This window comes from Hyperolius riggenbachi, chromosome 2, assembly GCF_040937935.1.
Source record: "Hyperolius riggenbachi isolate aHypRig1 chromosome 2, aHypRig1.pri, whole genome shotgun sequence".
In the NCBI taxonomy this organism is placed as follows: Eukaryota; Metazoa; Chordata; class Amphibia; order Anura; family Hyperoliidae; genus Hyperolius; species Hyperolius riggenbachi.
In genome coordinates this window covers 50,515,253-50,587,341 of record NC_090647.1, presented here as the reverse complement: position 1 = coordinate 50,587,341, position 72,089 = coordinate 50,515,253, and the positions used below count along the sequence as shown (strand labels likewise).

Below are 72,089 nucleotides of genomic sequence, written 5' to 3'. Positions count from 1 at the left end.
GGCTGGATTGGTGTCCCCCCATGGTGGCCTGTGCCCCCAGCCTTCACTTACCTTCCAGGCTCCAGCAATGAGCCAAACGGGACCCTCTTCTCCGGCCGGCATCTTCGTTCGGTCTGACGATCAGTTCCGGGTCGCGGCTTGATGACGTCATCAAGCCGGGACCCGGCACTGAAGTCAGATGGAGCGGAGATGCCGGCCAGAGCGGAGGGGGGTGCCGATCGTCGCGGGAATGGCAGGGAGGTAAGTGGATCCTCTCCTTTTCCCCCCTGTTGCCGCAGCTGTCAAACTGATCACTACGATCCCATGGCGATCGTAGTGATCACGTGATCAGCAGCCATACGCGATGGCTGCTGATCACTCGGGGGAGATGTCGGCTGTCATATGACAGCTTAATCTCCCCCCCCCCCCCCCCCCCGGGTGCGCACGATCGCGTCGGGAGCGGAAATTGCGGGCCGGCGTAGATTCTACGCCGCATCAGGCTAGAACAGCCACAAGTGCGGCGTAGAATCTAATGCAAGCGGTCCCGAAAAGGTTAAGCAAACTATATATACTGGTGGTAATATCAAGAAATAGCCAGTGTGCTTAAAGTGAATCTAACTTGATAAAAAAAACAGTTTAACTTACCTGGGGCTACTACTGGGCCCCTGCAGCCTCCCTGTGCCCGTGCCATGACAAACCGACCCTCCCGTCCCTCGGAGCAACCCAGCGACTGAGCCAGTCAAAGGCCCTGACTGTGCGCATCCTCGATTGCGCTTCTGTTGGCGGGAGCATCCTGTGCATGTGCAGTATGAGAAAATCTCGCACTATGCATGTGCAGGATGCTCCCAGTGATGAAAGCGTGATCAAAGATGCGCACAGCCAGGTCTGTGCAGGCGCATTGGCCATCGACTGGCTCAGTAGTTGAAAACAAAACTGGGTTGCTGCAAGGGACTGGAGCTGGTATGGGCTTGCCCTGGATCTCAGAGGTAAATATCGCGGCATGATGCAGGCGCTACTGTGCCTGCATGCATCTTGTCGGCAAATTTTCAAGGGGTACCAGCGCAGGCACGGAGCTACACAGGAGGACGGAGGAAGAAGCCTTACTAGGATCTAGAGCAGGAATGGGCAAACTCGGCCCTCCAGCTGTTAAGGAACTACAAGTCCCACAATGCAGTTGCCTTTATGAGTCATGACTGTGGCTGTCAGACTCCTGCAATGCATTGTGGGACTTGTAGTTCCGTAAAAGCTGGGGGGCCGAGTTTGCCCATGCCTGATCTAGAGGCTTCCCCCTCCCAAGGTAAGTACCCCATAGGAGAACGTTTTTTCCTTTCAGGTTCTCTTTAAAGTTATCCAATGGCTTCCACTTTTCTTAGGATTTCAAGTAGGGAATGCATAACACTACCAATAAAGGGTTGTTTTCATAGCATCTGCTAGTTAAAGGCCACGTAAATACAAAATAAAACAATGCAAATTCTAATAGTAGTTAAGTTGATAAGTTAATATTCACAGTGTATAGAAGCAACGTGCTTGCTTGTGGAGTTCTTGAGGCTTATGGGTGGGTGAAGCAGAAGTGACCACATGATTCCTGCAGTCGGAAGAAGCCAGACTACATTTCCTAGGATGATGGTAGAAAGCATGTGACTAAAAGTGGTGGGAAAGAAATGAGCAGGAGCTTGTGTTAGTCAATATAAACACACAGCCTGCTCTGGATATGTAGTTCACAGGAAGTGGGAGAGCAAGACCCCAGATTCTGGACAGGAAGCATGCAGTACAGGGGTCTTGCAATTTGTATGGGTAGATGTGTAGCTGCAGGCAAGATCCTTTGTGGTATTGCTGCACTTGACAATGTGAATGTTGGCCACAGACCTATCTGGCATTCTCAAGCTTTCAAGGCCCGAAGGTGGTCAACATGCGGTTTTCTTATATCCTTTCCACCAGTCTACTGATTAAACAGATTTAGAATGATTCATAAACGCAGTAGGACATTTTTATGATTTTAAGTCAACCTTATCTTATGGGTGCACGCTTTCCAGGAGGAATGTTCCTTTGAAAAATTATAAACCAATATTTTTATTTTGCATTTAGTTTTTTGTTTTGTTTTTTATTTTGTACTTTTTATTTTTATTTTGTTAATGAAAAACACTAAAAAACCAAATTTGCACCTGGGCACCTGTCATCCACAGCAGCTATTTTGTAGGCAGCAGCCATATTGTCTCATCACATCAGTTATGACATCATGAAATCATGTGACCTGTACCCTATCCATGAATTATATACCCGGATGAGTTTCGATCCCGATCGCTGGTTTATGCCGATGGCAGGTGCTTGTAAGTACCATCAATTTACATTTTTCTTTTTAAGTTCTTTATTAACCCATCAACCTTTCTTTGTTCTAGCATTTCATTTACTCCCGGGCCTACTCACACCTATTGTCATCAGCCAATCGGAATGTAAGAACTTATTTTAAACTCCTCATTTCTGTTGTGTAATGTTAGCTGGGTGCAAAAACAGCAAAAGATTAACAAAAAAAATCAGCTTTGCGGCTCTGTGTTGTGTATGTCTGTACGATGATTTTTGTTGCAGTCGTGACAACAGACCTATGTGTCAAAAGGCAATCTTTTGAAACAGCAATGGCCATTATGTACAAAAATTACAAGCATGGGGTGGAGCTACAGTGCCCACCTGGCACCAGCCCTGCCCCCTCTTAAGGTCGCCTTCTTGCTCTAGAGCATACATGTCAAACTCCGGCCCACAAGCCAAATCTGGCACTCAGAGCCATTAAATTTGGCCTTCAAGTGGTTTCCCACTTTGCATTATATATGGCCACTCTAGACCACCAATGAAGCTATATTGGAGGTGAAGTTCTAGAACACCACGGAAGCCATTTGTGGGAGGTAGGCGGAAAGCCCTAAACACTTGGGAACTGTATAGGGGATGGTGGGAGCTATTTACACCAGGGAACTTTATAGGGGAAGGAGAACCACTAGGCACCAGGGAACTGTATAGGAGTTGGAGGGGGCATTTGACACCTGGGAACTGTATAGAGTAGGGTGGAGGCCTCTAAACACCAGGGAACTGTATAAGGGAGGGTGAAGGCCTCTAGACACAAGGGAACTGTATAGGGGAGGGTGGAGGCCTCTAGACACCGGGGAACTATATAGGGGAAGGAGGACCACTAGACACCAGGGAACTGTATAGGGGTTAGAGGGGGGCCATTAGACACCTGGGAACTTTATAAGGGAGAAAGGTGGCCAGTAGACATTGAGGTTGGCCCATGACTAGGTCCCAGTGTACAATTTCGGCCCACTTTGTATTTGCGTTTGACACCCCTGCTCTAGAGCAAGGAGCAGAAAAAAATTCCGATGTAGTGGGGCCCTAGACAAGATAGCAGTTTTTGCCCACAGGCTTTTTTTTTTTAGTAAGATTTGGTGGGGCTAGCGTCCACCAGGCCTCTAGACTCACTTCTGGCCATAGGCAACTGCCTAGGTTTTCCTTGTAGATGAGCCAGCTCTGGCGAGGAGGTACAGGCCATCCGCATCACCACCACCACCGCAATGTCACCCCCCCCCCCCCCCAGCACACTGGAAAAAAGTATATGCAGGGGGGGGGGGTGCGTGGGTGATCGCAACATTGGATTGGAAAGGGTTTAAACTTCAAACTCAGGAATAATCACGTGCCTATAATATCTTTAAAAGGAATATGATGTCAACCTACTAATATTGATGCTGATAGGACTGTCATTCCAGTAATGGTATGCGCTAAAACAAACATATGCTGGAATATACCAACTACTGTTAAAAGACTCAGAAGGCAGAAAAAGAAATGTAGTTTAAATTGCATACTGCTTCTTCCAGTCTTCCGGTCCTCTCTGGGGGCCTGCTGGCAGCTTGTAAGGATCACCGACTCCGATGGGTTGGCGCCTTCTGTGCGTGCGCACAAACCCACTCATGTCTTCTGGAGCATAACCTTTACAGTCTGTCAGCAGGACCCCAGAGAGGACCGGAGCTGCTCTGAGGGACTTCTATGGGCTGGAAGAGGACCCAAAGAAGTAAAATTACATTTCTTTTTTTTGCTTTGTGAGTCCTTTAAAGATAGTGTTTCAAATAGAATGCTCTTACGACCGACATAAGAAAAATCTGAACACAACCTATGTTTGCCATTTCCATAATTCAGCTCTTATATGCTTGCTACATTACCCAACACACTGGCCTCAATTCACTAAGATCATGCTGGAGATAATAAGGCAAGAGAAAACTTACCTCCACACAGTGAGAGAGTTATCTTATCTCTCCATTCCTTAAGTTACCTCCTCTGTAGTTAATTTACCTCCTCTGTAGTTATTTTCACACACAGTTAATAAACAGCCTGTCTTTAACTCTGGAGTTATTTTAAGGATTGAAGAGTTGACTTAAAGACAGAAGAGTTAACGTTAGGTTTGCCTGAGGAAAAATGTTTCCAGAATACTACATGCCTTATCACCATGGTAACAACTCTAGAAACATTATTAAAGACTGGAGATAAGCTTAGGAATTGAGGCCAATGGCGATTTTGGTTGTAAATATAATAACATGTACCCTATTTATCATTACGCACACACACCTTCTAGGAATTATTTTTTTTTCTTTTGTGCTTATTGTAATTTTGCTTCTGCCTTCTCTGTTTGTGGGTATGCTGCTGCCCCCCATGCTACCTCTGTGTGTTTAGCTTTATGGCCTCGCCTACCTGTAGATTGCAGCTTTGTCTGTTGAGCTATTTTGCAATTTGGTGTGTAACTCTCACCACTATGAGGCAAGGAAGATCACGGAATAAAGTATTTACGTAATATCAATATTGCCTGCTCGATTCTGTATGTGGTTGTTGTTGTTTGGTCTTTAAAGGACATCTGAAGTGAGAGGGGTGTGGAAGCTGCCATATTTATTTCATGGCGTCGACAGGTCGAAGTGGTGTTACCATGGAAACGGCCACTCGTTCAAGCGGCCGTTCCATGGCAGTTCACGGAGGGTGTCTCCGTGAACAGCCTGCGAGCCTCTGATCGCAGCTTGCAGTCTAAATGTAAACACGCGGGGAAGAAATCCCCTGTGTTTACATCATACGGCGCTGGAGATCGGCGATCCCTGGCCTCTGATTGGCCGGGGATCACTGGCATCTGATAGGCTGAAGCCTATATCAGAGGCGGCGCAGGACGGATCGCCGTCCTATGCCGCCCAGAAAGAGGAGGGGAGGGAGGGAAAGAGAGGGAGGCTGGGAATCGCTGCGGAGGGGGACTTTGAGGAGCCCCCCCCCCACACTACACGCAGGTAGCCGGCGGCGATCAGACCCCCCCCAGCAGGACATGCCCCTAGTGGGGAAAAAAGGGGGGGAAGTCTGGTCGCCCTGCCTGCAAAGTGATCTGTGCTGTGGGCTGGAGAGCCCACGCAGCACAGATCACAGAAAGATAGCCCGATCCTTAAGTGGTTAAACAATACCTGTTGCAAAAGTTGCACTAAATTTTACATTTGAAAACTGACAGACTGACTGAGTTAGTCATCTCAGAGTAGGTTAGTCCACCACTAGGGATGGTCATTGGTCAGTGAGATGCAAATAATTTCAAGTTGATGCAGCATTATGCAAATGTATGCGCCGCTACCTCCTCTTTTTGAACAGTTTTTAGTGTATTTTACCCTATGCTGGTGCCTGTTGCAACTATTTTGTATTATAATTTGTCCACCCTTGGTGGAGGGTTGTTTCCCCTTTCCTTGCTACAGAGAGTGATTTCTTAACCTGAATGGGGTCGGGTTTATCCTTTTAACCTGTCCTCCCAGAGGTTTCCCAGAGGTTTCCTTAGTGGAACCCTGGTTTGTATTACTCCATTTGTTGCTATCGAATCCCTGTATCTTCTGCTATCAAAAACCTACTACACTATATTGAGCTTTCGGTTTCTTCCTTCTTGTTTTGCAAGGATCGATAGTTAGAAGGCATTGTTCAGATTATATCCTTGCCTAAATAGGTCAGGTTTAAACTGTACCTGAGATGGTACACTCACGTTATTGATACTTACCTGGGACTTCCTCCAGCCCCATGAGCACCGTAGCTTCCCTCACCATCCTCTTCAGCCCCTCCTCTGGTGCGACGACTCCCAGTAATCCGGTCAGTAGCCACCAGTCGTGGGCTTCTGTGCATACGCTGTTCGTAACCTGGAGCGCAGAAGGCTGTGACTGCCCAGATTACCGGGAGTCATAGTGGCATAACGGAGGGGCCAAGGAGGACGGGAAGGGAGGCCATGGTGCTCATGGGGCTGGAGGAAGGCCCAGGTAAGTATAAATAAGGGCTTGTGAACCATCTCTGGTTCACTATATGGTTTGCAATTCAAGAGCTTGTGGGACAGTGAGTGACAAAATTGTTGTTGAAGGGAGTGCTAAAGGGGAGGAGAAGCACCTCTAAAGTCATGAATAGTGGTGTAGGAAGAGGAAATAGGAGCAGACAAGAAAGTACATTTACTTCCAGAGTGTAGATTGCAATTTAGGTTGTATTGTATCTGGAGATAACTTCAGTAATGTATGAAGAGGATGCAGACAGGTTTATAGGCCTATATGCAATTAATTTTTTCTCCTGATATTTTCAACCTTTCAATAAAATGCCTTTTGAATCACCAGCAAGCAAGAAAATACTTGAATAATCAGTTTTGATATTACTGTTCCGCCTACTTTTGGTGCTGAAAAGTTGTTCTAAATAGAAAACGAAAAATGATCTCCTAGAAAAAAAAGTGAATTGCATATGGGCCCTAGAATTAGAAGCTTGAGCTGGTTGGGGCTTATGCAATTCATGTTTTCTCCTTGGAGATATTTTTACACCTTATTAATTAAATGCCTTTTAAATCACCAGCCAGCAAGACGATACTCAAATATTTTGTACAGTACTTTTTCATCTACTTTTTGTTACCTTTTCAATTGCTGAGTGCTAAAAAGTTCTTTTAAGCAGAAGATTAAAATGATCTCTTAGGACAAAATGTAGGAGAAAAAGTGAATTGAATAAGGGCTTTTTGGCCCATTTGCAATTAACTTTTTCTTCTGACCTTTCTCCTAGGAGATAATGTTTCATCTTTAAAATAACTTTTCAGCATTTTGCAATTGAAAAAGTATCAAAAGTAAGTGCTATCAAAATTATTCGGAGTATTTTCTTGCTTGCTGGTGCTTCAAAGGGCATTTTAACCTTCTTGGCGTTAACCCCGAGCTGAGCTCGGGGTAAGCCGCCGCAGAGGATTTCTCAGGCCCTGCTGGGCCGATTTTCATAATTTTTTTTTAGAACATGCAGCAAGCACTTTGCTTTCTGCGTGTTCGGGTCGATCGCCGCCGCTCACCGCCGATGCGCGGCTACCCGCTGCGATACAGGGGCTCCCCCCCTGCATTCCCCTTGCGCAGCCTGGCCAATCGCCACCAGGCTGCGCTATGGGGTGGATCGGGACTCCCTGTGATGTCACTCCGTTCGTCGCCATGGCGACGGGGGAAGCCCTGAAGGAAATCCCGTGATGGGCTTGATCGCCGGCGGCGATCAGAGGGGTGGGAGGGAGGCCGCAGGGAGGGGGGAATCATGTAGCTAGAGCTAGGCTAGCTACATGATAAAAAAAAAATTAGGCTTAAAAAACCTCCCGCGGCCACGCAGCCGCAGAACAATTAACCGCCAGGAGGGTTAATGACAAGGGCCCATATACAATTAAGTTTTTCTCCTGAATTTTCTCCTAGGGGATCATTTCTCAATTTGTTTTTAAAATAACTTCTCAACTCTTCACAATTGAAAAAGTACCAAAAATTAGATAAAAAGGTAGTATCAAAATTATGTTGAGCGTTTTCTCACTTGCTGGCGATTTAATAGGTACGTTATTGACAAGTTGTTGAAATATCACCTAGGAGAAAACGTGGGAGAAAAAGTGAATTGCCTATGGGCCCTAGTGTGATACGCAGCCAGTGGAAAGATTGACAGGGGGAGGGAGCAGCATTAGAAAAGTGTATTAGTTGTACGAAGTTCTCCCAAAATACACAGAGGACTTCCAGAACCTGCAAAATAGCCGTCTCCCGTACTGCCATGCAGTGTCTGTCTACAGAATTTGCTTGTGATGCTTCAGTTTGTTGTACTGCAGAGTAAGGAATAAATACGCCTGTAAATGTCTGCATGTAACATTATGTGAATTTGTGTTTTTGTCATTCTCTCTGAAGTATGGGTTTCCTATGGTAAGTAAGAGACATAACGCGGTGTGATTTGTTTTTAGGATATATTGCATAATATTATGTATATTTATGCAACATCTCTCCTTCTATGTATATTGCCCTATAGAATACAGAAATGGTAGTTTATTAGACGCCAACAACAACTGAGTTGCACAACCTTCTAGTAAAGAACTAAAATTGAAACCTACGATGACACTTATGGCTTGATTCACAAATGTTATGAATTATCTCTCCTTATCTGTCCAGTGTTCTTCCCAGGTTCTTTTAGCCGGATGCTCCACCCAGCTAGTTTTGGTGAGCACCCGGCAGTCATCAGCACACCTCCTCCTCTGCTGTACAAAAGAGTTGTGCAGAAAAGCACCGGCCCTGCATTCTCTGATCTCGCCCCACCCGGCTACTTTTTCATGTCACCAGGTTGAAAACATTTCTGGGGAGAACACTGCTGTCTATCTCAAGATTCATCTCTCTCCTTGGTGTTTTTTCCAAACTTGTCAATAAAATGCTTTTCAAAAAAAACTCTCAAAATAATTTTGGCAGTACTTTTTCACCTACTTTTTGGTAGGTTTCCACTTCCAAAGTGTTGAAAAACTTTATTAACTACTAGAAGACCACTCCTCGCCAATGGGCGTGGCCGCGGCAGCAGCCCCAGGACTGCCTAACACAAATTGGCGTCAAGTCCTGGGGCTGCAGTTCGCAGGGTGTTCATGCATCTCCGGTTCAGGGGCGGAGCTCTGCTCCACCTTCAGTCTCCGAGCGGCGATTGCCGCTGTTAGACGGCGAAACCGACATCTTTTCTATTAGTACAGCTCTGCGATCAGCAGCAGCGTTGTACTGGGGACAGTCATGTGACACGGCTGTCCACCTGGGGCACTTGAGAGCGATCGGCTCTCATAGGCAGAAGCCGATGACAGCTGATCGCCTGATTGGGGGGTGGGAGAGGTTTTTGAAAGAAAAAAAAAGTAAGGAAGCAAAATTTATTAATAAAATATTAATGTAAATATTTATTGAAAAAAATAAACACTGTGGGGGGATCAGACTCCATTAACAGGAAGCTCTGTTGGTGGGGAGAAAAGGAGGTGGGGGGATCACTTGTGTGCTGAGTTGTGCGACCCTGCAGCTATGCCTTAAAGCTGCAGTGGTCAATTAGGGAAAAAATGGCCTGGTATTTAGGGGGGTTTAGCACTGCAGTCCTCAAGTGGTTAAATAGGAGATGGAAAATTATCTCCTAGGAGAAAACTCGGGAGAAAAAGTTAATTGCATATGGGCCCCATTGTTTTAACTCATGACTTCTCTCTTCTTGGCCCCTATCCAATTAACTATTTTTTTCCCTTAACCAGTTCACCCCCAAGGGTTTTTATCCTAACGGACCAGAGCAATTTTCAGTTGTCAGTGCTCCTCCCTTTTATTCCCTAATAACTGTATTACTACTTATCACAAGAAAATGATCTATACCTCGTTTTTTTTCGCCACCAGTTAGGCTTTCTGCGGATAGTACATTTTGCTAAGAATTTTTTTTATTCTAAATGCGTTTTAATGAGAAAAACAGAAAAAAAAGAAAAAAAAAATCATTATTTCTCAGTTTTCAACCATTATAGTTTTAAAATTAAACATTCTCCTGTGGATAAAACAAACACGTTTTATTTGCCCAGTTGTCCCGATTATTAAACAGTTTAAATGATGTCCCTATCACAATGTATGGCGACAGTATATTATTTTGAAATATAAGTGTTATTTTTCTGTTGTGTTTTTTTTTATTCTGGCCATAATTACAAGCCCCTATGTAATAAATTAAAATTAATTTCCCCCCATAAAATATAATTTTTTTTTCTTCACTTTATTTAATTGTTACATTTCCTGTTATTGTGAATGGACGTAGCATTCACTCCAGGCACTGCGATTGGGTAGAGGACGGTTCGGTCCTCTTCCCCAATCACCCAGCACGGAAGCATGACGGAAACAGCGGCGATAGCGGCGCACACACGGCGGTAGCAGCGGCGGGAACGCGGGACGTATTAAAACGTCATGTTGCTGCTAATAGCGGTAGGCATGATGTTTTAATACATTAGGATGTCAGTAAATGGTTAATTTTCTCCCAGGAGATATTACAAAATTACTTTTTAGAGAACATAAAAAAAAATGTGAGAAAACACAGGAGAAAATCTATCTTACCATTGAGAGAAAAAATAAGAAAGGCAAGATAATTCATTATTAGATAGGAAATATAATAAATACTAATGCTATGATCCTAGACATAGGGCATAGCAATGATTGTCATCCGGAAATAATAAGGTTGAGCACCTCAGTATTTGGCTACGGCAGTTTGATGAAATGATCTGATTGGTGAGAAATGATTGTCTTGCCATTAGTCATTATTTGGCTGAAACTAATGATCGCCAATCTCATTACCTGCTACAATTTTACTGTTCCTGTTTTAGCTCTTTAGACACCTCGGGCCATATGCAATTCATTTTTCTCCTGAGTTTTCACCTATGAGATATTTTCACAACTTGTCATAAATTGTATTTTAAACCACCAGAAAGCAAAACAATACTCAATATAATTTTGATAATACTTTTCCACCAACATTTGGGGTACTTTTTCAATTGTAAAATGCTGAAAGTTATTTTAAAGAGAACATGAAAATTATCTCCTAGGAGATAACTCAGGAGAAAAACTTAATTGCATATTGGCCCTTGTGTTTTACCTTTGTGATGAGCTTATGTTGTAGGACCTACAGTGGTATAACAATTGGTGCAAAATGTCATATATATTGGTTTGACTACTAGTATTTTTGCTCTCATGCTTGTCAAGTCTTATAATGTCCATTTTGAAAAGACATATCTACATTTGTCCTGCTTCCCCAAAAAAAAAAATTCGGTATCTACAAAAACTGTACAGCTGTTCACATGAACCCCTAAGAAAGTATTACATAAATGCATCTGCTTTCTCAAGAAATAGTTGTGCCTAGTGTTGCCCTCTGCAATACAAAACAAACATATTCATGTCAGCATAATATGTTCTTTGTGACTTAAGAGTACATTTTTTAACTAATTATTTCACTGTATTGTACTGCTATAGTTTTCCCAGAACACTTGAGTTTTGGACCCTATGTATACATCCAAATGTAATCCTCTCTCCCTCTTCCTTTGTTCCTCAAAGTACAACTACCAAGAAAACATTTAAACACATGTAAAATACATACATATAAATGTACCTTTCTCCCAGAGTAAAATGCTTGATGAATTACTTTTTTTCCTATGTCACTGTCACAGTAGGTAGTGAAAATCTGACAGATCTGTCAAGTTTTGGACTAGTTGATTCCCTTCCTTACATGATAATGGCCTCAATTCACTAAGATCATGCTGGAGATAATAAGGCAAGAGAAAACTTACCTCCACACGTGAGAGAGTTATCTTATCTCCCTGTAGTTAATTTACCTCCTCTGTACTTCTTTTCACACGCAGTTAATAAACAGCCTGGCCCATATGCAATTCCCCTTTTCTCCTGAGTTTTCTCCTAGGAGATAATTTTTTATCTTCTATTTAAAATAACTTTTCAGTACTTTGCAACTGAAAAAGTACCAAAAAGTTGGTGAAAAAGTACTGTCAAAATTATTTTGAGTATTTTCTTGCTTCCTGGTGGCTTAAAAGGCATTTTATTGACTATTTTAAAAATATCACCTTGGAGAAAACTCATGAGAAAAAGTTAATTGCATATGGGTCCCTGTCTTTAACTCCGGAGTTATTTTAAGGATTGAAGAGTTAACTTAAAGACAGAAGAGGTAACTTTAGGTTTGCCTGAGGTAAAATATTTCCTGAATACGACATGACTCATCACCATGGTGATAACTATAGAAACGTTATAGAAGATAAGCTTAGTGAATTGAGGCCATTCTCAGTTCTTTCTCTGTTTCTTTTTTTTTTCTATTTCATTCAGCACTTACTGAATAGCGGTTTCTCAGTCAAACCTCCAAAATAGTTTACAATACTGAGAATCTCCCATGAGGAGCTGAACTAGTCAGCCTTTAACAACCTACAGTGAGTGACCGCAACACAGTAAAAAAAAAAATTATAGTACATTTTACTCTAAAAAACCGTACATTTTATATATATATATATATATATATATATATATATATATATATATATATATATATATATATATATATATATTTTTTTTTTTTTTAAATAAAACATGGTAGTGGCCCTTTAAACCATACTATTATTATTATATATATATATATATATATTATTTTTATTAATATTATTGGTGTTCATTTTTATTTTGCATTGGCACTTTTATTTTATTTTTTTGCAGTAAATCAGACAAATCAAATAGCCCCTCATCAGAGATCTCCAATATTGCTATGATAGTTTTGCTCCAATTTGGTTGGAAGTAAATTAACCTATTACACTATCATATGTATTTAGATGCAGACACATAAAGAACATACACATTTTATCCAGATAAAGCCCTACTCAAGTTTCAAACCTGGGCTCTTGCACATCAGGGCAGCATGGCTAGCCACTAAGTCACTGGGACACTCATGTTTAGGACTCTAGGGTCATTTCCAAATATGATAAACAAATAATTTTCAATGTAAGTTTCCAGTCTGTGCTTGGATGAATTTATTGGTCTTTATTAAGTAAGCCAGTTTCTATAGACAATGCCACACAATCTTCAAGTTTTTAGAGGAACTTTGAGAAATTAAATTGAATTTACCTTAAATCAGAACGTCCTTTCTGCCCTAAAAGATACACAACAGCATAATAACCTTTACAGAAAAGCATTTGTTTGTTACAGCTGATACAAATCCTGCAATAAGTCTGCAGTGTGTCTACTTCCTCCTGCTTTCTTGGAAACAGACATAGGGTAACATCCTGTGCTGCCATCTCTGCCATGGCAGTCATGTGAAACGGGAAAGAACAAATTGCAACTTGTGATTAGACACAAATGAGGATGATATAAACAGGCTAAACTCTCTAAGTACATACACGGTGCACTTCTCTTATGTTTTTTTTTTTGCCCTGTGCAAGAGTTCAGGTCCATTTAAAAGCCACTTAAGGTCATTACAGTTAGTTAGAACAACATGTCTACCCTTTGAGAACTAACAGCAATAACAACTGTTGTAAAATCCAGGAAGTGCCTGTACTTGAAAGCTCTCAATCTGAAGTTGTCTAGGATCAAACCGACCACACAAGAATAGTTGTCTGAGATCAAAAGGTGACAGTATCTATCTAAAAGTCACTACAGAGAAAAAAAATTGAGATAATGGAAAAAAAACTACCACCAAATATTTTGTGTTCATTTATACCATCTCACCCTATGTCTTCCTTTATTGTAGCTCTAATGGAAAATCGGTAACCTGGGCACAAAACGAGAAAAGCACTCGAGGTCAACATCTCTGGCAGCGTCTTTCTGTTCATGTCAAGAAAAAGGATAGCACAAATCAGACAGCTGTTATTAAGCCCTTCTCTAAGAACAGTACAGAGAACAGATACATCAGCACCTCTTTTCCAGATTCCAGTTCCAAAATGCTCTATGATGTTTCTGAGGTTGAGGAGCATTATCCAATACAGTACCGACCTCAGACTCCTTCCCCAATCAGCACTGTAAGCCAGAGGGCGGCTTCAGTACCCCGGACAGATGACGACATTCCTTCATTTCATTCAGATGCTGCCCAACGAAGTGGTTCTTCTCAAGGATCCTTGATGGACCAAATCAGTAATGTCGTGACCCGATTCACAGCCAACATCAGCGAGCTAAACTCCATGATGCTGTCGGCAAACTCCCAAGGAACCATGGTGCCCACCCCTCTGTGTTCTTCTTACTTGATTCCAAGAGAGATCCAACTGCCCACTGCAATGACCACTTTTGCAGAAATCCAGCCAGCTCCTGCTATTGAATACAACGGTGGGTCACTTTCTGCCAGAAAATCGTCTTCTGACAGCATCAAAGATAATGCTCCAGAACCACCAGTAGTAAAACAAGATGTTGAGGAGTTGGTGGCGTTAACACCTCCTTCTCCTTTTAGAGACTCCATCGACTCAGACAGCACCTCTCCTAGCTCCCCAGTGTCAGAATCTGTTCTTTGTACACCATCCTCTCCAAAATATGACAACATAATCTTGAGAGACTACTCTCAAAGTTCCTCCTCATTGTGAATGTAAACCGAGCTAATTGGCAGCAATGACACTACATATACAGAACAGGGGGAGGGTGACACACATCTCCTTTGCACAGTAACACATGACCCTCCCCATGTTGGCAACTGATGCATGACAAATCCTTTCTTTAAGGTAGCATCAAGTTGAGGGTTCCACTGTACCACAGAGAGCAGATGTTAGGTCAGTGGCCTTTTGAGAAACACTGCTTACATTCGAGGGCTGTCAAGGAGTCGAACATAAGTGTAGGAGTCTATTTTCTAAGTGCTTTGATTTCATTTAAAGTGGGCTGTTTTGACAGATATTTGTGAACAGAGTGGATTGTAATCACCTGTAAAATATATTGTCTTGTTTTGCTTTTGATTCTTTTCCCAGAAGTGAACCTTGATCTTTTGTCAAGAATAGAAGACCAAACATGAATGTACGTTTTCTAGAAAAACAAACAAACAAAAAAACAAAATATGGGACCAAAATGGCATTTTTTTTTCTAAGAAGAAACTGTAACTCAGTATGAATATGTATCAAATCTATGATACTTAAGAACAACAACTATTCAGCGACTTTACAGTAAGTGACTGTAATACATAACGCACAACATGCAACCTTGTCTATGAAATTTTCTCTTTTGGTTAATAGTCATCTCTCATTAACTTTTAACCAATTTAAGAAATAAATAATAAAATCACGGGACTGGAATTTGATAGCAATTAAATATATTGTCTATTTCACCGTGTTGCCGAAAAATACTAAAGTAGCAAAAAATATTTTTTGGAGTACTGTTTTTGTAATTTCCCTCATAAGGGCAAGTTGTTTTGGTGAATATAATATTTATAGCGAAATTGTTAATTTATGGTGTTACTGCATCCCTGTGTGTGTTGAATGCCTTTTTTTTCTTTTATTGTTTTGTTTTTCTAATAATTTTTTATAACGAAATTATTTGTGTTTTATTGCTTTTGCATGTAACAATAACTAAAAAAAATCAATAAAAACTAAACAAAAAGCAAGGTACTTCTAGTGTAGAACTGAATAAACTGTGTCAAAGCATTGAGTGAGTTAAATTTACGAAATTCATTAAGCCATGCTTTTATTCAACTTGGCTCTTTGTACATTATTACAACCTTGAACTGTGACCGAATTGGGTTTTTAAAGCAATACAAAGTAAGGACTAGATTTTATTAAAATCAGCTTTTTTCCATTAAAAAAATAAACTTGTTTGAGTGTTATACTTTTTTGTTACTTAATTTTAGGAAGGATGTAGAACAAGATTTCCCTACAAATATATTACCTGTATATTGTCTGTTGACTACCCTCAGGTGCCAAATAAAATTACAAAAATGAGAGCTATACTGTATGATGGTAAGTAAGTAGTAATAGAATTAGTAATAGTAGCATTAAGTAGCAATTGTTGTTAATTGAGAACTCCAAGTAAATTGAAAAATCATGAATAAAATTACATAGATTTATACACATCACATTTTTAGTGTTGTATCCCTAAATACCTGCACTGAAGGGTCAATACTATTTCCCTAAATAAAATATTTCTGGAAATGGGATGATGTAGACTAAAACTTTTTACACTACCTACTTTGTGTTCTAAAAACACAGAAGCCTACAAGCTTCTATTTCTACTACCAGGTCATGTCTTTGTTGAGCTATACCCGGGCCACTTTAATATATATGTTTGCCTGGGTCAAAATCTACAATAGCTCAACAAATGGAACCAATAAGGGTATCTAGTATTGGTGTATTAGTATTATTATCTAATAGCACTATCAGATTATTAGGTGTGGAACACCTCGGGTAAGCTTGATCTCAACTTTCATCCAGGAGAGCCTTTTCATTAAGGGTTTCCTAAAGTCTATCTGTAGTGTTTCGTGTTTGAATATAGGTGATTGAAATTGGAAGCCCAAATTCTCCTGACCACCGCACTTGACCCTAAGAAGTGGACAGGGTTACCGGGAAATCACTTACTTGTGGTTCATGCCGCAATTCTCGTGACTCTGATGCTCCAAGTCGGAAGGAGGAAGTATCAGAGTCACATGAAGGGCGATGTGAACCATAAGTAACTGAACAACCCCCATGACCCTGACCACTTCTTCGGGTGCTGAAGTGTAGTGATAATCGTAAAACTACAAGGTCTTTTTACTTGTTCCCACTATTTCTCTTAACATACATAGCAATTTTGCTGACAATAGCATGTACGAAGGCTTCGCTATCAATCGCTAAATTCTGCACGAAATTACGGAAAAATGATGCAAAATTGTGAAATTACATTTTCTGAATACATTTACATATGAAATTGATTATAATGTTCCCCTGAAATTTTATTGCGATTTACGATGCAAAATTACGACCATGCAGAAATTCATGCTCATCACTTCTGAAGTGTGGTGTGCGGGAGAACTCAGGTTTCTGAATTCAATCTCACTACAGTCACTGCAGGCAGGTTTTGACTTTGGTCACTATGTGGGCTCTTCGCAGAATTCTTGTTTTCGTACTTACAAGACTCTAGGTGGACCTCAACCCTGCTGGGTCTGGTGCAAAATGGTCATTTTGCCCTTTGATTGCAATGGCCAATTCTAGTTTGCTTTCTTTAAAACTGTACGGTTTTAAACAAAACTTATGACATCTTGACCTGTTCATTAATGCAGTCTGTTCTCTTTCCGGAGTTCTCTTTTAAGCGTTGAATGGAAGTGACGTTTGATGACAAAGGGACCAGCCTTACAAGAAAGCCTTAAAGCCAGACAGTAGGAAAAAAGAGTGCTAGGGATTAAGTGTGTCACGCATAAGATCAGTTAACCTCCTGAGCGTTACGCCGCTCAGGAGGTTTTGTTAGTTTTTGCCCCCAACATTAAATACTTTGCTCACATGGCTGTAAAAGCTTTAGTTAGCACTAGGCTAGCTAGTAAAGGTGTCCGGCACCCCTCGATCCCCCGATCCAACAAGTTTATACATTACCCAGCCTGGATCCAGCGATCGGTGCAGCCTCCCCACACAGCTCCGGTCTTCACTATGGGGAGGATCGCACATGACGTCATGACGTCGCCGACGTCATGACTTCATGCGCAAACCCGATCCTCCACATAGAGAGACCGGAGCTGTGCAGGGAGGCTGCGCGTTTGCTGGATCCAGGCTGGGTAATGTGTAAACGGGGGGATCGGGGGGATCCCCGGCAATTGGGGGGTGCCGGACAACTTTACTAGCTAGCCTAGTGCTAGCTAAGGGTTTTACAGCCATGTGAGCAAAGTATTTAATTATGGGGGACTCCTGAGGACAGAGAGCGGTATGCCTGACACAGCGTCGGACATACCGCTAAGGAGGTTAATAAAAAAAAACGTAATTCTAAGCACAGGAGTTCCTTAAAGTGAAGCCATCACCAATGTGGCTTGATCCGCTAGGGAGTGGATGAAGGGCACACTTTAAAACTTAAGCTTATTGTGTATTTATATTTTCGTACATTCCAATAACACAGATAAAAAGCAGCAGATATATTGTATAGTATTGAAACAGAATGAAACTGTGCTGTAATAAATTATCTTGTACATTGTTGTTGTTTGTATAAAACCATCATTTTTGTAGCAAGTTTTAGGAATTTCATCGTGTCATTTTTTGACCCACAGGGGAATACCGTAAATAAAAAAAATAAATAAAAAGAATTATACTATTTTTTTAAGATCATAGTTTCAAGACAAACTCTAGGCAAACAGCTTATAAAGACTACGAAGACTACACCATACAATATATGAAGTATCTTACCTGCCAACACAACTACATTGATCAGCCAAAACGTTAGTGTCACCTATCTAACTTATATAGTGTAGGTCCCCTTTTTTAACTAAAACAACTATGACCCTTTAAAGAATGACCTTCACAAGACCATAGAAAGTGTCTTATGGTATCTGGCACTAAAGGTACCCACACATCTAACGATTTTGGTGGCTGAATGATCGAATCTGATCAGAGAGAGATTTGTTGGCCGCCATAAACCATAGGCCAATTCCTGATCGATTTCAGCATAAAATCTTTTGGTAATCAGCCTTCTGACGTCGCTTTGTCGCTCCCAACTAACTGTACAAGATTTTCTTGCAAGCTTTCAAAACTTTTTAAGTCTCTTTAAAATTTCAAAAGCTTGCAAAGAAATCTTGTACAGTTAAATCATTAAAGGTATCAAGTAAACCACTTTTGTCTTCTCGTACATACAGTACACACCCACATATCAAACAAAAATCTAACTTTAGGTAATTTTTTTAGACATAGTTCATAATAAAAATGAGAAATATTGCAAATATCTACCCTTTACGTTTTACAGGATAGCCCATATGCAATTTCATTTTTCTCCTGCCTTTTCTCCTAGATGATAGTTTAAATAAAATGCCTTTTAAACCACCAACAAGCAAAAATAATACTTAAAATAATTTTGTACTTTTTCACCTACTTTTTGGTACTTTTTTTCCATTGCAAAGTACTGAAAAGTTTCACTAAATCAAAAATTACCTTCTAAGAGAAAACTAAGGAGAAAAAGTGAATTGCATATGGACCGATGGCCCTTATTCCATTCACTTTTCCTCCTAAGTTCTCTTCTAGGTTATATTTTCACACCTTATCAATAATATTCCTCCATCATGCAAGAAAATTAGAACCATTTTGATAGTACTTTTTCACCTCCTTTTTTCTTTTCTCAGAAATCATCCACACTAACGGTGGTCACGCACGATACAATAAAATGTCAAATTTTACGACAATTTGATAAAAACGTTTGGTTGTACCCAAAAAATTTTAAGCTTTCTATTTTATTCGTTCGTGAACTCTCATCAAATTTCCCTTTTTTCTAATAAAAATGGATCAGGAGTAGCAGATTTCTTTAATCAATTTTTCAGAAAATTGAATGGTTCAGGTATATTGTAATTTTCTTCATTTATAGACCCAAGCTATTTTTCAGAGTTTTTAATCATATTTAGGGAAAAACTGAACACGTGTGTGGCCTATAGGGTAGCAGTGCATCTGAATGGCACTCTGCTGAAAACTGTTAACCTGGATTGAGTCCCAATCCTGCAGGGGACAATATTTGTGCATATGTTCACACCTTAAAAAGGATCTGTAACCCAGGATTCAATTTTATCCTAATCGGTAGGCGATACCCCCTTTTCTACGATAAATCTTTACCTTTCCTTGAATAGATCATCAGTGACATCTGTATGGCCAATATGGTGGTGAACCTCCTCCCACAGTGTGATGTTAGGGCCATGGCTCTGACAGTTTCCTGTCTGTGAACCTCATTGCATTCTAGGATGGCTTTTTTTCCAGCTGCCAAGAAGTATCTCCCGCCATAAATATAAATTTAAAAAAATGTATATTTTTGTGGGTGTGTTTAAAAATAATGGCAGTTGGTGCTGCTGGCATCAATCATTTCCTTCGATAAATTTCCTCTTTAAGAGGCTAATTTACTAGCGTTTTCCTGAGTTCGAGTACACCTGTATTTTGTATGTTGCTAGATGGCTCCTGAGTCCCATTAAAGGTTGCTAAAATGTTAGTATATTATTGTTTGTTCTACAGTAGTCATGTGCGTAGACCTGCTGCCAAACTTTTCTTTTTTTTTAAAAAAAAAATCCAGGCTGTAATAAATTGCTTAAAGGGACCCTGAGCTCTAATAAAAATTTAATTTGGACTTACCTGGGGCTTCCTCCGGCCCCTGTAGCCTGCGAGGTCCTCCTGGGCCCTTCCGTGGTATTCGTCCCAGCTTTTATAATCTGGCGACTTTGGCTGAAGTTGCATGTCCGTGCCCCCGCCGCGCACTATGCGCGTCAACATACCGTCAGGCGTAAGAGTCCTGCGCATGCTCAGTTCTCTAAGACTGAACGGTGCATGTGCAGGAATCTTATACCGACCAGCATGATGACGAGCAGTGTGCACAGCGGGGGCGCAAATGGGCAACTTCAGCCAAAGTCACCGGATTACCGGAGCCGGGGCCAGGTAAGTCCAAATTTCATTTTTATGTGGTCCCTTTAAAGGACCACTATCATGAAAAATTGTAAAATGTAAAATCCATGTGTATACATACTTATACAGAAGCACATTTCTATAATAGTAAAATGTTCTATAACTGGTCTCCTATTTTGCAATAGCTTACAGTAGGAAATAAAAAATCTGACTGCTCTTACTGGTTTTAGACTAGTCCATCTCCTCATAATAGAGTCTCAGCATTTCCTTTAGGGCCCTCTCACACTGTGTCCATTATGTTGAGCCTCATGGAGATGGACAAGTCCAAACCTGTCAGATCTGCCAGATTTTTGGTACCTACTGGGAGAGGAGTGTAGAATTTATTTATTTATTTTTTTTAGTGCATTTTATTCTAGAAATGTATATTTTATACATTTGCATACACAGCATTTTACATTTTTAAATTTTCCAAAGGATTTTTCCAAATTTTTAAAGGATACGTCCAGGCAGAAAAAAAAAATCCACTCACCTGGGGCTTCCTCTAGCCTCTGGCAGCCATCCTGTGCCCTCGGCGCAGCTCCTGTGGTTCCCGGTCTTCTCCACTGCAGAAACTGACCTCGCCTGGTCGGCTTCTGGGTTGGCTTCTTGCGGGCTCCACCGCGTGGGTCACGTGGTCGGGCCAACATCATCATGACGGAACTGCATAGGCGCAGAACTACTGTGCCTGCGCAGTACCATCCTGATGACGTCTGCCCGACCACATGACCCGCGCGGTGGAGCCCACAAGAAGCCGACCTGGTGAGGTCAGCTTCTGCAGCGGAGAAGACCAGGAGCCACCGGAGCTGTGGCGAGGGCACAGGACGGCTGCCAGGGGCTGGAGGAAGCCCCAGGTGAGTGGATTTTAAAAAAAAAATTGTGCCTGGACGTATCCTTTAAGTATAAATTCTAGCTGTGGGTGGGTGCATGCTTCTGTAATGCCACAAAAACAAATTTACTATAATATTTCAAAAGTCTATGTTAGGATATGGTAAGATTCGGCAAAGGTTGCGTTGATTTGCCATCTACAGGTAGACAAGTTAAAAGGATCATTTTGGCTGACGGATTGGTTTCAATTCACTAAGGCTGTGCCCCAAAAATTAGATTGGTAAAATACCGCATTCGGTAACCTAGACTTTTGTTTTCCAAATTCACTAAGATTTCCACATATGCGGTAAAGTTTAGCAAAAGTTTGGTGGTTTAGCTGTCTTTTTAAATTCAAAGCAAACCTAGGCTGCCAGAATCATTTCAGGAGACAATTCTACGAATAGCACCATTGACATGCCATGACATAGTAATTAACTGGCATTGATCTGGATCACAGGCACATGTCAGATGCCAATTCCAGCATCCCAGGTAAGGAATCCTTTAGGGGCAACAGACAGAAGAGAGATAACCTTTTATTTCTCTTTAGAAGAATCTGGTTGACCTTAAAAGAACTCTAAAAAGAGATCTGAGATACAGTTAATAGACAGATACTCTTGCAATCAGCAAGCAAGGGTTCCACCACTCTGAAGTATGCCTCGCTGATTCAAGTGAAATGGTATTTTAATGATAGGTCTATTTAAGTAAGTCTTTTTAAAATGACTTTTATCTAGTTTGAGATTATGTTAAGTTTTCTATATACAAAAAATGTGGTAAATACAAAATCTCAAAAATACTAAACATTTGCTGTAGTCAGGTAAAAAAAATCAAGTCATAACTGGGTATTTTAGTCTCTGATATAGTATTTTGTGTAAAAAATTTAGACAAATATGAATTTATAAATGGAGAAAAAGAATAGAGAGTTGACTTTTTTTTCTTTTATTGTTTTCTATATTATTTATTTAGATCACTTTTATATTCTTTTTTAATAAAGATATACATTAAAAACACAAATGGTTTAATTATAGGCATATATTGGCATTTATTTTACACCAGCTATGTGAAACTCTATCTATACAATCATTAGGGATTAGGAATATTTTATTAGTTGTGATTTTTTTTCAAGATTATATTATTTGTGTTTTGGCCTCACTTTAGCCGTGTCATGGTTTTGGATCTTCAGTCTCTATAAATGTATTGGAATTCTTGAATTAAAGTGTTAACATAAATTATATAGAATGAATTGCCTCTTTAGGTTCTTATATATTTATAATTATATTAAATACAGAATATACAGCAAGACACTTTACTTCACCAGAGATATTACAAATCAAAATGTAAAATCGATAGTCTTGAAATAGAACATTATTATAGACTTCTAAATTCAAAATGTAAAGTCTACATTTCATAATAAACAAAAACTATAAATAAAAAATAGCCTTGTTAAGTATTTTGCTGAATTGTCTTAATATTTTTTAAATTTATTTTGTGCTGGTTTATTTTAGTATTCTGAAAATGATATCTGTAATATACTAAGAACTGATATAAGCACAAATTTGTTTTGTGGCATACCTGACTAATAATTCATTGTCCTACTTGTATTAGCTAACGGTGCTATCCATGCTATCCACTATGCTTCCTGAGTTACTGTACATAAAAATGTTTTTTTTTGTAGACTATAGATCCTCCTTTGAGTCCTATATTATCAGAGCAAGATAGTTAAGGCACAATTTTTCATGAACACCATGAACATTGAAATATTTTAACTTTAATCCCTTATTAGACAATTAGGTATATATGTATATATGTATGTATATATATATATATATATATATATATATATATATATATATATATATATATATATATATATATAATTTATTTTTTAAATACCACCTGCAGCGGGTCCCAGATACTAATTTTAAGAATTAAAAATCCTGATCATGAAGATTTACAGTATTATTGGAAAGCTAATTGGTGTCTCACCTTAAAGGGAATGTACAGTGTCATTAAAATGTGTTTTCTTGAGCTTAGTACTATATTATTTTTTTATTATTTAGATTAGGAATTGAAGGATCAGTGCTGATTTCACTGGCAAGCATTGAAAGAAGAAAAGTGTTTTGCTTTACTACTGCAGTGAAAGGGCCTGCAGCAATACACTGGACCATAGTATGTATCCTAAATATAAATTTGCCAGTCAAACCAGCAGATGAAGGTCCAAAACTGGACATTTTTACATGGTAAAATATGTATGTGTCGGTGTGTTAAATACTACAAAAAGAATAGGTTACATTAACTGCCAAATGATGAAAAGGGAGTTCTATAAATGCTTATTTGTGGAGGCTAATTTAAACTCATGCAACAGAAATATAGAAAATACATTATAATAACCTATTTTAATAATAAATAAACTAAATAATATATCACTATACATCCCTTCAAATGTTGTACCAACTTGCCAATTACTAAGGAAACTTAATATGTATTCAGCGAATATCAAGCTAAATTATCAACATCCCTTTAGTTCATTTATTAATTTTTGGGGTATTTTGGTGAAATATTTTCAGGTTATGTCTAAAAATAAAACAGACTTTATTATGTAAACATTTATAAATGACTCCATATAAATATTAAAACAATTTTATTAGTCATAAAAATTGCCCAGTCACTGATTTAGAATGCACTTATTACATTGCCAGGGTGGCATAAATTTCTATGAACACGTTAAAGTAAAATAAATAGATAGATAACCTTTTTGTGCCAAATAGTAGCAGAAAGAAGTATAAATATAAAGAAAGGCATGTTGAAGTAAAGGAGACAAATGATGCACACTTTAACACTTAAAACTACTGTGATATGCATTGTCGTACCTTAAAGAGACTCTGTAACAACATTTTCAGCCTTATTTCTTCTATCCTATAAGTTCCTATACGTGTTATAATGTGGTCTGTCTTACTGCAGCCTTTCCTAGTTGCACAGTGGCTGTATTATCTCTGTTATCTAATCTAATCTTTCCTCTGACGGCTTTGTCGTGCTCAGGCACTCAGGCAGGAATTTGCCGGTCTGCTTGTAATAGGATAGAAGCTATACACACCATCTCCACGCCCCCTGCAGGCTCTGTATGAGTTACAGACTGAGCTTCTCTCAGCCTATCACATGCCATGTCTTTTGTTTGTAAACACTGCCTAAAACTGGCAATTACAAGCCAGGATTGCAGAGTGGCAGAAACAGCACAGAGGGGCCCAGGAGAACATAATGAATAGAATGGTATGCTTTTTATTGTAAGAATTTTAGAGTACAGATTCTCTTTAACTGTCGATGTAATCACTCCATATGCTAATCTAATTAATCTGATGAATGTGTCTGCTTGATTGGTATTGCATTAGTATCAGTATTTAGCATCTGCCTATTGATCTGTCGAACATATCAATTTCCAAATTCCTCCCATAGTCATAAATTGTACTGTAAAAATCTCATCTAAAATAAAAACAAAAAAAACAAACAAAAACAAAAAGTTTTACTTCAGATAGACCAGTGTGTATAAAAAAATGTCAGTGTTGTCTGTATGCAGTTTTGATACATGCTAAGTGGGTAACTAATCTTCCAAACATAAACATATCAACTGTACCTTGTAAAAAAAAAAAAGTTAGAATCCCAGTGGATATATAAATGACATCTCCCATTTATACTGTATGTCTAGATACATGGTGCCAACTCTACAACATATTTGTGGACTCTAAGTGCTTGTCATTTATTTGCAAATAACTAATGCATTAACAAATAAAAATATTTATAAACATGTGAATATTTGTTTTTTATGTTGCTGCTGCTTCTAACATAATATAGAGAATGTATTGTTTTATTTTGATGTTCAATGATGATGAGAATAATTTTTTCATAATATGTAAAAAAAAATTACTTCTTTATTTAGCTTTGTAATTGTACAAAATTGTAATTTATTTTGAAAGAAGAATATTTAAATACAATGCTTGTTTTTCCCCCCGTTGATTTCATGTTCCACTTGTGTGTATCGTGTCAGGTACTTTTTTGAACATTATTAAAAATATGTAATAAAATCTAGTTTTTGCTATTTATTTAATTATGGATTTGGGGAAATGGATTTGTGTAGGAAGTGTGTGTGTGTGCGTGTGTGTGTGTGTGTGTGTGTGTGTGTGTGCGTGCGTGCGTGCGTGCGTGCGTGCGTGTGTGTGTATATATATAATTACAGAGGGGCTGCAGCACATAACAGGAAAACAGTGACAGGGGCTCTTGGTTACGCTTTAACGTGCTTAAGCTCACCAACTGCGCCAAAGTGTCCCCGATCTGGTGAGTCCTACTCTACCATGCAAAATGCCAGTTTTTATAAGCAGTCTAGTGGAAACTAAACCAAAAGCCTAAGAGTCAACTAAATGGGAAAAAAGGAAATTAAAAACACCTTACCTTTCACTAGCTACCAAATATATATATATATATGTATTCATTTACCTAAAAGATTATTAGGAACACCTGTTTAATTTCTCGTCAATGCAGTTACCTAATCAACCAATCACATGGCAGTTGCTTCAATGCATTTAGGGGTGTGGTCCTGGTCAAGACAATCTCCTGAACTCCAAACTGAATGTCAGAATGGGAAAGAATGATGATTTAAGCCATTTTGACCGTGGCATGGTTGTTGGTGCCAGACGGTCTGAGTATTTCACAATCTGCTCAGTCACTGGGATTTTCACGCACAACCATTTCTAGGGTTTACAAAGAATGGTGTAAAAAGGGAAAAACATCCAGTATGTGGCAGTCCTGTGGGCAAAAATGCCTTGTTGATGCTAGAGGTCAGAGGAGAATGGGCCGACTGATTCAAGCTGATAGAAGAGCAATATTGACTGAAATAACCACTCGTTACAACCGAGGTATGCAGCAAAGCCTTTGTGAAGGCATAACATGCACAACCTTGATGAAGATGGGCTACAACAGCAGAAGACCCCACTGGGTACCACTCATCTCCACTACAAATAGGAAAAAGAGGCTACAATTTGCCCGAGCTCACCAAAATTGGACAGTTGAAGAATGGAAAAATGTTGCCTGATCTGATGAGTCTCGATAGAGTCAGAATTTGGCGTAAACACAATGAGAACATGGATCCACTATGCCTTGTTACCACTGTGCAGGCTGGTGGTGGTGGTGGTGGTGTAATGGTGTGGAGGATGTTTTCTTGGCACACTTTAGGCCCCTTAGTGCCAATTGGGCATGGTTTAAATGCCACGGGCTACCTGAGCATTGTTTCATGTCCATCCCTTCATGACCACCATGTTTCCATCCTCTGATGGCTACTTCAAGCATGGTAATGCACCATGTCACAAAGCTCAAATCATTTCAGATTGGTTTCTTGACCATGACAATTAGTTCACTGTACTAAAATGGCCCCCCAGTCACCAGATCTCAACCCAATGGAGCATCTTTGGGATGTGATGGAACGGGAGCTCCGTGCCCTGGTTGTGCATCCCACAAATCTCCATCAACTGCAAGATGCTATCCTATCAATATGGGCCAACATTTCTAAAAAATGCTTTCAGCATCTTGCTGAATCAATGCCACGTAGAATTAGGGCAGTTCTGAAGGTGAAAGGGGTTCAAACACCGTATTAGTATGGTGTTCCTAATAATCCTTTAGGTGAGTGTATATATATATAGATAGATAGATAGATAGATAGATATAGATATATACACAGTATATATATATATATATCAAAGAGTGGTGATGAACATGCTCAAAGTGGGAGACCGTTAGCAGTGGAGTCCCGCAAGGGTCAGTACTAGGTCCATTTCATTCCAATGTATTTATTTACTCATTAGTAGATGTAATACAGAGTAATTATTTTGTTATATTATTTATTGTATTTATAAAGCGCCAACATATTACGCAGCGTTAGACAATAAATACATTCAATCATACAAAGAATGACAGACGTACCAAGGTTATACAACATAGGACAAAGCTATACTTGGCAAGGCTGGTTAGGTAGGCCCAGTAAGACAAGTACAAGGCGGTCATAGGAAGGGAGCACACAATTAGGTAGAATACACTAGGGAAGGGAGGACCCTGCCAAAGGCTTACAATCTAAGTAATTTACCCATCTTTGTAGATGATACAAAATGATGGCGATTTATCAACACTAAGATCGGTAGTGACGTATTACACCAGGATATTAGCAACATGGCCATATGGGCAGGCACATGGCAGATGGAATTTAATGATAAATGTAAAGTCATGCACCTTAGATGTACCAATGGTAGAGCTACGTATAAAATTAATGGCATACAGCTGAAAACATGAGGACTTAGGAATACTGGTGGATAACAAATTAAGTAACTGTATACAATGTCAAGCAGCAGTAGCTAAAGCAAATTAAATTCTGGGATGCATACAATGGGAAATAATATCTCAAGATGCTAGTATAATTCTCCCTCGGTATAAATCACTTGTGAGGCCACATCTTGAGTATGGGATACAGTTTGGGGCACCACAATAAAGAAAGGACATTGACCTTTTGGAATGGGTACAAAGATGGGCAACTAAATTAATCAGAGGGATGGAAGGTCTCACTTAACAAGTATGGTTGGATAAACTGGGGGAGAGGTGACCTGATTAACATGTATAAATACATCAGAGGGCAGAAAAATCTTAGCAGATCAGCTTTTTGTCCCTTAGCTTGGGTACATTATTATTATTATTATTATTTATTGTATTTATAAAGCTCCAACATATTACGCAGCACTGGACAATAAATACATACAATTATTCTTTTTTTTATTTATTTTTTTTAATTTATGTAGTGCCAACATCTTCCGTAGCGCTGTACATAGTACAAACAAATAATGGGGAACAAATATACATAAGAAATACAGGACACTGTACAGTCATGACATTGAATAGAATAAATACAGATACATACATAGTTGATATGTAGTTGGTACATGTGCATATGTTAAAATTACAGCAGTATAAGAAACAATAGGAGGAGGCCCCTGCCCTTGCAAGCTTACAATCTAGAGGGTAGTGGGGAGGAAACAACAGGGAAGGAAACACAGGGGTTAGTAGGTGAGCCAGTGTGCCTTCAGTGCTGCCTATAGCAATGTAAACAAGGGGTGACAGACAGCACCCAGTAGCACACAGTTATACAACACAAGGTTATACATGCAAACAGGGTATAAGATGCATGATCACACAATTTAACAGAGACCCAGCAATTCAAGTCCAACTTAGTCCATGGGAAGGGTGTCATAGTCGGGGTTGCAAGATCAAGAGGGGAGGAAGACCCTGCCAAAGTCTTACAATCTAAAGGCAGGGGGAGAGGCACAAAAGGTAGGGCTGTGGAAAAAGTGCTCAGCTGAATGGGTGATTGAAGGGTAGGCCAATTTAAAGAAGTGTGTTTGAGGGCTTGCTTGAAGGTGTTGAAGGAAGGGGCAGGTCTGTGTGGGGTTTAGCGGTAATCACCCCCAAGTGTCCGTTTGAACCGGCCTTAACTGTCCCACGGAGGGGTTCACAATCTAATTGCATAGGCATATGTCTATGTATGTGTAGTGTTAGTGTATTTAACACTACGTTAGGGCCAATTTAGGGGGGGGGGGAAGCTGGGTGATTAAACATTTTTTAAAATGTTGTGTTTTTTTTTAATTAATTAAAGAGACCCCGAGCAGTGCCAGAAATTAAAGGATTGCACTTACCTAGGACTTTTTATCAGCCCACCGTAGGCGGTGAGGTCCCCCGGTGTCCTCCTGGCCGCTCTCCGTATGCCTCCGCCGGCCCCCGTTACCGGCGACACCCAGGCCGGCTCTTCCTGGTTCCTGACATTTGTCATCATCACGCCGGCTGCTTCGCGTCATCACGGCAGCCGGCATGACAGGTCTGCGCATGCGCCGTTTTCCGCGTAAGTGCGCAGACTTGTCACCCGGCCCGGGTGTCGTCAGTAATTGGGGCCAGTGGAGGCATACGGAGAGGCCAAGAGCCAGGAGGACACCGGGGGACCTCGCCGCCTATAGTGGGCTGGAAAAAGCCCCAGGTAAGTGTAATGTTTTAAATTCTAGCACTGCTCTGGGTCCCTTTAAAAAAAGAAAGGTAACAATAGCAGCAGCAATCACATAAAGCAATCACATATGTTCTCATGGCCACATTCCCCACCATGCAGCTGTACTGCGGATGTGATTGCACCTGTGCAGTGTAAGATGAACCCCATCAACCCAGAGCCTTCCCATTCCCTCCATGACCCCACCAATGATCCCTGCAACCTCTCGAACATATCCAACTAGAGTTGTCTGGATGGCCACGTTCCCCACCGTGTATGAGTGCAGCTGTACTGCGCATGGGTGACTACGATTGCGCCTGCACAGTGATCGGCCGCCAAGTCACTAGATGTATGGGTACCTTACCGTTGAGACTCCCCATTTGGTTCACTTGTCCACATTTGTCAATAATTGGTCCATGTAGCAACTAATTCAGATCTGCCTGTTTTCCATCATTTTGTGCCAGGAAAGTGACAAGTATGAAAAGAGGGTCGGCATTCTCCAATCCAGATACACTATTACTAAAGAGGAACACAGGAAAATGGTACCAGGAAAAAAGGGCGCCGGCTGAGGGTGGACGAAAATGACGCCACCATAGACTCTAATCCAATTATCGTTAATACGGCGAAAAAAAAAGCAGAAAAAAGATGCTGTGATAAATATTGTTAAAGAGGAAGCGTCGCGAAAATCTTAAAATTTAAAACACATACAAATAAGAAGTACATTGAGCCATGAATTACATCTCTCCTATGTTCCTGTCACTTACAATAAGTAGTAGGAATCTGACACTACCGACAGGTTTTGGACTAGTTCATCTCTTCATAGGGAATTCTCAGCATGGCATTTATTCTTTATAAAGACATTCCCTGAAAAAGATTTACATAAAAATGCTAGCCAGCCTCCCTGCTCACTGTACACTATTTTGACAGTTGGACGGAGCAACTGCCATTTACTAAGTGCTTTTAAAAATAAAGAAAATCCTAAGAACCCCCCTATGAGAAGATGGGCTAGTCCAAAATCTGTCGGTAATGTCACATTTCTACTACTTACTGCAAGTGACAGCAACATAGGAGAAACGTAATTTATGGCTCATTTTACTCTGGGAGAAATGTACTTCTTATTTGTATGTGTTTTAAATTTTAAGATTTTCGTGACAGTTCCTCTTTAACGTTAATATCTTTTCGTTATTATTTCCCATCTGTTTTTCCAACGGTATTTCTCGTTCACCAAGTCTGACAATGATGTTTATCGTTTTCAGATTTCGTTATCCACCGATGCCATTTCGTTATCCAGCTGGGCCCTTTTTTCACGGCGCCCTTTTTTCATGCACGCCAGGAAAATACTAAAAGTTGCAGAAAATAGATATTCATTGTTTTGCTAAAATTCAATAAAATAGTTTAAAATAATCCACGTTCATTTTTTACTGAGTCCAGAGTTCATTATTGCACTGAAGGCTGATTGGTCGGCACATGGCATTACAGTTATTGCACAACAGATTTGGACAGTTGAAACTGAACATTTGAAGCTGACGACGTATGGGAAAAGGCCTAAAGCCTGTTTGGTAGCATCAAAAATGTTATCAACTAGGGTAAGTGATTTTTTTTTCTACCTACCTCGTGCACTGCAGCAGAATATATCACACAACTGATGATATAAAGTAAGGTACAAACGCTTGATTAGGGATTAGGGCTCCCTTCCTCGGGTGAAAGTTTAAGGCTTAGTGTTGTACAGATGCCCCTAGTCTAGAGGCTAGACTAGTCTTGTCTTGTCTGTTGCTATGGAGAAGAAAGTTAGAATGACAGCGCAGTGCATGTTGGAGCTGCTTCTGTCAGGCAGGGGAAGGAGGAGAATGACTCACTTGGGGTTGGCTTGGGCATTGTTGCTAAGGATCCTGCATGCCAGATCTATGGAGACAATATTGAGGGACTCCTGTGTGTGCTAGTTTAGTTTAGGGGACCCAGCAGGAAAGCTCATAGGGTAATTCCACTAATGTGATTGGGTGGATGGCACCCTCTCAAACTACTAGGTGTCAAATAGGTTGTAGTAAACTACGCCCACACTATTCAGCCAATCACAATGCTTCGTGCTGTAGAGGGTGCTGGGATTAGTGATCTGTTCCCTATGTTACCTGTTGAGTGCCCTAAACTTGACTAACGCCGACTCCTGTTTACACAGAAAGAAAGGGGGTGATCGGCACCAACCACACAATATAGAGTGTGCAAGGGCCTTCCCTGACAATATGCAAAGAAAAAAGTCCAAAAAAGGGAAAAAAAGGTCCAATTGACATCACCACTATGTATATTAACAATATTGTACTTATTCATGCCACAAGAGTTTAAAGGGTACCTGAGATGGCAGCATAGGGTATATTTATACTTACCCGGGGCTTTCTCCAGCCCCATGACGTGTGTCCTCTCCAACCCCTCTATTCGTTTATAATAGCTCCCAGTAATCCGGCCAGTTGTGGCCAATCATGCGCTCCTGCGCATGCGCAGCCCAGCCCTGCATGCGCAGTACTACAGCACAGGCACAGAACGCTCCCGGCTGCGGAGCAACGGAGGGGGTGCACGTGGCCAGTCCACGGATACGCATAAGACCACTGCCGGCTGGAATACCTGGAGCTATTACAAGAGAACAGAGCGGCTAGAGAGGAAGAGAGAGACCCCTGCACCTTGTGGAGCTGGAGGCAGCCCCAGGGAAGTATAAATATACCCTATGATGCCATCTCTGGTTCACTTTAATAACAATAAGCAATTAAAAACACTTAAAGGACCCCCGAAGTGAAAATAAACTAATGAAACAAACGAGTGTATCTATCTTCTTTCTCCTAAAAATGACTTTTTAAGATATTCCAGAGTTTTATTTTATGTTTAAATCTACTTTTTAAGTTTTAACTGTTTTATTGTTTTTGCTCAATGACACATTCATTAAAGTATGCCAGAGCTAAAATATATGGAATATTTTCCCTTTTTATCTCTTTCCTGCTCTCAGAAGCCATTGTCCGCTAGGAAAGTGTTTTATAGTTGGACTTTCTTATCAGTGAGGGTCACACTGTAGTCACTTCCTGTCTGAGTCAGGACTGAGTCAGCGACACTGATTTTAATTTGATTCGATAAAATCCTTAAACTGTTGATCACATGACTGCAGACATGAGACGGTAACTGTGGAATAAGTGCAAAAACCTTACACAAGTAATAATCATCATGATAATTATGTAGCCAGTCCCTGATTAGCATAACAATAGTGCCTTGATGATTAGCAATTACTGTTTTAGGTTGATTATTGGTTGATTATCTCAACACCTCTAGTATAGATCTGAATACTAATTTGGTATATATATTGGAAGACAAATTAAGTTAGGATTGTGTAATGTCTTAGTAGCAACGGGGAGGAGGTGACACTGAGTATTGGGTTTTGACTAAGGTACCAAAAAAAGGCCAGAAACTGCCCTGCTACCCACTACTTGTAGTGAAGTTAAAGGGGAAGAAAATGCCCATTCACTTACCTGGGGATTTTTCCTGTCCCTGAAGTCCTTCAGCTTCCTCGCTGTCATTCCGCGCTCAGCCGTTCCTCTGCTGTCCCCCTCCGTAACTTGGCCGACTAACGAATCACCTGGCCATTGTGGCCCCGAGGCCAGGAGTGCTCTGCCCATGCGCGGTAACAATATTTGCTTACTGAGTAGAGTGCTCCTGGCCAGGGGAACGTGTTAAAAGAGGTGCACAGCACTGGGCTAGCATTGGAGGGAGGGCCGGATTTACCATAAGGCACTGTAGGCACGGGCCTACAGGCGCCTGATAATGGAAAGATGGCTCACTCCCATCCTCAAGTGCTCCCTCCCTCCCTATGCAGAGTCTTGATGAGAGTGTGAAGGAGAAGCTACTCACCCGGCTCTCTGCATTCCACTGATGAGACCTCCCTTCAGTCAGGGGCACCTCTAGCTACTTAATATTGAGAGTACTTTTGGCTACCTAATACTAAGGGGCACCTGTAGTTACCTATGATGGGCAAGGGAAGTAGGAGAGAAGTGACAGCTGGGACAGCCAGCAGTTTGGTGGGGGGTTGTAGGTTCATGAAGGGCAAGGTCTAATGTGCCAGGAAATCTGTGCCTATGGGCTCCGACGAGTTAAATCCGGGTCTGGTTGGAGGGGGACACTCGAAAAACTGACGATGTGCTGGATGACGGCGGGGGACTGGAAAGACTTTAGGGGGTTGGAAGAAGCAACAGGTAAATAAATGGGCATTTTTTTTTTTCGATTTCCTGTGTTCTCATTTTCCTCAAGGCCAGGGCCAGATTTAGACCAAGGTCACCTAGGCCATGGCCTAGGGCACCACATGAACAAGGGCACCAAAGCAGCAGGCTAAAATGTTGCAGCATTTTCAAGCTTGCAAATGCTGCAATGAAGGGAGATCAGGTGAGCGCATGATCTCCCTGCTGCCAGCCACCTGTGTAGCAGCCACCTTTCTCTCAGTGCACGTTGGCGTTTTGGAGGGCGGCTATGGACTTGGACAGCATTGGAGACAGAGGGGAAGAGGAAGCTTCTGCACTGGAGACGAGCAGAGAAGTGAGTGATGCTGATGGCTGCTGGGGTGCGGAGGCGAGCTGTACTGAAAGAGGGGGAGTGGGAAAGGGAAGGATTAAGGGAGTCATCAGGCTACCTGTACTGGAGGGAAGAGGGGAGTGGTCATCAGGCTACCTATACTGGAGGGAAGAGGGGAGGGGTCATCAGGCTACCTATACTGGAAGAAGGTCATCTGGCTACCTATACTGGAGAGGGGCGGCTGGTGACGTTGGCCTTGGGTGGTAAAGAGTACAAATCCGGCCCTGCTCAGGGCCCTGTTCCCACCAGTGCAGAATATGCAGCTTTTCCCCTCACAGGGAAACACTGCCATGCATGCAGTCCGATATCGCACGCCGTCTGAAATGCTTAACGTACGATTCTGGATGACATGCTGAAGTTTTCCGTAGTACAGCTATAGGAATTCAGCTGCGGCTTCACAGCAGCCTGAGTGGCGCATTCAATTCGGAAACGGAAGTGGAAATTGGCCCTCATAGAGCCCGATCCAATATACTTTTTCTCCCAAGTTTTCTCTTAGGAGATACATTTAATCTTCTTTTTTTAAATATCTTTTTACTCTACAATTAAAAAAAGTACCAACAAATACAGTAGGTGGAACACTGTTAAGAGTTTTTCTTTACATGTTGATAGCTTAAAAGGTATTTTATTGATAAGGGGTGAAAATATCTCCCAGGAGAAAAAGTGAATTGGATCAGGCCCATAGTCCCTCAGGGCTGGATCTGAGTTTGTTCAGTGAGCAGCTGATTGGTGTTTTTCTCACAGCTCTGTTTCATCCGCCGCCGCCCAAATGAATAGGACTCCTCTCTGTTTTTAATCTGGAAGTGAGGCAACCCCAAAGCAAAGAGCACAGAGGTCCCAGCGCATCATATATGGGTGTCTGAGAACCAGGGTCATTTTCGGCAGTCTTTCTGTTTTGATTCTCAGCAGATGTATGGTCATTTGGCATGCATGAAATAGGGGCGTGAGGAGAAATGGGTGTCGGGTGAAGCAGATATAAGTCTAAATGATAAATACCATTGTGAATTGGGCAGCAGATTAAACCGAAAAAAATATTTACAGTGGTAATGAGGATAGTAAAACACTTTACCGATATTTTACTATAACTAAACCTAACTGTACTCTCACACAGAATCCTCCCCCCTCCAACGCCTAACCCTAACCCCCCCCCCCTTCCTCAGGGCCGGTTTAAGCAACAATGGGGCCCCAGGGCAAAATAAACCTGGGGGGCCCCCCCAATATATACCCCGGAACAAAAATCGGCATTAGGGGACCTTTTTTGCAGCTGGTATAGTCAGGGTGTGAAGTCCCAATCGGTCAGAGCTCCACATTCTGGCTATCCCAGCCTGCATGGGGGACAAGGGGTTAAAAAGTTTCAGGAGTGGGGACCCCACATAATTTTTTTTTTTTTAATTCCCACACTCTAAACAGAAAAAAAATTTGGGAAAATAGGAAAAAATGCCAGGGATCTTCATACAGCCATATTGCGGCTGTATAGCGATCCCTGGCCAAAGCACTGCGGCTGTGTATAGACCCCCTGGAAACCCCGTCAGGAAATTTATTGCGCTTTCGTTTGATGCATGCAAAATTACACTACCGTTAGGTTTGCTACTAAAAGTGACATTTACAGCATTTAAAAGTATACTTTTTTCCTTCTAAACTTTAAAATCGATTTTCTCAAAAACTATAAGGTCTTTTTGAAAAATTGTTTTTTCCTCTTATTCCTAATGATCTCCTTACCATATCCTGCAAATTTAGGGTTTCTAGCATTTAAGTTGGATTTGCTATTAACTATTAAAGTCGGCAGGTTTTTAAATGTGTTTTTTTTCCTTTGAAACTTTAAAATCGATTTTCTCAAAAACTATAAGGCCGATTTGAAAAAAATTTTTTTCCTCTTGTAGCCACTGGGGGTCCCTACAAGCTCTGGGGCCCTGGGGCAGCTGCCTCCTTTGCCTTAATGGTAGCGCCGGCCCTGCCCTTCCTGACACATATCCCTACCCCCCCTCCCCTTCCTGACACCTATCCCTAAAACCTCCTTTCCTGACACCTAACCCTAAAACCCTCCTTCCTGATGCCTAACCGTAAAACCCCCCTTCCTGACGCCTAACCCTAAAACCCCCCTTCCTGATGCCTAACCCTAAAACCCCCCTTCGTGATGCCTAACCCTAAAACCCCCCTTCCTGGCACCTATCCCTACCCCCCCCCCCTTCCTGACACCTATCCCTAAAACCTCCCTTCCTGACACCTAATAATCCGGTAACAATAATACCTAACCCTAAAACCCTCCTTCCTGTCGCCTAACCCTAAAACCCCCCTTCCTGACGCCTAACTCTAAAACCCCTCTTCCTGACACCTAACCCTAAAAACCCCCTTCCTGACACCTAACCCTAAAACCCCCTTCCTGACACCTAACCCTAAAACCCCCCTTCCTGACACCTAACCCTAAAACCTCTCTTCCTGACAACTAACCCTAAAACCCCTTCTTCCTGACGGCTAACCCTAAAACCCCCCTTCCTGATGCCTAGCCCTAAAACCCCCCTTCCTGATGCCTAGCCCTAAAACCCCCCTTCCTGATGCCTAGCCCTAAAACCCACCTTCCTGACACCTATCCCTAACTACCCCCTTCCTGACGCCTAACCCTATAATCCCCCTTCCTGATGCCTAACCCTAAACCCCCACTTCCTGATAACTAACCCTTTAACGCCCCTTCCTAATGCCCTAAAACCCCCCTTCCTGATGCCTAACCCTAAACCCCCCCTTTCTGACGCCTAACCCTAAACCCCCACTTCCTTATAACTAACTCTTTAACACCCCCTTCCTGATGTCCAACCCTAAAACCCCCCTTCCTGATGCCTAACCCTAAAAAAAAAACCTTCGAGCCCTCTAGTTTTCAAAACAATACATTTCAAAACGATAATTTTCAAAAACGAAAAATATTTAAAACACTATAACTTTCTAATGTCCTCAAAACAATAAAAATGTAAAAAACTAGAACTTTCTAATTTTCAAAACGATATTTATTATCAGACACCCAAATGTCTTCTTTTTGCGCCCAATAGCTAATATTTGCATTAGCGCGTATGGCAGCACCCACATTGTCCATTTGCCGCGGGCACCCAAGTTTCCTGCTTCCATTAATTGTTGCAGCCTGTTTTACCAAATTCTCTTTTTCAGCTCTGCCCCAACAGAGTCACAATGAGTGATATGGACCCCGCTAAGGACCTTAAACCACTGTCAGTGGAAGAACCTGAAGAGGAGGAGAAATCCCGAGCCAATGGGAACATTTCCTCCAGTGACCCAGAAAAAAAGGTGATCCTTTCAGATGTGATATAAGAGTTTATTTGTACACTATGTGAAAGGAGTGGCCTATGCATAACCTCCAGTATCAGCAGGGAAAAGACCTGTCTGTGTTGCTCAGACTGAGCACTTATCAGATTCCAGATGACATTCATCAGGGCAGTTTAGAAAATGACAAGAACAGACAATAAATGTGTTTGTTGAAGGACCATATGGAAAGTATCTTGAGTGTGGCTTTTCATGTTGCTCTGCATACTGTATATGTAGCCCTGCAACGTGTAAAATATGTTGTCCATTGTGGCTCTCCATTGCCTGGGCTACCGAGAGATATGTTCAGATTTCTGTTCCAATATGTAGAAAAACTGCTGTTTTCTCAAACAGCAGCACACTTACTTAACCACTTCACTACAGAGGGTTTTTTCCCTTCTGTCCTCAAGTAATTTTCACCTTTCAGAGCTCCTCCCATTCTTTCTCCTATAACTTTATTACTACCTATCACAAGAAAACCATCTATATCTTGTTTTTTTTCAACACCGATCAGTCATTCTTTAGGGGGTACATTTTGCTAAGAATCATTTTATTCTAAATGCATTTTAAACGGGAAAAATAAGAAATAAAAAATAAAATAAAATTATTTCTCAGTTTTCGGCCATTATAGTTTTAAATTGTACATGCTCCCATAATTAAAATTTTATTTGCCCATTTGTCCCGGCTATTGCAACGTTTAAAATATTCATATATTATTTTAATGAGACAGCGCTCCTCTTCTTATAACGTGCCACCTGTAAAATTAAACAAACTGCACATAGTGTATTACTGTTATAATAGCAACGTATCTTAAACACCCAAAGTGCCAAAGTGCTCCACTTGTGCTCCACTGCAGGTGCAAAAATCCACGAAATCCCCTTAAGAATTACACGCTCACCAGATCCACACCACCTCAAATCCAGGTGGGTCTAGAGCTCAGGTATATCAGCCAACGACTCAGTGATAGTTGAATTCCATAGGTTTTAATCCAATGCCTCATAAAAAACAATAAAATCGAACATAGCATAAAATCTTTAACACATAAAAAGGTGCCCTGCGCTGAATGCGCACTCACGTTATCCAAGTTGTAAATACGCCTATCGGGTTCAATACCCAGCGGTGTTCCTCCTGCTGCGGTGACGGCGTCCCGTTCCCGCTGCAGCTCTCTCGCTTGAACTTCAAACTTTCCTCCGAGCGATAGTCCTCCTTGCTTCCTGTGACGTTAGAACAATTTTACAACCTGTACACATAGCCCAATCCAGTCAACGGATCCGTTTTCAAATATCGAAGGGTGAAGGATCTTGATTTTTTAACAGAGAGTTTAAAATATTCCCTTAGTACAGTGTATGGCGCAAATATTTTATTTGGAAATAAAGGTTCATTGGAAGCCCATATTTTTAAAATTAACAGTAATACACCCTCTTGACATACATATTAAAAAAAGTTCAGTCCCTAAGGTGAAATACATGAAATATTGAAATATTGACCTTTTTCTACACCCCCCACCTTTTGCTCTCAGAAATTGTATTCTGCCTAGAAAACTTTTATGGCTGTAATTTGCTTATCAGTGAGGTTTACTATATTCCCGACAAGGTAACGACAAGACAAGACAGAAGCTGTCACTTGCATGCCTGAAAATTAACTCTTTCAGGCAGCAAAATAAAACAAGTAAAACAGCCTGGTTATTATTTCTTGTACTGTACATACACATGTTTATCTCATCATGTCACATGTTGCCTCGAGTACACCTTATCAGCATTTTCTTTTTCTTATTAGGTCCATCCGAACAATGCCACCCCTTTGGATGTCACTGGACTAAGTGATGACCTTCCACCACGGCCAGTCTACAAGGCTAGATGCCCAGTTAGAACAAGAAAGACTTCCATGAGATTTTGGTTTAACAAGGTGATCTTTGCGAATGGAACCCTACTGTATTTCCAGCAGCATAATTCCACTATTGTTTAGAAAAACCCTTTAATTTCAGTTCAGCTCTGTTTATTATTGTACTTTAAAGGACAACTGAAATGAGAAGTATATGGAGGTTGCCATATTTATTTCCTTTTAAACAATACCAGTTTCCTGGCAGCCCTGCTGATTTATTTTGCTGCAGTATGATATCTATTGGAAATTTTGCAGGAGAGATAAAGCTAATTTCATTCATTTCTCTCTACAGCTTCCAACAATCCGTGAAGTTTCTGCTGAAGATGAGACAGCGGACAAACTGGCCTCAGACTTTTCTCATTTGATGATGGTGAGAATACGCAAATACATTCAGTAGTGGAATAGGGATGCTTACTCGGATTTCCGCATTTCTGATCGAAGGTCGGAAATTGGGAAATGAAAATCGGATTTCTGCAGAAATCCGATTTAGGCCCAGTTTACATTAGCGCTGAGCGGAACGGAAGCGGAACGCATACTGTACAAACGGACCGGTATGCGAACGGATCCAATATTAAACCAATGGATCCATTCACATCCACCTGCTTGTACGGATCCGTTGTCCGTTCCGCTCAATGGACAAAAAAAATGCAGCAGGACCTAATTTCCCGGCCCGTTGTGCCCAGCGGACCAGAAATGGAAGGTTTTGCAACTACATAGGAACAAATAGAAAACTGTCAATTTACAGCACACAGTGTGACAGTTTTTACCTGATCCTGATGGCCGGATCCGTATGGCCAGTTCCGTGAAAAAACTGCTATTGTGAACTGGGCCTTACTGCAATTCTGTAATTTTAGCCCAATCACAGACCTCGGAAGCATTGGAACAATTAATTTATGTCTAAATATGTCTAAATTGAGAATATATACAAACCGGGCCTCCACTGCATCCCTCTGTGCCACCTGTGTCCCCAGGGCCGGTTCAAGCCGCAATGAAGCAACCTGGGAGCCCCCCCTGCCCCCTCCCCCAGCATATTCACCCCCCAGGGCACCTAAGCCAGCTGCCACCCCCCCCCCCCCCCCAGATCTCCCCCTTCAACTTTACTGTGTCCCCTGGGGCCACTGCACTGTTTGTGTCAGAATAGCAACTCACCTATTCCGGCGCGCTGCTCCATCCATGCTTCCTGTCTTCTTCTCCGCTGTCTGCTTCTTCTCCGTGACCAGTCATTACGCAATAACAAGAGGCAGCCATGGATGGAGCAGTGCGCCGGGATAAGCAAGTTGCTATTTTGACAAATCCGATCAGGGGCCCCAGAGGGCACAAATCAGGGAGACTTGGGGCCCCTGCAGTGCTCATGGGCCCTGGAGGGATTTCCCTCTTTGACTCGATGGTAGCGCAGGCCCTGTCTGTCCCCTTGTGCCTCTTTCCATCCCCAGTGCCTTCAGTGTCCCTCTCTGTGCCACTTTTGCCCCACTGTGCCTGTCCTGTGTGCCTCTGTGCCACCTCTGCCCCTTATGCCTTCATTGTATTTAATAATGGACCGCAAGCAAAGGGCAGCTACTGCCACTCATGTAAACAAAATCAAGGCTGTACTCAAACTAACCCCACCACAGTCCCAGACTCCCTACCACCACCCCCTTTCTAGAAGGGTCTTCCCAGGGCAGGGCTGAGGCAGAGGCGAGAGAAGCTCCAGCCTCGGGGTGCAGTGTAGGAGGGGGCGCACAACTCACTCAGCTATTATTCCCCTATTGTGTTTGAAGCAGAGGAAAATAAAAAAAGGGGTTACATGGCAGTGACTGCAGCCAGATAACTAGATTAAGGTGTTAGGCGGGTAATAGCAATCAGTGTGTGACAGCTGGGGTGGAGGGATGGAGGGGCGCACTTTGGTGTCTCAGCCTTGGGTGCTGGAGGACCTTGTCCCGGCTCTGGGTCTTCCTCACCTAGGTGGAATTTTTTTCAAATCACTAGCCGTACTAGCCGTACTGACTCTCCCATGCGCACATCAGACCTAGGTCTTTGTGCATGCACAGAAAGTCTGTGGTGAGCTAGCCAGACACATTGTGCCTCTGCAGTTGCGGATAGACTCGGCCATTGGATCTGCAAGTTTATCACTGTAACGCCTCCGCTGGACACGGAACAGTCTCACCAGTCTTGATGTGAATTCCTGGATCATTCACAAAGCAATCGGGAGCGATCCGAGCGGATGAGGCTGGAGGAAGCCCCAGGTATGTATACATGTTTTTTACTTATTTCAGCTCTGGTACACTTTAAGGGCCTATTGCTTTTAGGTGCCGCCTCCATTTCTGAATCGCATGGGGCACCAATGCTAATGCGAAGCTGTAGGGATTCAGATGCGTGCTACAGAAAACTGCAGCATGCCGTCCAGAATCGCACTGGCAAGCAATTCAGATGGCATGCTAATGTCTGAATAGGAAGCATTCCCCCTGTGCCTAACCTCCCTTTCCTACTGTCTAACTCTCACCCCTACTGTAGGCACCTAACCATAACAACCCCAACTAATGTCTAATTCAAACCCCCCTTTAGGCACCTCACCTTTATCCCCCTGGGCCTATAAAGAAGACACCCTACCTAATGCCTAACTCTAACCTCCACTCCTTAACCCCCTTGGCGTTATGATTATTTCCAGATTTTAGGGTCTAAAAGCGGTGAAATTTGTTTGCACCCTTTCAGACCCTAAAACCTGGAAAAAATCATGCTGCCAGGGAGATCTGCATCAGCCCAGCACTCAACTCACCTCCCTGGCTCCAGCGCTGCAGTTTTCCCTCTGTCCTCCGGGTGGCGCTGCAACCCTAAAGTGAGATTGCCAGCTGTTGTCATGACGACAGCCGGCGATCTCACCAGGGGGAAGCAGAGCCTCGGAGGAGTGGGAAGCAGTATGGCGGCTGGCGTCGGTATCCCCCGGGAGGTATGTTGAAACACCCGCTGCGCACATTGCTCTGCATACACGTCTGGCGGCTACCCCGAGCACAGGTTGGGATTACCGCTCTGAGCTGCCGTTTTCGCCCCCTAGCTCAGGATGACCACCAAAGAGGTTAAAGAGGAACTGAATAACGTAATGAAAAAAAAGTACTACATTTTTACAATAATTATTTATGAATTATTTAGTCAGTGTTTGCCCATTCTAAAATCTTTCCTCTCCCTGACTTACATTCTGGTTATTATCACATGGCGACATCTTTACTTCTGGCAGGTGATGTCTGTGGAAGGAGATGATGCATTTTTGGCAGTTGGAAACAGCTCTTATTTCCCACAATGCAACAAGGTTCCCACAGTGTGATGTCAGCACCTTAGTGCTGACATCACACCGTGGGAGGGGTTTCACCACAATATCAGCCATACAGAGCCCTCTGATGATCCGTTTGAGAAAAAGTAAAGATTTCTCGTGGGAAAGGAGGTATCAGCTGCTGATTGAGATGAAGTTAAATCATTGGTTACGGTTTCACTTTCAGTGCCTAACCCTAACCCCCCCCTTTCCCTGGTAATTGCCTAAAAATACAGGGCCCAGACACAACCGAAAGCCGATCAGCTACTAGCTACATCGAGCACACAAATAACCCTTTGGGTGTCCAATTTCCTGAAATTTAACACAGGTGTCTATTAGACTTCATGTGGTGACAGGCCAACCTTTTGTAACTGTGTGGCCTGCCGCTATATGTTACACCACGCTGCAGAGGCACAATGAGTCTGGCTAGCTCACCACGGACTTTCTGTGCATATAAGAAGACCTAGGTCTGAGGTGTGCATGGGAATTGAGAGACTGGCCCAGTCTAAGGTGAGTATTTAACGCTTTCTGCTTTTTTGCCTTCAGGTACACTTCAAGCAACCGCGGAAGACGTGTGCACACAGATTCTCAGCCGAGACAACCCCGACTGGCCTCCTCAGTTTCCTCTAGAATGTGTACAGTGCACTGAATAAACCAATCATTAAACTGGCGTGCCGATTCAGACTTGTTATGTTCTGCTTTCAAGAGGACCTGTCATTATTGATATATGGAAGAGGCCTTTCGCACCACAATATTACATGCACTATGGTCCTTATGGGAACTTATCTAAGTAGAGGGAAGTCTCTGGATAATCAAGTGGGTTCCCCTGTGCCCCTCCTCCTCACCGTTCCAGGGCTAGGACTCCCCCCCCCCCCCCCCAAAGTTCGTTACAGGGCTAGGACCCCCTTAAAGTCCGTTCCAGGGCTATGTTCCCCCGAAGTCCATGGCCCGTTTTCTAACACGGACTTGAATGGGTTTAGCTTTTTCCACCAAGCTTGAGCAGCGACCCCCAACTACGTCCCAGGCGTGAGCCTGCGCAGTGCGGTTGTGCATGTTCTCATATGGAAGAACGGTCACGAGCTTCCGGGTCCCACGGCAAGGTGAACAGGTAAATATCTAAATTTTTCACCATAATATCTCACAGGTTTGCTTTGAAGCAAACCTGAGGTAAAAAATTTTTTTTTGCTATAATGAACCATTTGTGTAATACGGATAATGATGAAAAGAACATTAGCAGCAAAGAAAAGAGTCTCATATATTTATTTTCAGTTATATAGCTTTTTTTTTATAACATTGCATAAGGCCTGAAACCCACTAGAGCATTTTTTTGAGCGTTTAGGGAGTGCTTTCAATCGCTAGCAATTTCCCTAAACGCTCTGCCAATGTCAATGGATGGGACAGATTCCACTAGAGCGATTGCGATTAAGGAAATCGCAGGACCTGCAGCATTTTAGGGAGTGTTTTCATTCCAATGTATTGCATAGGAGCAGGAAAATGCTCCCAAAATCGATTGCAAAACGCTATCACAAATCGCTAGCGATTGCGATATCGATTTGCGCTTTTTAGTGGGTTCCGGGCCTTAGACTGTCACAGTTGTAGTTTTAAAACCACATTCTTGGCTATATGCAATGCAATTTTTCTAAGTTTTCTCCCAGGTGATTTTTTTAAACTTGTCAATAAAATGTCTTTTAACCACTTGAGGACCGCAGTTTTATCCAGTTGGTCAATAAATTAGCCACTGCAGCTTTAAGGGCTTGCTGCAGGGCCGCACATTCCAGCACGCAAGTGATCCCCCCCCCCCCCCCCCCTCTCTTTTTCTCCCCACCAACAAAATATATTTGATAGTACTATTTCACTTACTTTTTTTACTTTTCCAGTTGAAAAGTGCTAGAAAGTTATTTTAAATAGACGAAAGATTATCTCCTAGGAGAAAGCTCAGTAGAAAAAAATGAATTGCATATGGGCCTCTGTCTTTTAAAGGGAAGGTTCAGGGACCGTTGAAAAAAAATAAAAATCCGCATCCACTTACCTGGGGCTTCCTCCAGCCCGTGGCAGGCAGGAGGTGCCCTCGGCGCCGCTCCGCAGGCTCCCGGTGGTCTCCGGTGGCTGACCTGACCTGGCCAGGCCGGCGGCCAGGTCGGGCTTCTTCTGCGTTCCAAAATGCGCCTCACGGCGGCGCGCTGACGTCATCGGACGTCCTCCGGGCTGTACTGCGCAGGCTCAGTAGTTCTGAGCCTGCGCAGTACAGCCCGGAGGACGTCCGATGACGTCAGCGCGCCGCCGTGAGGCGCATTTTGGAATGCAGAAGAAGCCCGACCTGGCCGCCGGCCTGGCCAGGTCGGGTCGGCCACCGGGGACCACCGGGAGCCTGCGGTGCGGCGCCGAGGGCACCTCCTGCCTGCCACGGGCTGGAGGAAGCCCCAGGTAAGTGGATGCGGATTTTTATTTTTTTTTCAACGGTCCCTGAACCTTCCCTTTAAGCTATAAAACAAAACAGAAATAACAGCCCTTTGATCTTTCCTGCACTAAAAACATATCCCAAACTGTCTCTTACTGTTTATTGGTTGTATAAGTGCTGCAGAAAACAGATCCAGTTTGTCAAAGAGCTCAGAGAAGCTCTTGGGCATAGAGAACAACTGACGTTTCTTAACTCTACCTGTACTGCAAAACAATATGAGACTTTTCTTGGCTACTAATATTCTATTCTTAGCTATACTACACATACAATTCAATCGGCTGAGTCCGCACCGCCGCTGCCCCCAATGTATAATGTGCCCGGTGTATACATTATACATTACCTGTCCTGTAGCAGCCTCCGCGCGGTGTCCGTAATCCTCCAGGCGGCTCTCCGTACTCGCCACTGGCGCATAGTGTCTGACCTCAGATGCTATACGCCGACGTCAGACGCTATGCGGCAGTAGCATGGAGGAGAGCCGCTCGGAGGTTACGGACACCGCGCGGAGGCTGCTACATGACAGGTAACTATGAATGCACACACCGGGCACATTTATACATAGCGACGGTAGCAGCGGGGGTTTCATCGTCTCGTCGGTCATTCTGGAAATCGCCGCCGTGCCGCCACACACCCGACCAACCAACTTCGGCCCAACATCTTGCGACATACGCCATCAACCGTGCGACCAATTTCCGTCCCGAAATTGGTCGCTTTGTCAGTCGAGTATGCACTTGGCGGCACCGATTTTCATCCAATTGGATTATAATAATCGAATTGGATGGTCGATCGGCCGCCAAGTCGCCTGATGTATGCTCACCTTGAGAGTGGTATTTATATTGTAATGTTCAGTAAATATATTTTTTATATCTTCCAATTTCTGTGACATCTCTGCTCCTCAGCTTCTGTCGACATAATTACAAGACTCTGTTTCAATCATCGTGATCACTTAAATGCTACCAAACATGACAGTCCTCATGAATCTGCGAATATAAATATATATTTTTAGTCATGAGTTTCTGTTACAGTCCATGACGACTTCGCATTGTGAAATATCACATCGTTATTCTGTATTGTCATTTTCCTTAGGCACCCACAAAATTACAATGACACGCTTCACTGAGCATCTCAGTCAGTGATGGATTCCGAGGATTTTCAGGCATCCCCTACATAGCGAGTCTTCATCTCGGCATCAGGAAGAAGTGTTGGCATAATTGTGTCAGTGGAAACTCTGATTGTTAATGAAGTTCTTCGCAGTGATCAGCAGGCCTTGTGTGGCAGGCTGGTAGTTATGGAATGTGACGGAAGCATTGGCCACAATTCACTAAGCTCATCTCTTGTCTTTGAAGGGGCACTATGGTGAAAAATTTTAAATATGTGCAAACATATACAAATAAGAAGTACGTTTATTCCTGAATCCTGAGTAAAATGAGCCATAAATCACTTTTCTCCTATGTTGCTGTCACTTAGGCCCAGTGCACACCGAGCGGGTTTTGGAGCGATCCGCCGGCCGCATCTGCCTGGAAAAATGCTTGGCTAATGTATTGCAATGGGATGGTGCACACCGGCGGTTTGAGGTTTTTGCCAAGCCGCAAACGCGCCTCCTGCTGCGCGTTTGCGGTTTGCTAAAAAAACCTCAAACCGCCGGTGTGCACCACACATTGAAATACAATAGCCAAGCGTTTTCACTGGCTGATGCGGCTGGTGGATCGCATACAAAATCCGCTTGGTGTGCACCCGGCCAAATATCTGCTCGCTGCTCCCAAAACCGCTAGCGTTTTGACGATCTGCTAGCAGTTTTGGTGTGCACTGGGCCTTACAGTAGGTAGTAGAAATCTGACAAAAGCGACTAGCCCATCTCTTTATAGCGGATTCTCAAGGATTTATTTATTTTCAAAAGTACTGTACATACATACATACATACATACACACACACACACACACACACAGACACACAGAGACCCAGCCACACACAACCAACCACAGCCTCTCTCTCTCTTCTTTTCTTTGCTGTTCTATACAGGCTAGCTGTAATCGTCCTGACAGAGGCGGGGTGCTGCTACATCCTGTCTGTGTGTGCTCCTCCCCTCTCTATCTACTGCATGTGAGAATAACTACAGAAGTGATAACTTAACTACTTTGGCCTCCTGGACGTACTAGTTACGCCCAGGAGGCCATGTGCGCGTCCACGCGCTCCTGCGGCCGATTGCACGCGTGCACGCGCGCTCCCGGCCGCGGTTCGTTAGCCTGGCAATCAGTGAATCGGGCTATGGTGCCCGATCACTGATTCCTCTCCCCCGCTGAAAAAGCGACAGCTTCTCTCGGAAGCTTCGCTTTTTCTGGCTGTAACGTCCCCCATGCATCTCTCTAAGCGTATGTAAACAAACTCATGGCCGCCATCTTTTGGCCAAAAAGTAAAACTACAACTAAAAGTGAAAAAAATAAAACTCAAGACACATTTACATTATAAAACTATGGATTACATCCCACCCTCCCAAAAAATACCCAAATAAAATGTTTAATACAAAAAAAAAACAAAAAAAAAACATTACATAGAAAAAAAAACATGTAAATATTTACCTAAGGGTCTAAACTTTTTAAATATCAATGTAAAGATGAAATATTTCTAATTTTTTTTTTTTATTTTAAAGCGGAATATAACCCTGCATTTCAACTTTGCTCTAAAACATTATTTACAGCATATTATATGCAAAAAGCATTTTTTTTTTACTAGACCAGCATTGGAAGGGTTAAACACAGAGATTTCAAGTTCCGTGGAGAGATATGCAGAAGTTCAGATTGTTGCATTCTATTTAGTTAGATGTATCTATTGATAAATGTTACACACTCTTTGGCTGTCCTCCAAGCTCCTTCTCAGTCAGAGAGAGTGAGTCACATTCAACACTTAGATACATTTATGTAAACAAAATGTATCTATGTCAGCTTCAGATGCGTCTGCAGAAATCTCCAGGAACTTTAAAGCCCTGTGTAACCCTTCCAATGCTGGTCTAGTAAAAAAAAAAATGCTGGTTGCATATAATATACTGTAAATAATGTTTTAGAGCAAAGTTGAAATGCAGGGTTATATTCCGCTTTAAACTTGTAAATAGTGATAGATGCAAAACGGTAAAAATGCACCTTTATTTCCAAATAAAATATTGTCGCCATACATTGTGATAGGGACATAATTTTAACGGTGTAATAACCGGGACATATGGGCAAATACAATATGTGAGTTTTAATTATGGAGACATGTATTATTTTAAAACTATAATGGCTGAAAACTGAGAAATAATGAATTTTTTCCGTTTTTTTCTTATTCTTCCTGTTAAAATGCATTTACAGTAAAGTGGCTCTTAGCAAAATGTACCCCCCAAAGAAAGCCTAATTGTTGGCGGAAAAAACAAGCTATAGATCAGTTCATTGTGATAAGTAGTGATAAAGTTATAGGCTAATGAATGGGAAGTGAAAATTGATCGGATGCATAAAGTGAAAACGACTGAAGGCTGAAGTGGTTAAAGGGAAGGTTCAGGGATGCTGTGAAAAAAATAAAAATCCAAATCCACTTACCTGGGGCTTCCTCCAGCCCGTGGCAGGCAGGAGGTGCCCTCGTCGCGGCTCCGCAGGCTCCCGGTCTCCTCCGGGTGGCGCGCCCGACCTGGCCAGGCCGGCTGCCAGGTCGGGCTCTTCTGCGCTCCAATGTGCGGCTCACTGGTGCGCGCTGACGTCATCGGACGTCCTCCGGGCTGTTCTGCGCAGGCTCAGTAGTTCTGAGCCTGCGCAGTACAGCCCGGAGGACGTCCGATGACGTCAGCGCGCACCAGTGAGCCGCACATTGGAGCGCAGAAGAGCCCGACCTGGCAGCCGGCCTGGCCAGGTCGGGCGCGCCACCCGGAGGAGACCGGGAGCCTGCGGAGCCGCGACGAGGGCACCTCCTGCCTGCCACGGGCTGGAGGAAGCCCCAGGTAAGTGGATTTGGATTTTTGTTTTTTTCACAGCGTCCCTGAACCTACCCTTTAAGGACTGGAGTGATAAGACACTTTCACTGTGCAAGCTTATCACTACACGATAATAAGGCAAACTTCTTTAGTGATTCAAAACTTAAGATACTGATCGATGTGTGATAAGTTTTCATTTTCCTTATTATCACCACCAACATGATCTTACTGAATTGTCTGAGCTCTCAGTTTTTGTTTTGATCATTTAGTTTTAATATGTACTGTATCTGTAAAGGATTTTATTAGAACTAAACTAAGAACTTCCTCTGTTCTAAAAAAAAAAAAAAATTGCCTCAGCATGATAAACTTTATGGGTAAAACAAATCTTCATTACAATTTATGGAAATCCCCAAAAAAGGCCTGAAGTTTAAAGTGGATCCGAGATAAACTTTTACTCATGGCATAATTGTGTTCCTTACATATAGTTGATAGGGCATTCCTCAAGCCAAATACTTTTTTTTTTGTTTTAATACCCCAATTCCTAGGCATTCTGAGACCCATGTAGCAAGGGCTTATGGGTGCTCAGTCTGGGCAGGAGGAGGCATTACCAGCCAGAGATTTCAGAGGCAGAGAGGAGGAGGGAGAAGGAGAGGGGAGTGGAGTTTTGACAGGCTGAGAGGTGGAGATGCTGAGCAGCTTGCCTGTGTGTAATGATCACAAGCAGAACATGGCTGCCCTCATTGTATCACAGGAAGAAGTAATCATATACTGTTGAAACTGTTTGCAGTTAGATTTGCTGTGCAAACTATCTAAACTTTAGATAAGATATATCAACAAGTTACTTGTTATAGTTAGTTTTCATCTTGGATCCACTTTAACCAGGTTTCACTTTTGCAGAAGGCACTGGAAGGGTTAAGCCTCAGTGTTTACTATATGGAGAGCTGCCTTTGCAGAACTCTCCTGCAGTCTATTCACAGTTGCTGGTAAGATATTTAGACAGGTTGATCTGCCTAAACAAACACAGAAAACAGAGAAGTGAATTTCTTCATCAACTATATGTGGAATAGAACCTTTTTATTGTGTGCTGTGCAAGAGAACTCTTTTTCTGCTCTAAATTATATGCTACAACGTAAAAACCTTGAAAAGATAAACATTTCTTTGTTCACAGCTGAAACAAATCCTGTAATAAATTTACAGTGTGTGTACTTCCTGCTTTCATGGAAGCATACATATTGTTAACATGTTGTGTTTACCAATTACCTCTCTGCCATGGCAGTCAGCTAACCCAGGGGAGAGATCAAATAACAACTTGTGATCAGTCACAGATGAGGGGGAATTAGACAGGCTAAACCCTCTAAATACATACAGGATTTACAATATTTCTATGTTTTCATTCTGTCCTGTGCAAGTTCAGGTCCACTTTAACTAGGTTGACTTTAGAATCTTGTTGGGGAATGTGAAAGCATACCTGAGGGAACCTGAGGTGCAGGGGCGCCGCCAGCATACAGGCGAGCCACACCCCTGCTTGGGGCCTCACACTGCGGGGGGCCTCGCTCTGCTGCTGCTGGCGGCGGGCAGGTGGGGGAGCCAGATGGAGTGGCAGGAGGGGGGACATAGCGGCGGGGGAGCAGGCAGAGAGAAGTTTCCACTTACCTGCTTGGATCCTGCACACACCTTCTATCTACTTCCTGTCCTGGCGTCTGTCGCTATGGTAACAGCACCCCCTGTGATGACGTAACCACATATCATGACAAGGGAAGCTCTTACTGTTGTGATGCGCGCTGGAACAGGATGAAGATAGAGGCTGTGTGCAGGCGCCGCTTATTTCATGGATGGGGGGCCTCAACTTATGGACTGCTTGGGGCCACCAAAACCTTAGCTGCACCCCTGCTGAGGTGAGAGGGATATGGAAGCCAACATTTCTATTTCCTGTTAAGCAATGCAAGTTGCCTGGCTGCACTTCTGACGATCTGCCCCTAATATTATAAGCCAGCCCTCAGCTAAACTTTCCTGCTGCCCTCCTGTGTTTATAACCCCTCCCTCCCCCCCCACATGCACCTTCCCCGTGGTGACCTTAGTAGCCCATTAGGCAGGGAGCTCTTTTGGGGAGTAAAGCCAGGGGATCATACAATAATTGCTGGTTACTGTAACGATCGGTGTAACACAGAGAGGATCTGATCATCGGTGATCTGCAGTATCACCGAAAATACAGATATATACCCGATTATTGATGATCTGCAGTATCACCGAAAATACAGATATATACCCGATTATTGATGATCTGCAGTATCACCGATAATCAGATATATTTCTAAGCTCTGGACACCTGAGTAATATGAGTGTTTGGTGCAACAGTAATACTTTGAGGAGAGCACCCGTATAGAGGGTGCAAGGCAGTAAGAGATACTGCTCAGAGAACAGGTTCCTTCCAATGGTCTGATGCTCCCCAAGGGGCAGAGCCAGGCTGAGAGTGGGAAGGACCAGAGAGTGAGTGACACCAATGGTGAAGTGTCACTGACAGGTCTGTGAACTATCTCCAAACAGGGAAGATAGTTCTCGAGGTCGGACAGTGACCACCAAGCCTGACGGGGCTCAATCTCTTAGCTCCCTCAATGTATTCCAAATTTTTGTGATCAGTGTAAACGGTAATCGTATGTTCTGCTCCTTCTAGCCAATGACGCCATTCTTCGAAGGCCAATTTAATGGCTAGGAGCTCCCTGTTGCCTATATCGTAGTTTTTCTCTGCTGGTGAAAACCTACGAGAGAAATAGGCACACGGGTGTAATCTTCCCTGCAACCCAGAACGCTGAGACAGCACAGCCCCTACCCCGACGTCCGAGGCGTCCACCTCCACAATAAAGGGATAGGAGGTGTCGACGTGTCTTAAAATGGGTGCAGAGCAAAACAATTCTTTCAAAGTGGAGAAAGCAGCTAGAGCTTCGGGGGACCAGTGGTTGGTATCTGCCCCTTTCTTTGTGAGACTGGTGAGGGGTGCTATGACTGTGGAGTACCCCTTTATGAACCTTCTATAGTAATTAGCGAATCCTAAAAATCTCTGGAGAGATTTTAGTCCCACTGGCTGAGGCCATTCCAGGACAGCAGAGACTTTGGCAAGATCCATAGAAAGGCCCGAGGTGGAAATTACTCAGAGAGGTTATCTGAGAAGATTAGTATATCATCCAGATATACCAGGACAAATTTACCCAACACCTCCCTGAATACTTCGTTAATGAGTTCCTGAAAGACGGCCGGGGCGTTACACAACCCAAAGGGCATCACCAGGTACTCGTAATGCCCATCGGGTGTGTTAAAGGCCATCTTCCACTCATCGCCCTCTCTGATCCGCACCAGGTTGTATGCACCCCGCAAATCCAATTTCGAGAAAATCTTAGCATTGGTGACCTGAGTGAATAAATTGTCTATCAAAGGCAATGGATATCGATTTTTTACTGTGATTTTATTCAGACCCCGGTAATCAATGCATGGCCGAAGACCTTCGTCTTTTTTTCTTTACAAAAAAGAAACCTGCTCCGGCAGGCTACCGGGAAGGGCGAATGAAACCCTTAGCTAAGTTTTCACGGATGTACTCTCGCATGGCCAGTTTTTCCGGCCCAGACAAATTGTAGAGATGACCTCTAGGGGGCATACAACCAGATCGGAGATCGATGGGGCAATCGAAGGGGCGATGTGGAAGTAGTTTATCTGCAGCTTTGGGACAAAACACATCTGAAAATTCAGAATATTTTTCCGGTACCCCCTCCACATGAATCCTGGTCTGACCCAAGGTCACCCTCACTAAACAATGATGAAAGCAATGGGCTGACCAGCTTGTTAGCTGACCAGTGGCCCAATTAATCTGAGGGGAGTGAAGGTGTAACCAAGGCATGCCAAGGATGATAGTGGAGCTTGTCATGTGTAACACAAAAAAATGCAACTTCTCCCAATGCAGCACCCCTATAGTGACTCTCACCTCTGGTGTATGAGACAGAGGACGGCTACGTTGCAGGGGGGAGTCATCCACTGCCGTAACCTGGATAGGTGGTGTTACCGGGGTGAGCGGAATACCCAATTTTTTAGCAAATTTGTAATCCATAAAATGAGCCGTTGAGCCTGAATCAACGAAGGCCTCAGTGACTTCAGATTTATCTTCCCATGCAAACGTACAAGGAAGAAGCAGCCTTTTATCATCTAGGGGTAAAAGTTGTACGCCTAGGGTATTACCCCCAACTACTCCTAGGCAGTAGCATTTCCCGATTTCTTAGGGCAATTCTGTACTCTATGACCCCCCTCTGCACAATAAAGACACAACTGCTCTGAAATCCTGCGTCTCCGCTCCACCCGAGACAGCTTCGACCGGCCAATCTGCATCGGCTCGGGTGGAGGCGAAACGGGAGGAGGTGGAGTCACAGGAGGCGCAGCGTAGGACACCATCTTTACATGATTTCTACCCCGGGTCTGTCTCTGATAGCGTAGCCTACGGTCGATCCTGATGGCCGATGAAATAGCCTCATCAATGGTCTTAGGTTCAGGCTGACTTAACATAAGATCAGAGACCTCATCTGACAATCCTGATAAGAAACAATCTAACAGAGCAAAGGTGTCCCACCTGGCTGATACTGACCACCTTCTGAATTCAGCAGCATACTCCTCGACCGGACTCTTGCCTTGACGTAATAACTTGAGCTTCCGCTCAGAAGTCGAGGCAATGTCTGGATCGTCATAAATTATTGCCATAGCTTTAAAAAATTCATCTACAGAGGTTAGGGCTAAGTCTCCAGCGGGTAGACTGTATGCCCAGGTCTGAGAATCGCCTGATAACAAAGTCATAATAAATGTGACCCTTTGGGCCATAGTTCCTGAAGATCTAGGTCTCAACTCAAAGTATGATAACACTCTACTCCTAAAATTTCGGAAATCAGATCTGTGACCAGAAAATTTTTCAGGTACGGGCATACGTATGTCTGTGCTAGGAGGAGATCGCACTTCGTCCACAGCCGTCTGGAGGGTTTGTAAAGACCCGGACAAAGCATCAATTAACGCCTGGTGATTACCCAGCACTTGGTTGATGGTATCCACCGAAGTGGTAAGTGCGCCCAGACGGTCGGTGTGTGCGTCCATTTGCATTTTGGGTCTGGCGTTCTGTAACGATCGGTGTAACACAGAGAGGATCTGATCATCGGTGATCTGTAGTATCACCGAAAATACAGATATGTACCCGATTATTGATGATCTGCAGTATCACCGATAATCAGATATATTTCTAACCTCTGGACACCTGAGTAATATGAGTGTTTGGTGCAACAGTAATACTTTGAGGAGAGCACCCGTATAGAGGGTGCAAGGCAGTAAGAGATACTGCTCAGAGAACAGGTTCCTTCCAATGGTCTGATGCTCCGCAAGGGGCGGAGCCAGGCTGAGAGTGGGAAGGACCAGAGAGTGAGTGACACCAATGGTGAAGTGTCACTGACAGGTCTGTGAACTATCTCCAAACAGGGAAGATGGTTCTCGAGGTCGGACAGGCCAGGTCGGCAACAGACAGACAGATCAGATACAGAGACAGGAGACAGATTCGGAATCTTAAGACAAGCAGGGTTCAGCAACAGAGTATCAGATATAGCGAAGTACCAAATCAGAGATCAAGAGGGTGGTCAGGAAAGCAGAAAGTCATAACAGATAATAACAATGCCTAGTCTTAGGTGTGAGCTCCGTGATCATCAACACCCTGGAACTAGTCTGATATATAACAGAGTGATAATACAGTTCCCTAGTCTTGGGTGTGAGTTCCTTGATCATCAACACCCTGGAACTAATCTGAAGTATAACAGAATGGTAATACAGTTCCCTAGTCTTGGGTGTGAGTTCCTTGATCATCAACACCCTGGAACTAGTCTGGAGTATAACAGAATGGTAATACAGTTCCCTAGTCTTGGGTGTGAGTTCCTTGATCATCAACACCCTGGAACTAGTCTGAAGTAATAACACAGAAAATATCAGTTGACACCCTTCTGACTGTCATAAAGGCTCTGCTTCTCAGTGCGCGCGCGCGTCCTTCTGAACCTGTGTGGACTATCAGTCCCAGCCACACCAGACATGTGTTGTACTGTATCTGCTGGTTTGAACACACCACTGTCAGAGCATGCGGCGGTTTCCCCGCGTTCAGCCATACTGCTAGTGGTAGGCCCATGCGTGCAAACTAGGACGCGGAATCCGCCGCCATGTTGGACGCGGAATTGGCCGCGTTACTTTGAGTAGTCGCGGCGGCTTTTCCGCGTTTTCTCACAGTTACTTGCTGGAAGGAACGGACCGTTTGTGTCTATTTGGGGGAGGTAAGTCCACTGTTACCTCCCTTTTAAACTGTTTTTAACTAAATTTACTCTATTCAGGCACCTAAAACTAACTAGCTGAGCACCGTAGCAGATCTAGGAAATTTTACCCAGACAGGAAGGAATAAGCTCTGTCACTGAATGGCCACGCTGAGCTAGGAAAACATTTGTGCCTGGAGGGGAGGTTGATATATTAGCGCCTAAATGTTACCGTGTCCCTTGTCATATCCTTAGGTGGTGGGGCGGCATTTGTACAGCCTGTCCTCCTCATGTCGTGTCCCGGGGGAGGGGGCATTCATCGCCGGAGGACGCTTTAGCGCAGCAGAACCTTCCAATACGGTTATGCTTGGATTGCTGCCCGCTTTGATATTTGACTGTCAAAAACAGTTTCTCGCCAGCCCGCCTGGCATTTCGACACTTATGATTTTTACATTATTTTGCAGATTCCAGCTGTCAGGGAAAACGTCAAAGCCTCCAAAATATCAGAGCAAATTTTAAATGCCAGCATTTTTCTTTTGATTGTCATTCAGTTCCGTAAGGCTGTCAAAGTTGATTTTTTTTTTTCATCAAAATCCTCGAGGGTAAAGGGCAGCCTATAATGATAAGCAACCGCGTCCGATGCTGACAGCTTCAGCGTACCGCAGGAAAATGAAAAGCAGCTCCATTCCGTTCCCCCAGGCAGTGGTGACATGTATCTGGCACAGACCTGCTAGGGATTGGAATGGTGGCTAGCACCGTCCATCTGTGACCACCATATGTCAAAAAGCCTCTGAACCAAGTGACACTTTTTTTCTTCCCCATGAATGGACGCAAGCTTCTGTTGGGAAGACGGTTAATTGCGGTCTCCGTGTCGGGATGCCCCGGCTGTTTAAAAAAATTGTTTTGCTTTGTGTTTGTCAGTTCATGTAATACCTGCCAATCAATCTCGCGTTCCGCCGGTCTGCAGCGTTATTCGCAGCGTGGAATCCCAGGGATGCTTAGCGACAAGGTTAGGTAGGAACGTACCGTTCTGTTCTATTCCCGCGTCTAATTGATTGTTTTGTGCATGATTTATGGCTGAATATGTTCTCTGGATCTGAACGGTGAACGTAACGCTTTGTTTCTGCAGCAAGTCTTGCCAGGTCTCTATTGTATAGAATTTACAGGATATCAACACCGTTACAGCTAGAGAGAAGAAGCGGAATTACAGTCAGAAGGTTCCCTTGGCTCCAGTAGATTGGCCTCTAGGGATGAGCGAGCACAATCAGGGATGGATTCCTGGAATGGCCGGTAAGGCCCGGGCCTTGAGCGGCTTCTGGCGGTGGCCTGACATTGAAGAGGGATTACAGATACAAATAATATTGCACAGAAATTATATCAGAATGTAAAATGAATGGTGGAGCGTTTCTTCTATAAATAAAAGTCCCACACATAAAACACTATCCTAGCGCTCAGTGATGTAGAAGTCCCATAAAAGAACATAAAAAGTCCATACTCTTCTTGGCAGCCTCTAAACAGGAGAGCATCCCCACGCTCAACAAGTTTTGCCACTTCGCGACTCTTCAATGCACCTGAAGAGTCACAAAGCGACAAAACTAGTCGAGTGTGGGGACGCGGTCATTTGCTTTGGATGTCAGGGTGGTGCGGTCTGGAGGCTATGAGGACAGCAGATCTACTTAGCCCACCGGGAGTCCCACGTGAGGGGTAGAGCCCGATAAAACTCTGTGCCCAAGATACATCCACATGTTTGTAAGTGTGCAATCTTTGTATAACTAAATGTTATATATGGTTTTACGCTACGGTGGATCTAGTATGTTCTATTGGAGGTGATGTGATACAAAAAGACTAAAGGTGCCCATACACTCGTCAGATTGGCAGCAGATAGATAAGAAATGCATCTGATGATCTATCTGATGCGTTTTTAGAACATTTTTTACCAGGATAGAATTCCAATAGATTTCAGTTTGAAATCTATTGAAATTCGATCTGATGGCATTTTTTTGCCATCAGATTTCCATTAAGGCCAATGCAAACTGATAAGCAATCTCATCAGATCGACCTAAATTTTCCACCCTGCCAGTTCGATGGAAATCCATCGAAATCGATCGAAATCGGCCATCGATCGGTCGATTGGCCAACCGATTTGCAATCGATCGATCGATCGATCGGGATCGATCGGTCGGCCAGAAAATCGGCTGAGTGTATGGGCCCCTTAAGGGTGAGTTGCCACTGCTTGGGGTGTGGTGGCGGTCGACCATACTAAAGTGTCATTGTGTCGCTCCTGCAAGGATACCTCTTTAGAGGCTGCTGAGAAGTGTATGGACTTTTTATGGTCTTTTATAGGACTTCTATATCACTGAGCGCTAATCTAGTGTTTTATACTGTACATGGAAGAGGGATTGCTGTATATGGAAGAAGAGGCTGCAAATGGAATACAAAGGTTGCAAATAAGGAGCAACCTATGGAAATAGGGAACTGCTGCCCAAGGGACCTGTATTGAACTTAAAGAGAACCTGTACTGAGTAAAATTATTTAAAATAAACATATGAGGTAACGTCAAATGTACATTACATAGTTACCTTGCCATCAGTTTCTCTCAGAAGCTCACCATTTTCTTCTTACAGTGATCCCTTCCAGTTCTGACAACATTTTGTCAGAACTGAAATATGTCAGTTTCTGTCAGTTATATATCAGTTGCTGTCAGTTACAGCAGAGAGGAGAACTGATGTGCCCATGTTTCCCTATGGCACAAGTGGGCGATGTTACAGTTTAACTGTGTGCTGACCAGGAAGCTGTTATGGGGTAATGGATATTTTCAAAATGGAGGACGGAGAATTCCATTGATCACAGTGGACAATCAGGAGGCAGGAGAGGAAAAATAGATTGAGGAATAGACTACACAGGAGGTAAGTATGACTTGTGTATGGTTATTTTTACTTTTAATGTTCAGTTCAGGTTTTCTTTAAGGGGGCTGCTGTACATGAATGTTAGACATGGAAGAGAGGACTGCACATAGAATGAGAAGGATGCTTCTGCACATGGAAGAGGAGCTGCAAGAAATTTGGGTTGGAAAAAGTATAAATCCAGCCTTGAGGACAATTTTGCAAGAAGCTAAACTATCAAATCAGGTAATATGAGTGCGGGGGATGGCAGGAATCTAAGCGGTGAGTTGGGTGCCCAATGTGGGTAGTAGCTAAACAGTTAGATGCGGTTCAGTTTGGACACACAGAGGTGGGGATCAGATCTCTGAGTCATGTGACTGACTTTTCCATAAATGATGTCTTTAGAACATCTGCGACAAATATGAAAATGATATGAGTAATTGCAAAGTTTTCTATCCACCTTTACTAACCAGTAGTGTTGGGCGAACAGTGTTCGCCACTGTTCGGGTTCTGCAGAACATCACCCTGTTCGGGTGATGTTCGAGTTCGGCCGAACACCTGACGGTGCTCGGCCAAACCGTTCGGCCATATGGCCGAACTAAGAGCGCATGGCCGAACGTTCCCCGAACGTTCGGCTAGCGCTGTGATTGGCCGAACGGGTCACGTGGTTCGGACCCGAACGCGCTCTGATTGGCCGAACTGTCACGTGGTTCGGGTAAATAAATACCCGAACCACGTCATATCTCCGCCATTTGTCTGTGGGTTTAGCTTTGGGTAGGCAGGCAGGGTAGTTCGCGCTCCAGCCACGCTAGCCAGGGTCCCCCCCAGTCATTGTGTGTCACTGCTGGGAACAGTAGTACACCGCTCGTTCAGCCACACTATATAGCATTCTGTGTACTGTTCTGTGTCTGCTGGGAACAGTGGTACACCGCTCGTTCAGCCACACTATATAGCATTCTGTGTACTGTTCTGTGTCTGCTGGGAACAGTGGTACACCGCTCGTTCAGCCACACTATATAGCATTCTGTGTACTGTTCTGTGTCTGCTGGGAACAGTAGTACACCGCTCGTTCAGCCACACTATATAGCATTCTGTGTACTGTTCTGTGTCTGCTGGGAACAGTAGTACACCGCTCGTTCAGCCACACTATATAGCATTCTGTGTACTGTTCTGTGTCTGCTGGGAACAGTAGTACACCGCTCGTTCAGCCACACTATATAGCATTCTGTGTACTGTTCTGTGTCTGCTGGGAATAGTGGTACACCGCTCGTTCAGCCACACTATATAGCATTCTGTGTACTGTTCTGTGTCTGCTGGGAACAGTAGTACACCGCTCGTTCAGCCACACTATATAGCATTCTGTGTACTGTTCTGTGTCTGCTGGGAACAGTAGTACACCGCTCGTTCAGCCACACTATATAGCATTCTGTGTACTGTTCTGTGTCTGCTGGGAACAGTAGTACACCGCTCGTTCAGCCACACTATATAGCATTCTGTGTACTGTTCTGTGTCTGCTGGGAACAGTAGTACACCGCTCGTTCAGCCACACTATATAGCATTCTGTGTACTGTTCTGTGTCTGCTGGGAATAGTGGTACACCGCTCGTTCAGCCACACTATATAGCATTCTGTGTACTGTTCTGTGTCTGCTGGGAACAGTAGTACACCGCTCGTTCAGCCACACTATATAGCATTCTGTGTACTGTTCTGTGTCTGCTGGGAACAGTAGTACACCGCTCGTTCAGCCACACTATATAGCATTCTGTGTACTGTTCTGTGTCTGCTGGGAATAGTGGTACACCGCTCGTTCAGCCACACTATATAGCATTCTGTGTACTGTTCTGTGTCTGCTGGGAACAGTGGTACACCGCTCGTTCAGCCACACTATATAGCATTCTGTGTACTGTTCTGTGTCTGCTGGGAACAGTGGTACACCGCTCGTTCAGCCACACTATATAGCATTCTGTGTACTGTTCTGTGTCTGCTGGGAACAGTAGTACACCGCTCGTTCAGCCACACTATATAGCATTCTGTGTACTGTTCTGTGTCTGCTGGGAACAGTAGTACACCGCTCGTTCAGCCACACTATATAGCATTCTGTGTACTGTTCTGTGTCTGCTGGGAACAGTAGTACACCGCTCGTTCAGCCACACTATATAGCATTCTGTGTACTGTTCTGTGTCTGCTGGGAATAGTGGTACACCGCTCGTTCAGCCACACTATATAGCATTCTGTGTACTGTTCTGTGTCTGCTGGGAATAGTGGTACACCGCTCGTTCGCCACTGTATAGCATTGTGCTCTGTGTCGCTGCTGGGAATAGTGGTACACCGCTCACCCGTCACTGTATAGCATTGTGCTCTGTGTCGCTGCTGGGAATAGTGGTACACCGCTCACCCGTCACTGTATAGCATTGTGCTCTGTGTCGCTGCTGGGAATAGTGGTACTGTATAGCATTTCTGTACTGCCACTGTACTGCTGCCAGTCAGCGTGTACTGTAAGGATAAGTGAAATGAGGAAGAAATCCGGTGAAAGAGGGAGGGGCAAGGGAAGAGGTGTTTCCCCTGACGGTTCACGTACAGGCCACAGGGGAGCACCCAAGAAAACCCACTCAATACCGCCCATGTTGTCCAGGACAACAACCCTCACAAATCCAAAAGAACAGGACCAGATAATTACTTGGATGACCTCTCAAGCGTCCAGCAGTGGGTTAAGCAGCACCAGCACATCACGCACGAGGTCCGAGTCCTCAGCCAGTTACAAGGAGCCAGTGGGCACAAAGCTGACACAACCGGCAGCGACACCACGCACACAACTGCCAGATAACCAGTCCGATGAATTACCTCAGGACACAATGGGGTATTCGCAGGAGCTATTCCCAGCCCAACAAACTTCCACCTTTCAAAGGTCAATGGAGGAACAGCCAGAAATGTTGTGCCTGGATTCACAACCGTTAACTGTGGGAAATGCACCGCGCACTGAAATACAAGGCGAGTCCGAAGAGGACTCGGAAACCCAAATCCCAGAGCAATTTGGGCAGGAGGGGTTGCAATTGCAGGAGGTCGGCCGACAAGATCTGGAAGACGACGTTGGAGTGTGCTGCGCAGAGGTTGTTGTGGGGAGCTCTACTCCACGGCGGTGGCCCACAATGACATATGACGAGTTTGAGGAGATGGAAGAGGAGGGTATGGACAATGTGGACAGAGACCCAGATTTTGTTTGTGAACGAGAACATCGCCGTCGTAGCAGCAGCACAGATGAGTCTGTTGAAGAACACACTGCTGCACGAGTTCGCCTTGTGCCACAAGGTAGGCGGCGCGCAATTTCAGGCACCACAAGCGTGGAAGTTCAAGTGAGAGGCAAAAGAGGAGCAAACAGAAATCGCCAGCAAGGAGGCAGGTGCTCCAAAGTCTGGGCTTTCTTTGAAGACTGCACTGAGGATGTTACCATGGCGATTTGCAAGGTGTGCAAGACCCGCCTGAGCAGGGGGAAAAATATTAACAACCTCTCCACCACCAGCATGAGCCGTCACATGCTATCCAAACATCCCACTCTTTGGGCAAACGCGTCAGGACAGGGTACCAGAAACAACACTGCCTCCCTTGGGTTCACCAGACTCACCACCAGACCCGCCTCAGCAGCAGCAGTAGCCCAGCCATTGCGTGGTTCACAACATTCACAAACATCAGACGACGCTGACACTGTCACTTTCCGGAGTAGTGCTCTTGAGGTCTCCCAGTGTTCATCAAACACAACAACCAACAGCCCTTCCGTGTGCAGCGCTACGGTTCAGTTGTCTGTGTCGGAGATGTTTGAGCGCAAGAGGAAATTGCCAGCAAATGACCCCCGGGCCGTGGCAGTAACAGCCAGCATAGCCAAGCTTCTGGCCTGCGAAATGCTGCCATATCGATTGGTGGAGACAAACAGCTTCAAGGGCATGATGTCAGTGGCCATCCCACGTTACGTGGTTCCCAGCCGCTACCACTTTGCACGCTCTGCAGTGCCTGAGTTGCATGAGCACGTGGTCAGCAAAATAACCCGAAGCTTGAAGAATGCCGTTGCCTGCAAGGTTCACCTCACCACTGACACCTGGACGAGTGCGTTCGGCCAGGGTCGATACATCTCCCTTACCGCGCACTGGGTGAACCTTGTGGAGCCTGGCAGCGATTCCTCACCTGCTACGGCACGGGTGTTGCCCACGCCACAAACAGCTGCACCGCCGTCCCTCCCACTGGATAACAGCAGCACCTACCTCTCTGACTCCTTCTCCTCCAACGCATCTCAAAGCTGTACCTCATCCGGAAACGCTAACCCAGCAGCAGTAGGATCGTGGAAGCAGTGCAGCACAGCTGTTGGCATGCGTCAGCAAGCGTTGCTGAAGCTAATCTGCCTTGGGGATAAGCAGCACACAGGGGAGGAAATTTGGAGGGGAATAAAGGAACAGACGGATTTGTGGCTGGCACCGCTGGACCTGAAACCGGGCATGGTTGTGTGTGATAATGGGAGTAATCTCATTCGCGCTTTAAGGTTGGCTAAGCTGACACACATCCCTTGCCTGGCGCACGTGATGAACCTAGTAGTTCAGCGGTTCCTGAGGACATACCCAGGCGTGCCCGATCTGCTGTTGAAGGTGCGTCGAGTGTCCAAACATTGTAGAAATTCCAGTACTGCTTCGGGGGCACTCGCCAAGATGCAGGAGCGCTTCAATCTCCCCCACCATCGCTTGCTGTGTGATGTCCCTACGCGCTGGAATTCTACGCTGCACATGCTAGCCCGCTTTTGCGAGCAGAAGAGTGCAGTGGTCCAGTACATGACGGCGCAGTACCAAGGCGCATCCGGCCAGCTGCCAAGCTTCTGTGGATCCGATTGGGCCAACATGTTGGACCTCTGCCAAGTCCTCCAAAATTTTGAGCAATCCACGTTGCTTGTGAGCAGTGACAACTCTTCAGTCAGCATTACCATACCACTGCTGTGTTTACTGAAGAGGTCGATGTTAAAAATCAAGGAAACAGCTGTCATGATGCAACTGGGGGAATCTGAAGGAGAAAACGATCAGCGTGATGGTACCACTATACTCAAGAAAAGTACCAACACAGGTAGTGGTTATCTAGCAAAAATTGAACCCACACATATATGGTACAAATGGATATATACAACTTTATTAGACAATCCAATTAAAAACAGATAAAACTGAATATAAAATCTCCCGATTAAAACCAAGAGTAATTGGTATTCCAGCTCAACACAATTGATTATACAAAAAATATAAGAAACAAATGTACAATAGGTAGACATTCACGGAAAGACACTACTCATTAGTGCATGTAGGTGCTGAGTGCAAAAAAGTGCATCATATAGGGGGATACACTAAAATCAGATATCCATCAACTAACAATTCATATCAGTAAACATCACAAAAGACTAGTATGTAAATACATGTGTCCCATAAAGTGCCTAGTGCTGAATATATAAACCAAAAACACAAACAAACATGTGCAGTGAAGGTCCCCTGCGTGCGGCAGCGTGCATACCCAGCCCCAGATAAGAGAACTGGGGGTGCGCATGCACATCGCCCCACACACAGAACCCGTGAGTCAGACACACACACAGAACAGCGTGATGGTACCAACATCAGGCCATCCGCCTCAGGGAACGCTGGCCCCAGCAGCTATGACGAAGAAGAGGAGGAGGAACAGCTGGAGTTGGAGCAGGAATTTCATGCCACCACTGACGAGGGCCAGAGCGGTGCACGTTGGACTTCCACAATTCAACGCGAATGGTCAGCAGAAGCAGACCAGGAGGAAGGTGACGACTATGATGCATCACAACAACTATCACAACGCTCACAAGAGGATGATGAGGATTCTGGTAGGACTCTGGCACACATGGCTCAATTCATGCTAGACTGCATTGAACGTGACCCACGCATTGTGCGCATTCTGGACAACACCAATTACTGGGTTTATACCCTTCTGGATCCACGGTACAAACACAATGTTCCAAAACTGCTTGAAGAAAGAGTCAGACAGGTCAAAATGGAAGAATACCAGCAGGCCCTTGTGGAGACTTTAGAGAGGAGATTGACATCCTCCCCCTCCTCTAGCCAGTTGTACGCAGACAGACTGACTTCCGCAAACCCAGGACGACCAGGAGGGCAGCAAACAACGCAAGCCGCAGCTAGTACCCAAAAGGGAATGGTATCGGCAGTGTCCTTGGAGTGGGAAAATTTTCTGACACCCATGCAGCCGCAGCCCACTGAACAGCAAGCGTGCAGATCCACCTCCAACACCGATCGCCTGGAGAAGATGGTCAAGGACTACATGTCAGATGGCGTAGCTGTGTCGAACCATCCATCTGCACCCTTCAACTATTGGGTATCGAAGCTAGACACCTGGCACGAACTGGCAATGTACGCAATAGAGGTGCTGGCTTGCCCGGCAGCCAGCGTTATGTCGGAACGCTGTTTCAGTGCTGCCGGAGGCATCGTCACAGATCGGCGTATCCGCCTCTCTACAGAAAATGCAGACCGTCTGACTCAAATTAAAATGAATCAATCCTGGATTGGAAATGACTACGCAACACTCCAGGACCCCAACCAAGTAACATGACCAATGAACATCTGGGATGGTGTTGCGTTTCCGGTCGCTGTTTATTGAACCTCTCATCTGTATTACATTTATGACTGCATGGCGGCAAAAAGCATTGCTGCTATATCCGCACGCTTTTTGTCCACATGCAAGGCCTGGGTTGTTGTGTCTCACAAAGCGTGGCCTTCTCCTCCTGCGCCTGCTCCTGTTCCATCACGTCTGCTGCTGCTGGGTTAGCGTTGCCGCGTGGTCCCTGTTTATTGAACCACTTATCTTTATTACATTTATGACTGCATGGCGGTACAAAGCATGCTATCCGCACGCTTCTTGCCCTCATGCAAGGCCTGGGTTGTTGTGTCTCACAAAGCGTGGCCTTCTCCTCCTGCGCCTGCTCCTGTTCCATCACGTCTGCTGCTGCTGGGTTAGCGTTGCCGCGTGGTCCCTGTTTATTGAACCACTTATCTTTATTACATTTATGACTGCATGGCGGTACAAAGCATGCTATCCGCACGCTTCTTGCCCTCATGCAAGGCCTGGGTTGTTGTGTCTCACAAAGCGTGGCCTTCTCCTCCTGCGCCTCCTCCTGTTCCATCACGTCTGCTGCTGCTGGGTTAGCGTTGCCGCGTGGTCCCTGTTTATTGAACCACTTATCTTTATTACATTTATGACTGCATGGCGGTACAAAGCATGCTATCCGCACGCTTCTTGCCCTCATGCAAGGCCTGGGTTGTTGTGTCTCACAAAGCGTGGCCTTCTCCTCCTGCGCCTGCTCCTGTTCCATCACGTCTGCTGCTGCTGGGTTAGCGTTGCCGCGTGGTCCCTGTTTATTGAACCACTTATCTTTATTACATTTATGACTGCATGGCGGTACAAAGCATGCTATCCGCACGCTTCTTGCCCTCATGCAAGGCCGGGGTTGTTGTGTCTCACAAAGCGTGGCCTTCTCCTCCTGCGCCTCCTCCTGTTCCATCACGTCTGCTGCTGCTGGGTTAGCGTTGCCGCGTGGTCCCTGTTTATTGAACCACTTATCTTTATTACATTTATGACTGCATGGCGGTACAAAGCATGCTATCCGCACGCTTCTTGCCCTCATGCAAGGCCTGGGTTGTTGTGTCTCACAAAGCGTGGCCTTCTCCTCCTGCGCCTGCTCCTGTTCCATCACGTCTGCTGCTGCTGGGTTAGCGTTGCCGCGTGGTCCCTGTTTATTGAACCACTTATCTTTATTACATTTATGACTGCATGGCGGTACAAAGCCTGCTATCCGCACGCTTCTTGCCCTCATGCAAGGCCGGGGTTGTTGTGTCTCACAAAGCGTGGCCTTCTTCTCCTCCTGCGCCACCCTCCTCCTGTTCCATCACGTGTGCTGCTGCTGGGTTAGCGTTACCGGTCCCTTTTCCTGGAACCTCTTATATGTATTACATTTATGACTGCATGCCGACAAAAAACATGTTACCTGTGCAAAGAAAACAGACATTTCCCGCATTTAAAAGACAGTTTTCCCTTTGAAACTTTAAAATCGATTTTCTCAAAAACTATAAGCTCTTTTTGCTAATTTTTTTTTCCTCTTGTACCCACTCCCAAGGTGCACATACCCTGTAAATTTGGGGTATGTAGCATGCAAGGAGGCTTTACAAACCACAAAAGTTCGGGTCCCCATTGACTTCCATTATGTTCGGAGTTCGGGTCGAACACCCGAACACCCGAACATCGCGGCCATGTTCGGCCTGTTCGGCCCGAACCCGAACATCTAGATGTTCGCCCAACACTACTAACCAGTGGGTGAACCAGGGCTTCTCTTTAACTCCTGCATGGCGGTACAAAGCATGCTATCCGCACGCTTCTTGCCCTCATGCAAGGCCTGGGTTGTTGTGTCTCACAAAGCGTGGCCTTCTCCTCCTGCGCCTGCTCCTGTTCCATCACGTCTGCTGCTGCTGGGTTAGCGTTGCCGCGTGGTCCCTGTTTATTGAACCACTTATCTTTATTACATTTATGACTGCATGGCGGTACAAAGCATGCTATCCGCACGCTTCTTGCCCTCATGCAAGGCCGGGGTTGTTGTGTCTCACAAAGCGTGGCCTTCTCCTCCTGCGCCTCCTCCTGTTCCATCACGTCTGCTGCTGCTGGGTTAGCGTTGCCGCGTGGTCCCTGTTTATTGAACCACTTATCTTTATTACATTTATGACTGCATGGCGGTACAAAGCATGCTATCCGCACGCTTCTTGCCCTCATGCAAGGCCTGGGTTGTTGTGTCTCACAAAGCGTGGCCTTCTCCTCCTGCGCCTGCTCCTGTTCCATCACGTCTGCTGCTGCTGGGTTAGCGTTGCCGCGTGGTCCCTGTTTATTGAACCACTTATCTTTATTACATTTATGACTGCATGGCGGTACAAAGCCTGCTATCCGCACGCTTCTTGCCCTCATGCAAGGCCGGGGTTGTTGTGTCTCACAAAGCGTGGCCTTCTTCTCCTCCTGCGCCACCCTCCTCCTGTTCCATCACGTGTGCTGCTGCTGGGTTAGCGTTACCGGTCCCTTTTCCTGGAACCTCTTATATGTATTACATTTATGACTGCATGCCGACAAAAAACATGTTACCTGTGCAAAGAAAACAGACATTTCCCGCATTTAAAAGACAGTTTTCCCTTTGAAACTTTAAAATCGATTTTCTCAAAAACTATAAGCTCTTTTTGCTAATTTTTTTTTCCTCTTGTACCCACTCCCAAGGTGCACATACCCTGTAAATTTGGGGTATGTAGCATGCAAGGAGGCTTTACAAACCACAAAAGTTCGGGTCCCCATTGACTTCCATTATGTTCGGAGTTCGGGTCGAACACCCGAACATCGCGGCCATGTTCGGCCTGTTCGGCCCGAACCCGAACATCTAGATGTTCGCCCAACACTACTAACCAGTGGGTGAACCAGGGCTTCTCTTTAACTCCAACAAACGATTTAACTGGCAGACCACATTCTTTCACATTTGTGCAAACTAAACACTTTGTGAGAAACCTCTGTACATTTTATTTTTAAATGATCTATGTATGAAAAATAAAGATAAAATTAAGATGTGACATTTAGCGTAATCTTTGAGATGTGAAATACCGCAGATATATTTTTAAATTGCTGGGAGGAAATGTGTGATTGCCGTAATCTCCTAAGATTCAGGTAGGCCTTAACCACCCTGGCGTTCTGATAAAATCGCCAGGGTGGCTGCGGGAGGGTTTTTTTTAAATAAAAAAAAAACTATTTCATGCAGCCAACTGAAAGTTGGCTGCATGAAAGCCCACTAGAGGGCGCTCCGGATGCGCACTTTCGATCGCCTCCGGCGATCAAAAGTAACAAGGAAGGCCGCAATGAGCGGCCTTCCTTGTTTCGCTTACCTCGTCGCCATGGCGACGAGCGGAGTGACGTCATGGGCGTCAGCCGACGTCCTGACGTCAGCCGCCTCCGATCCAGCCCTTAGCGCTGGCCGGAACTTTTTGTTCCGGCTACGCTGGGCTCAGGCGGCTGGGGGGACCCTCTTTCGCCGCTGCATGCGGCGGATCGCCGCACTGCAGCGGCGATCAGGCAGCACACGCGGCTGGCAAAGTGCCGGCTGCGTGTGCTGCTTTTTATTTGAGCCAAATCGGCCCAGCAGGGCCTGAGCGGCAGGCTCCGGCGGTACTGGACGAGCTGAGCTCGTCCAGACCGCTCAGCAGGTTAACAATAGAAACACATGCTATTTTTGGATTAAAGGGGAATTGAAGTAAGAGGTATACGGAGGCTGCCATATTTATTTCCTTTTAATCAATACCAGTTGCCTGGCAGCTCTGCTGGTCAATTTCTCTGCAGTAGTATCTGAATAACACCAGAAACAAGCATGCAGCTAGTCTTGTCAGACCTGACTTTAAAGTCTGAAACACCTGATCTGCTGCATGCTTGTTCAGGGTCTATGGCTAATAGTATTAGAGGCAGAGGATCAGCAGGGCTGCCAGGCAACTGGTATTGCTTAAAAGGAAATAAACATGACAGCCTCCATATACCTCTCTCTTCAGTTCCCCTTTAAGAGATACTCACATATACTCTCAACCCCAATCAAAAGCATAATCATAAGTCTAGGATGCATTTTTTTTATACATGGTTGTAATATTATATAAGCATTTTGATTTACTAAAATATAGGAATAGTTTGTATTAACACGAACCTTCACTTATGCCATCCTATCAGACTAGCTCTATAAGCTCTATAGGAGTACACAGTGTACCATCACCATGCGCTGGTGTACAGCAGCATACCTCCCAACTTTTTGAGATGAGAAAGAGGGACACGTAAGCCACGCCCTTGCCACACCCCCTAGTCAAGCATACCATAAAGATTTCATAAGAAAAATGTTTTATAATTCAAACCACACCGGTGCTTTCTATCCTGGTTCATTTTCCTTCATATTAACAATTTAAAATGAGTAATATATCAATCTAAAGGATGGGAATAAAGTTTAGAGTCAATCAAACTCATTTTTAGCAGAGAAATATATATATTTACATAGAAAGAGGGACAAATGAGGAGGAAAGAGGGACAGGGCTCCCAAATCGGGACTGTCTCTCCAAAAGAGGGACAGTTGGGAGTCATGCAGCAGTCCACAAGCCATGCCCAAATTCACCCCGGAAGGAGGTCTGGGCTTTGGCTAGGCCATTCTAAAGGTGGCCATAGGAGAGCCAGATCATCCACAAGGCAGGTGCCTAGGGTCTGCAGAGAGTCTAGGGGTCCGGTTTATGCTAGCCCCCAACAAATTTTACCCAAAAAAAAAAAAAAACTGCGAGGTGGCATACTGTCCAACAGTCCCGATTTGGGTGGGACAGTCCCAGTTCCCACCCCCTTGTCCCGGGTTCCTCCCTTTCATTAACAAGTTTTTACCATCCTTCCAAATGGTGACAAATACCAGGTGTCTATGACACCTGTCTTTTTAAGACAGGCATCTGTCTAAATGTGCTAATTACAAACAGTTATGTCCTGCGTGACATAGACAAAAATCCCAGAACCCTCCTCCTTCCCTCCCCTCTGTGTGTAGCTCTTAGAGCTTTCTCCTCCCTCCAGCCAATAGAAACACAGAGGCAGCCCTGCCTGCCCCGCCCCTACAAGCTCGTTCAGGCATGGAGGAGAAGCATCAGCCTGTATCTAGGAAGAGAGATCAGAGTCGCTCCCCACACAGAAGTTTTATTGTATTGTATTTTATTGTATTGTGTTGTATTGTATTGTAACTCAAGCTTTGACCATTAACATTATGGCCTATGGTGGCCACCAAATCCTCAATGTAGCACTCAGGGGCGTTGCTAGGATCCTACGAGATCCGGGGTACTTTTGGGAACTCCAGCCGGAAAATGGGTGCGGCCACTCACCATAATGTGGATGTGGTCGTGGGTGGAGTCAAATTTACATGAACTTAACTGCGGTCTAAGTAGGCCTGCTCAGCAAAATGTTGGATAAAGTTCCCTTCTCCATTAATACAAAACCCTGCCCAAAAATGCAGCATATCACATAAATAAGCAGTGTCAAACATAACTAGGCAGGGTTACCTGGCTTCTGTGCTGGCCGGTCTGGCTTTCTGCTGGGCGGGCTGCCTGCCACCACGTTATCTGACAGCTCCCCCATAGTATTCCCTGACTACTAGTGAACCCCCTCCCATGCTCCCACAGGCCTTCCAATGAGGCCCCACAACTCCCAGCATGCCCCTGTAGAAAAAACACAGCTCTCTGCATTCCCCCATAAAGGCATCATAAGCCCAGCATGGCACCACAGCACCTAGTATGCCCACATAGAGGCACCACAGCTCCCAGCATGCCCGCCATTGAGGCACCACAGCTGACTCTGCCTGGGGGACATTAGGGGCATCCCAGAGTAGATCCGGGGCACGTGCCACTGATATTTGGGTCTAGCAACGACCCGGGTAGCATGGTGCCCAAATGAGCTGTCTCGCTTTCCGTGTGCTGGGCTTATCCCTCTCTTCTCTTTTGTTCTCTTGGAAGTTTTATTTTCACCCCATAAAACGCTGATCGTTTACCGCCATGTTTTGCCGCATCAATTTGCCTCGTAAAGTTTTGCTCATTATTTCACAACTTTTTTTTTTCTTGTAATAATCGCAACAGTAAAAAATAATAGGAATGCTAACAATAAACAAACACCTGCCAGCTATTTTACAGAACGGTAACAGTTCATTGTGGCTGCCATAAACAGCACTGCCAGAAACGCGCTTGGATGAGGCAGGCACCGATAGAATTTTTATTTCGAGGTTTTGGAATTGATTACAAATCTGATGTTCTCTAAAGTGATGAAAGTGAAGGCTAAATCGTCTTGTAATTGCTCATTTCAGTTCTAAATTCGCTCGCAACAGGACAAGCGGCGTTAACAGACCGGCTCAATTAGCTGAAATATGAAAGGCTTTTAACACAGTTCTGACAGTAATTAAGATCCAGCAGTTACATTATGAGATTTTTGTTTCATACTTTTTATCATATTATCTTGGATTTATTAAGTCTAGTGTACACAGATTATTCTACTGTAGGAGAGTATTTGTGATAAAATAGAAAGAGGATCAGAAATAGAATGAACCAGTTGGCCAGTACAGGTGGTTTTCCCCCTTATGGACCCGAGCAATTTTCACATTTCGGCGCTCCTCCCACTCATTTGCCAATAACTTTATCACTACTTATCACACCAAAATTATCTATATTTTGTTTGTTTGTTTTTGTTTTTTGCCACCAATTAGGCTTTCTTTGTGTGCTACTTTTTGCTAAGAATTATTTTATTGTAAATGCACTTTAAAGGGAATAATAGGAAAATTTCTCAGTTTTCTGCCATTATTGTTTTAAAATAAAACAAGCTACTGAGGATAAAACACACTCATTTGCCCATTGGTCACGGTTATTACAATGTTTAAATTATGTCCCTAGTGCAATGTATGGCAACAATCATTTATTTGGAAATAAAGGTGCATTTTTTTCAGTTTGGCATCCATTTAAACTAAATCACTAATTACAAGCCCTTATTTGCAAAAATAACAGTAATATACTTTCATGACATACATATTAAAAAAGTTGACATAGTTAATAGTGGTAACTATGGGGGGGGGGGTTAAGGGATTAATTAATGCGGGATTTTACTTCTCACTGATGCTGGTGATCAATTGATTACAGGCACTTTGATCGGTGAATGGGAACATGTGTTCCCATTCACCAAACAGCCTACTAACAGGCAGCGATAAGAATGCACACAGGAGCACGCACGAGCACATGTGGCAATTGATTGTGGTGAGGTACTGACATCTATGCTCCTGGAGCTGAGAGGAAGTCTTAGGGGGCGTAGCTATACTGTACCTATCATCTCAAATACTCCTTAAAGGATACCTGATGTGAGGAAAAGCTACCTAAGGTAAGCACAGAGATGTACTGTATGTTCATGCTGGGTTTACATACTTTTGTGCATTGTCCATTCCTCTCCTGGTTCCTGTAATCACTCAAAAATATGTGTTTTGGCTAAAGTCAAAGTTTCAGACAGGAAAGTCTTCCCATCACCTCCCTCCTCAGTTGCTGCATGAATGAAATACGGTGTTCTCCAAGCTCTGTACTACTGCCACCCCCAGGTGCCTCCAGCTGCCAGGGAACTATAGACTG

General features: G+C 43.9%; 2 protein-coding genes across 12 annotated transcripts in view; both read left to right on the top strand.

Annotated features, from left to right (window-relative positions):
• Window positions 1-15,828, top strand: part of GRM5 (glutamate metabotropic receptor 5) — a 459,510-nt gene extending 443,682 nt beyond the window's left edge. For 3 of the 11 annotated variants that reach the window (XM_068266784.1, XM_068266780.1, XM_068266781.1), the window contains 3 exons: window positions 2,376-2,429; window positions 8,169-8,183; window positions 13,525-15,220. In XM_068266784.1, coding sequence (XP_068122885.1) covers window positions 2,376-2,429; window positions 8,169-8,183; window positions 13,525-14,344 — 889 coding nt within the window. In that variant the 3' untranslated portion in view covers window positions 14,345-15,220. Of the gene's footprint in view, window positions 1-2,162; window positions 2,356-2,375; window positions 2,430-8,168; window positions 8,184-13,524; window positions 15,221-15,591 lie in introns of those variants that run through there. The other 8 variants (XM_068266785.1, XM_068266782.1, XR_011026045.1 and 5 more) reach the window with 7 other exon arrangements.
• Window positions 15,829-21,645: 5,817 nt separating this feature from the next.
• Window positions 21,646-42,964, top strand: LOC137544785 (uncharacterized). The gene is made up of 6 exons (XM_068265874.1): window positions 21,646-21,673; window positions 30,669-30,823; window positions 36,984-37,118; window positions 38,910-39,038; window positions 39,307-39,384; window positions 42,841-42,964. The coding sequence occupies exons 1-6, from the start codon at window positions 21,646-21,648 to the stop codon at window positions 42,922-42,924; spliced, it is 609 nt and encodes a 202-aa protein (XP_068121975.1). The 3' UTR covers window positions 42,925-42,964.
• Window positions 42,965-72,089: the final 29,125 nt, after the last annotated feature.

What these genes read in the sequence shown, in the direction of transcription:
- LOC137544785 (XM_068265874.1), top strand. Translation starts at nt 21,646, where the DNA reads ATGTCAGATGCCAATTCCAGCATCCCAG. An exon ending in CAAAAATGTTATCAACTAGG is followed by an intron (nt 30,824 to 36,983) that starts GTAAGTGATTTT and finishes TCTCTTTTTCAG; the next exon opens with CTCTGCCCCAACAGAGTCAC. An exon ending in CCAGTGACCCAGAAAAAAAG is followed by an intron (nt 37,119 to 38,909) that starts GTGATCCTTTCA and finishes TTTTCTTATTAG; the next exon opens with GTCCATCCGAACAATGCCAC.